The sequence below is a fragment of the Triticum urartu genome, chromosome 7A (assembly GCF_056163025.1).
Source record: "Triticum urartu cultivar PI428250 chromosome 7A, HENAU_Tu73, whole genome shotgun sequence".
Classification (NCBI taxonomy): domain Eukaryota; kingdom Viridiplantae; phylum Streptophyta; class Magnoliopsida; order Poales; family Poaceae; genus Triticum; species Triticum urartu.
This window is the reverse complement of record NC_141879.1, coordinates 312,835,026-312,900,000: the sequence shown is the minus strand read 5'-3', so window position 1 is coordinate 312,900,000 and position 64,975 is coordinate 312,835,026. Positions and strand designations below refer to the sequence as shown.

The 64,975-nt window shown below is 42.5% G+C and overlaps 4 protein-coding genes across 19 annotated transcripts; 3 read left to right on the top strand and 1 right to left on the bottom strand.

The window, feature by feature from the left end:
- Positions 1–16,644: 16,644 nt before the first annotated feature.
- LOC147959441 (uncharacterized) lies at positions 16,645–20,036 on the top strand. The gene has a single exon (XM_087533098.1). It carries the CDS (start codon positions 19,132–19,134, stop codon positions 19,888–19,890), a length of 759 nt encoding a protein of 252 aa, XP_087389224.1. The 5' UTR covers positions 16,645–19,131; the 3' UTR covers positions 19,891–20,036.
- Positions 20,037–27,259: 7,223 nt separating this feature from the next.
- Positions 27,260–36,553, bottom strand: LOC125520008 (uncharacterized). Of its 15 annotated transcripts, none has more exons than XM_087536026.1 (11): positions 35,696–36,553; positions 35,443–35,542; positions 33,321–34,220; positions 31,112–32,519; positions 30,537–30,773; positions 30,305–30,413; positions 29,262–29,485; positions 28,917–28,999; positions 28,779–28,809; positions 27,866–28,648; positions 27,260–27,786 (listed from the first exon to the last, which is right to left on the bottom strand). In XM_087536026.1, exons 1-3 carry the CDS (start codon positions 36,039–36,041, stop codon positions 33,950–33,952), a joined length of 717 nt encoding a protein of 238 aa, XP_087392152.1. In that variant the 5' UTR covers positions 36,042–36,553; the 3' UTR covers positions 27,260–27,786; positions 27,866–28,648; positions 28,779–28,809; positions 28,917–28,999; positions 29,262–29,485; positions 30,305–30,413; positions 30,537–30,773; positions 31,112–32,519; positions 33,321–33,949. The 15 variants fall into 15 exon arrangements, 13 of the variants coding, with proteins under 13 accessions (XP_087392152.1, XP_087392151.1, XP_087392150.1 ...); XM_087536025.1 differs by having other exon boundaries at positions 27,866–28,644; XM_087536024.1 differs by adding an exon at positions 33,030–33,105 and having other exon boundaries at positions 27,866–28,809; positions 28,917–29,485.
- Positions 36,554–37,231: 678 nt separating this feature from the next.
- On the top strand, positions 37,232–48,899 carry LOC147959440 (uncharacterized). Of its 2 annotated transcripts, XM_087536013.1 has the most exons (18): positions 37,234–38,038; positions 39,413–39,545; positions 40,920–41,052; positions 42,427–42,559; positions 43,636–43,699; positions 43,893–43,982; positions 44,078–44,170; positions 44,271–44,378; positions 44,477–44,524; positions 44,627–44,764; positions 44,934–45,086; positions 45,177–45,323; positions 45,420–45,524; positions 45,611–45,760; positions 46,033–46,452; positions 46,550–46,642; positions 46,742–47,662; positions 47,749–48,899. In XM_087536013.1, the coding sequence occupies exons 5-18, from the start codon at positions 43,642–43,644 to the stop codon at positions 48,897–48,899; spliced, it is 3,675 nt and encodes a 1,224-aa protein (XP_087392139.1). In that variant the 5' UTR covers positions 37,234–38,038; positions 39,413–39,545; positions 40,920–41,052; positions 42,427–42,559; positions 43,636–43,641. The 2 variants fall into 2 exon arrangements, with proteins under 2 accessions (XP_087392138.1, XP_087392139.1); XM_087536012.1 differs by having other exon boundaries at positions 37,232–38,038; positions 44,934–45,323.
- A 4,389-nt stretch (positions 48,900–53,288) lies between these two features.
- LOC147959439 (uncharacterized) lies at positions 53,289–54,532 on the top strand. The gene is made up of 5 exons (XM_087537730.1): positions 53,289–53,426; positions 53,520–53,793; positions 53,869–53,971; positions 54,061–54,260; positions 54,351–54,532. Exons 1-5 carry the CDS (start codon positions 53,289–53,291, stop codon positions 54,449–54,451), a joined length of 816 nt encoding a protein of 271 aa, XP_087393856.1. The 3' UTR covers positions 54,452–54,532.
- Positions 54,533–64,975: the final 10,443 nt, after the last annotated feature.

Genomic DNA, 64,975 nt, shown 5'->3' with positions numbered 1-64,975 from the left:
AGGAAGAATTGCTCAGATACCCGTGAGCGTATATAACTTGGGTCGTGTTATAAATGCTCTGGCTAAACCTATTGATGGGAGAGGCGAAATTGTAGCTTCCGAATCTCGCTTAATTGAATCTCCTGCTCCAAGTAGAATTTCCAGGCGTTCCGTATACGAACCTCTTCAAACAGGGCTTATTGCTATCGATTCGATGATCCCTATAGGGCGCGGTCAGCGAGAGTTCATTATTGGGGACAGACAGACTGGCAAAACAGCAGTAGCCACAGATACAATTCTCAAGAAAAAAGGGCAAGGTGTAATATGTGTTTATGTAGCTATCGGTCAAAGAGCATCCTCCGTAGCTCAAGTAGTAACTACTTTCCATGAGGAGGGGGCCATGGAATACACTATTGTAGTAGCTGAAATGGCGGATTCACCTGCTACATTACAATACCTCGCTCCTTATACGGGAGCAGCCCTGGCTGAGTATTTTATGTACCGCGAACGGCATACTTTAATAATTTATGATGATCTCTCCAAACAGGCACAAGCTTATCGCCAAATGTCCCTTCTATTAAGAAGACCTCCCGGACGTGAGGCTTATCCAGGGGATGTTTTTTATTTGCATTCACGCCTTTTAGAAAGAGCCGCTAAATTAAATTCTCTTTTAGGCGAAGGAAGTATGACCGCTTTACCAATAGTTGAGACTCAATCTGGAGACGTTTCCGCCTATATTCCTACTAATGTAATCTCCATTACAGATGGACAAATATTCTTATCTGCGGATCTATTCAATGCCGGAATTCGACCCGCTATTAATGTGGGTATTTCTGTTTCCAGAGTAGGATCCGCGGCTCAAATTAAAGCCATGAAACAAGTAGCTGGCAAATCCAAATTGGAACTAGCTCAATTCGCAGAGTGACAAGCCTATTATTCGCCTCTGCTCTCGATAAAACAAGTCAGAATCAATTGGCAAGGGGTCGACGATTCAGGGAATTGCTTAAACAATCCCAGGCAAATCCTCTCCCAGTGGAAGAGCAGATAGCTACTATTTCTACCGGAACAAGAGGATATCTTGATTCGTTAGAAATTGAACAGGTAAAGAAATAGTTCAATCACCCCAGAATCGTCGAAATCCCCTCGAAATGGAGAGCGGCGCAAGTCTCACACTCTTTCTCTCACTCTCTATCCTCTGTCTTTCAGATTTTCCCCTCGTAGCTGATACAGTGAAATATTATTATGTAAGGGAGCTGATCCACAGGATTCAATGGTGAATTCTGATTTCCCCACAGACTGAACCAAAGGAGAAGAATAGAATAATTCACTGGTGCAGGCGGAGCAGCAAACCTTCGTAGAAAAGGGAGAGGGTATACCTAGAAATGATGAAATCAACCAGCACTGCCTTGCTAATTGAATAAAGGAAGATGCCGACTACTTTCTGAACAGAACAATGAGAGTCCCGAACAATGGGAGAATGGAGCTTCCCATCTATGAACTAATCGCTAGACTATATCGTATCGAGCTCAAAGGTTTGTGCAACTTATCTATCAAGCCACACTTCTTTACTTCGAGATAGCGCATTCCACACTTCTTTACTTCGCTATAGAAGTAGGATCCCAGCCCACAATACAATCAGTAGTTTACTTAACTGATATAAAGAGTTTCCCCTGCCTGCCCCTACTATCAATTGATAATACATAAATGATCCGGGGCTAGTGTTGGGTAGCCGGGCCCACTAGAATTCAAGTGCTTCTTATCGATTCAATACGCCCTTAACGGATCCCCGTGCTTTATCTCCATTGGGTGGAGCAAGACCCTTGTCCTATCTTTTCTTTACAGAGCAATAGAAATGATGGTTGCCCCTCGCTGCACTGACCAATGATATCTCAGAAGAGAGAAAGACTTCTATAACTTGCCAATGATATCTAGTGGGCACTACGAACTCCAGGCATACTGTACTTGACCACCCTACTTTGCTTTGTCCCTATTAGGCGAAATCAATACTTACTTTCAATTGGTAGAGAGGAAGAAGAGAACTGACACTAGTAATAGGTTGATGACTTCTCTTAACAGAACTGACACTAGTAATAGGTTGATGACTTCTCTGACTTAATAGAAGAGCATGCGGAGCTGGCGGTTGAGGGTCAAGCGGAAGAAAAAAGGGAGAAATGGTTTTTGAGTTGGGCATGATGAAAGCGGGCACAATGGCATTACTTAGAAGCTATTATGTCCTGTCTTGGCTTTAGCAATAAACTTGTGCGACTGATGACTCCCTCCATCCCTGACATCGCCAAGACTAATGGATAAGGTTTTGCCGCATCTTAATCGAACCGCATGCGGAGCTCAGCTCCTAAGAAAATAATAAGAAATATCTAGTTTTGTTTCATAAGTGGCGAGCCAAGGAATAAGAATACCGCCCCCTGATCTGTATAGCCATCCTTAACCAAAAGAAAGACAATCAACATTATCTATTTTATTCTTTCAAAAAGAAGCTGAACAACCTACTGCTTGAAAAGCGGATTTGGCTTATTGCTTCCCGTCCTCCTCCGTTTATCCACTTTTCATAGCTACTCAAGGCTTCTCTTCGATAGTAAAGTATTAAATTCCACAGATCGTAGGCTGACGCCCTTTCCTAAACAATTCTTTTTTACAATCTCTACCCCACCTCTGCTTTTTCTTTAAAATTCCTTCTAAAAACCAGCTCCGGGATTAAGGTTTATCCGGGCATTCATTGTAGAGTAGAAGTGGGCTGCGAGCGCGGCTTGGACCAAAAAGAAAGAAACTGAGCAGAAAGAGCGAGTAATTGAATATAGGAATCTGACTTGCTTTGCTGAGAGTTCATAAGCTATTGATACAGGGTTGGCTTCCGCTTTTGTGATCGGATCTCAATATCTATTTTTATATTCGTACTCCAAGGAAAAAGAATGCAGGCCAAAAGAGGAATGAGTGAGGAAAAGTACGATTTACCGGGAGTCGGATTTTCATAGAGGCCGCAGGTTTGTTACCGACAAGTAGTAGTTCGTTCCTCTTTCTCCGTGTAAAGACGGAGCTCCTATTCTCATATATAATGTATGTGTTCCGAGTAAAGGTAACACGTATGCCCGTTTTGAACTGGAAAAGGTAGGATTCCCCGTGTTTTTGTCCTAAAATTGACACCTCCTCTCTATTATGAAATCCCTCTATCCTGGCGCATCGGTGTATGCTGTAAAAAGGGAGCTATATGCCACGTGAACCTCCCCATCGCTATCCCATTCCAATTCAGCTCTTTCCTTTCCCTTCCTGACCTTGAAACTGGCTAACGCCTTTTATGAACTCTTATCCAAAATCTCTCAATCAAAGTATGTTCCTTTTCAAACCTTCTTCTAGCTCTAGCTTTTCCAAATCCCTATCGTCCGGTCACAGCTCGTGCATCTTCATGGATATCTACTACCATGAAAAGTAGATCGTTTGAGGGAGGGTTCGCTGTGATTGTTTTCAAGTGATCTGCCACTGGTTTTCCTGAGAAGGTAGTCCAATGGCTTCTTCTTTTTCTACACCACCTGGGAACTGTCTTCTTTTTCTACACTACCTGGGAACTGAAGGGCTACTCGGGAGGCTTAAGGCAAGGTCAACCCAATCCTTACCACTTTGTCTTGATCATACTTCCGCTTTCTACCTTCTTGTTTGCAAACTCGTAGCTTCTTCAACACTCAGCCTAAAACAACCATCTTGAACAAGAATCTCTTCTTCAAAGCTGAATCTGAAATCAATGAGTCCTGATCTACACCCTTAGACGTCGATGCACTTACTCCTTACTCTATTTGGACTTTATGGCTAATGACTTACTTGAAAGATTCGTGCAGGTACATATACAACTGACTATACTACTAATAATAATAGTGACTCTGGTTCAACTTCTTACTTTTCTTGATCGTACTTGTACTAAATTAGAGTTGATTGAATAAGGAAGGCTGACACGCTTCTCGGTTGTGGAGTCAGTTCTCGGTGGTGGTGCAAATACCTTCCGCGCTTTTAACCCAACTCAAGCTGAAGAAACTTATTCAATGGTCACTGCTAACCGCTTTTGGTCCCAAATCTTTGGTGTTGCTTTTTTTTAATAAACGTTGGCTACATTTCTTTATGCTATTTGTACCCGTCACCGGTTTATGGATGAGTGCTATTGGCGTAGTTGGCCTGGCTCTGAACCTACGTGCCTATGACTTCGTTTCCCAGGAAATCCGTGCAGCGAAAGATCCTGCATTTTATACTTTCTACACAAAAAAGATTCTTTTAAACGAGGGTATTCGTGCGTGGATGGCAGCTCAGGATCAGCCTCATGAAAATATTATATTCCCTTAGTAGGTTCTACCACGTGGAAACGCTCTTTAATGGAACTTTCGTTTTAGCTGGTCGTGACCAAGAAACCACCGGCTTTACTTGGTGGGCTGGGAATGCCAGACTTATCAATTTGTCCGGTAAACTACTTGGAGCTCACGTAGCCCATGCCGGATTAATCGTATTCTGGGCCGGAGCAATGAACCTATTTGAAGTGGCCCATTTCGTACCAGAAAAGCCCATGTATGAACAAGGGTTTATTTTACTTCCACACTTAGCTACTCTAGGTTGGGGAGTAGGGCCAGGGGGGAAGTTCTAGATACTTTTCCGTACTTTGTATCTGGCGTACTTCACCTAATTTCCTCCGCTGTCTTCTCCCTAAGTTTTGCTAAAACCGGCAACGTAAAGTTTGTCATTTGTTCCTTTTTTTTTCATTTTCTTAGGTAGTTTCCTCAAAGTTCTGTTCAGTCCATCATAGAAGCTTGTTCGATACCATTGGGAGTGGAATCTCTTCCTTGGGTGGCATTACTTTAGCCCATAGGTTTTCATATATACACATTAACGACACACTAAGGGATGACGGGACGAATGGTGGAATTAGCAGTTTCAAACGGCAATAAAAGAGTACCAGAAACAAAAGAAGGAGACCAGGGAAGTGGTAGACATAGGTAGGTTACATTTAGACAGGAAAGTGAAGTGCAGTAGTAGTTTACGGGCAAGGAACATCGGAGAGCTAGAACAGTAGGCGGCCAAGCAGAAGGAAAGTCTCATCTGTCTGAGTAAACGAGAGAAGGAAGAGTATCAAACTAGCTGAACAACTATACTAGGCCTAGTAATCCTATTTCACGAACGTATATTCATGCATGGGCTTGCTTTTGATTAAGTAAAAGAATAGAAGGAGAAAAGCTATGAGGGCAAATAACGAGTGAAAAGAGAATCCTTTTTATCGGTGTCGAAAGTCTGCTGATAGCTATGAAAAGTGCCTTCCTTCTATGAGCCAACCATCTTAACTCCTCTTCTTTACTCATACTTCTCACTTTTCCCCTCCCGGGCAAAGAGAAAGGGCAAGTAGATAGCCAGTCAAGGCTTCACACTTATAGCAAAAGTGGAGTGTACACACCATCAGCATGAAGGAAAAGAGCTAACCTTGGGTACAGAGTGCTACTAGTTTTATCTCTCACTTTACTATTTGGGAAGAGAAGACTCTTTTATGGGCAGGAACGACCATTGTACCCAACCACTTGACTGTTTGAGATGGATGGTTTTATCGGATGGGCATTATTATCTTGGTTTAACCACCTTTCCTAGTACCTTCGGACACTACAATAGGTAGAGAAATTTCCGTCTTTCTTAACCTTTATTATCAATTTCAAGTCATCGATTGTTAAGCATTAACTTCCTGCACCTAACCTCACACCAACTCCTTACAGATCGGGTCTTTAGGGCTCACAACAACTGGGAGGATTATTGATCGCGGTTAGTTTTCTTGTATCAAATGACTTGCCCAAGCTACCTTTCCGACTTGATGAACTAATCATCACAAGCAAGGGAAAGAAAACAAGGCATATTTTACCCTAGTTCTAGAGTTCAAGTAGCATAAACCGGTGCTAGCCCTATTACTGGCATTACTTAGTAGCCTAGCTAGCGCCCTTCTGTGCTATTAAGCATATCTTTACCCTTGCAAACCTACTGTACTAAATGCCTTTCAAGATGTATATTTCTAAACTGACTTAACCTATTAAGCCCTTCCCCCTAAACTTAAAAATCCCTATCCAGAAACCTATCCAGATGCCTTTCTTTTGAAACCTAAGACACCGGTGCTTATACCTATACTTGCAAACAAACCCATCCCTTGCTTCTTTACCTATTACGTATAAACCTCTTCCTACCAGGTGCGTCTAATTTATCCTGGGTGTCCCCACCAGAAAGTCCACCATTACCAGAGCCTCGGTACCTATACCGGAATCTTAACCATTACCATCACCGGTATCACCTCCATCTTTACCAGACTCAGTATAACCATTACCATTATCATCATTGTTTCCACCATCATCAGCATTGTCCTCAGAAACGGGAATATACTTTTTTAAGTCAGAATCCTTACAACCTAAAGAATTCATACTCTCACATAAACATAAAGTTAAGAGCACCGGGAATTAGCTGAGCAGCTTTCAAGGTGCCTACTAGCAGTTTGTTTATGCATTCTCTATTTCAGTTGCCAGTTTTCCACGTTTCATCTATCTAAATTATTCGGGCATGCTCCAAAAACCAAACCAGGGAACACATTCAAAAGTAAGAACATGAACATAAAAAAATAAAAATAACTCAAATATTAATTTGACAAACAACCAATAAGAGCAATTGCGCATCCAGACATCACGTTTTTCGATTCGAGTTTTGGCAGGGCAGGCAATCTGCGAATTTATGGATCCTTAAGCAGTAGAAGAAGGAAAGTCTGCCTTTTCTTCCACCTATACTACTTTCTTCTTTTGCGGATTGGAGGTTACCACAGGTTGCTTAGGAGGATCTATTTCAATGAAACCAATAAAAATAAGAACTAAAGATCTAATCTTTAAGAACTCAACGATCTTCTATCGAAAAAGAACCCGATGGAATTATTAGTATTTGGGATCTCCTACTCATCCCACCTCATCCGGTCTATTAGGTTCGGGAAGCTCGATCAAGCCTGAAGAAATATGTGAAGAACAACATCTTCATTTCGAAAAAGGAATATTCTTTTTCTTCTCTTTTTATCTTTCCAAAGAAAACTTCTTTTCTTGCTTGACATGACACCAGGAACAGGAGGTGGTTCCACAACTCCATTCAATACCTAAGAAAATCTCTAATACTGAGATCAGCCTTTCAGTAGAGGAGCAACCAATGAGTGCGGACGCATACACCCTTGATTAGGACTAGCAATTAGGAGATCGTCCTCGAACAAAGAGCTCAACTGCTTTTGATTTCTTTGGATCAAAGCACTTCTTTGGCGGAGCACTAAAATCAGTACGGACACTGGGATCAACCATCCACTATTCTTTAAGGCACCTGAACCAATTATGAGAATGAACTAATAGCCAAATGTTTATCATATATAGATGGATTCCTTCCACCAATGCCAACATTGAATTCTAGACGACGTGCTTCATACTTCAGACATACTTTACGAAAAAGGGGAAACTCGGTTGAAATTCTTTCCAGTCGAAGTTTAGTTTTAGAGCCCAAAAACCCTCGATGAATCAATAAATCCATCCTGAGAAAGGGCCATTTCCCTCCGTCTTCCTTTGGGCAACGAAGAGTGCATTCTCCATCCAGTATTTGTTTGATGGTTCTCTATGCTTTCTTTCGGCTGGAAAGCTAAGCTATTCTCAGTGCTCTTACTTCAAGGATAAAACAAACTATCTATTAAAAAAATCCTTATCACTACAAGCTCCAATACCACGGGGTAGCGACAGAAATGTGAATTAGTACCCGTATCTGCTGATACCTGAATTGCTTCCACTTTAGAATCAGCTAGGCGAGAGCCCTGTTGTCCTACTGAAATGGATTCTAATAAATTCACAAGCACACGGATAATGAAGGGAAGCAGATAGAACCTATTCAATCAAAAAACGTATTCTAACGCCTGTATTTAGATAAGAAAAGCGAGGTTTCAATGGCTTGGAAGGGAATCTATCATCTGTCGGTCTAACGGGGGTTATAAGATGGATAATCTCACCAATGCTCTCTGACACAGCATACCTGCTATCCAAAGACCCCACCTATAATGTCAAGATAGCTCTGTCAACCAACGTTGTTTTATAGATCCAACCTTACCAGATGGTGTTTCTCTTATCTTCTCCTGAATGGGTTACTTAACCCTAGCTATACAGGTGGGGCACAAGAGACGGTACCAAGAGCTGGAGAAGCACCTGGCCCTGTACCTGTGCTGATTGAGTTTGAGAGCACCGGTATTTATTGCATTAGGACAGGTCTTGCATTGCTAGAGCTTTTAGGAAGACGAGTAGCTCTCGAGTACGTTTCTGTTTCAGCCACTCCAAATGAGCGCGTTTCACCATGCTCCACCAACTGTTCCAAACTGGCATCCTTTCCTAAACTCAATGAACTAATTGAGAATTCTTCCCTGCCTGGGTGTGCCCTTAATGAATTGATCCGTTGGCGGCTATAGCGAGATCTGGGTCAGAGTCTATCTCCCCATCCCTCCGGCGAGGTAGCAATGAGCTATCAAACGCCAATAGAGGACAGATCCTGTTGTCCGTTTGTTTCAGCACCACAATCTTTGTTCGTTCCTACAGCATCTAAATCAGCACTGGGAGCGGTTCCAGATGCACTTTCAGGTGAAGTCACATCAGACGTTTTTGAGGATGTTCTTGCACATTGCAGGGGTATCGAAACCCGTGAAACCGGGGCTACTGCCATTACAATCTGATCGAAGGGATGGCATTAGGTAGACAACAACCTCTCTTGAGCGCCGCCTTGATGGCTTTGTGAATGAAATTCGAGTAGATGTTGTTTCATCCCGCGTATGTCTAGAATCTTGTTAGGATTCGTCTATTCCAGGTCAGGAAAGAGCTTCTGTAAACTATCGTGATAAGCATAGCCTTCGCCCCGCAGAGTGCTATATCAATGGTTCACCAGGCTCAATTCATTAATGGCTTAGGGCCGGTCTTCAGTAAGTCAATCACCATCGGGTGGAGGGGAAAGCCCTACGTCAAGGTCAATGGATTCACCTACCCCAGTCTCAGAACTTTCTAGACTTTCTTACCTGTGTTCTTCTCAACTAAGAGAAGGGCGTGCATCTACAGCAGTGGTATTATCTTCCTTTTTCTTTTTGCATCTTTGAATCCTGGTGTGTTGGTTAGTACCGAAGCCTCTTGGCTAGTACAGAGTTGTGGTTTGATATAGCTACTAGAGAACCTGGAGGCACTCTCTGAAAATAAGTATTCTTCATATGACATGTGAATAGACAACTCCTGGTATGCTCATTTCATTCCTCTTGGACCTAGATCTTCACTTTCAAAAGTGCAGAATTGATGTATCAAAGGCATTTCAAAGGAACAGAGGGTCCATCTTTGAAGTGAGAGACAATTGGTTTCAACTGTGTCGTAGGGGTTGTATTCTTAGACCTGCCAGGCGGGAGGAACCACCGTCCTGGGTATTGAGCATGTGAATCATGTTATTTTGTAGGAATAGAGATTCTCAGCCATCATATCTTGTTCACCCTTGGCCATGTCTCCTTCCGAGAATGAGTTGGTTTGGGGAGATCATTAGGTTACTGAGATCGAAGTAGTGAGGCTGCTTGAGTGCCATCGAAACCCATTTGAAATTGCAATGACATATTGAAGTAGTAGTTCGTTCAGCACCCGATTAGGTATCTGGAAATAGTTCCTTAGCTCTTTTCTAGTTCGTTAATGACCTCAGCGGTTGAAATGGAATTGGATCCCGGCTTGTTAGTTAATAGAATCTAAATGAGATTGAATGGAAATGTTGGTAAACCGAGGGGTGCATCATACTTTTCAATAGATGTTGGGGTTCCTAAACCATAAGGATACTCTTTTCATAGAACAAGGCCTGCCAATCGATCTCCTAGGCTATAATCCAAGGGATAGCTTAACATGCATCTCCTAGATGGAAGTGTGCGACAATAACTTTGAGCTCCTGTAGTCTTTGATCCTTGATCTGAAGAGGTAGGCAGCTATGATAAAGAAGCCAAGGGATGAAGTGATTGTGGTTGGCGTGCCACATGGAAACTAGATAGGTGGAAGCTATTTTAGACGACCTTGCGGGTCATCCTAACATTGAAATGAAGCTATTCGAGCAGACAGTGAATAAAGCTATGAATGGGGGTAGCTTTACGAGGCATAATGCCGGTGTGCACTTTTCTTTTCTCAAACTGTGGTTGATCCTCTCTAAATCAGAGGTCAACATTTCTTTGCAATGAACGTTTATTAGGTCTGGAAAACCTTGTTAGGTGCACTCGTAGGTGAGCTCAAAGCGAGGATTCATGCGTTCTTTCTTCTCAAGAAGACGGAATGATTGCTCGGTATGATATAGATTCTTAGCCAGGGGTTTGGTAGCTTATGCCCCCTAGTTTGCAACGTAGAGCAGAAATGGTTGAAACGGCTCCCATTGTGTGTGGGAATTCTTTCAAATGTGCATGGCCTGGCGACTGACAGGATGCCCCTGCGAGTGCTATTCCATGTGCTGGAAAACCTCTTTGGCACATCTTTCGCGATCTAGTTAACAGCACTTTAGTGACTCATGTCTTCCATGGCTTAAACCTGCTTATTATACTAGAAACAATGGAATACCTCAAGTTGGATATAGGTGAGGTGGGACTTAAGAATGCCTTGTCTGGAACATCTCTTCAAAGCAAGAATTAGCGTATAGAAAGGAAGCAGCATTTCCTTTCAGCTGCTTTTAAAAAGTTCCCGGGGATATAGCCCACTTCTCATTTCTCAACACCAGCTTATCTTCTCTTTTCTTAAGTATAAGAGGGATAGGTACTTATTCCTGGCCGGCGGTATCATTGCTGCTCCCCGCCTAATGCGGATCATTGTGCAATGCTTATGTGAAATCTCAATCCAAAACGGATTCGTTTCGTTGGTAGAACCCACGCCGACGTCAAGATCAGTCTCCTTTCCTTTCAAAAGTGAGCGAGCAGAGCTGAAAAAGATGGAGTTACCTGGAGATGAGATTTCTTTCTACGGATATGAAGGATAGAAATATGCTATTTGCTGCTATTCCATCTATTTGTGCATCAAGTCCGAAGAAGATCTCAATCTATAATGAAGAAATGATAGTAGCTCGTTGTTTTATAGGCTTTCTCATATTCAGTCGGAAGAGTTTAGGTAAGACTTTCAAAGAAACTCTCGACGGGAGAATCGAGTCTATTCAGGAAGCATTGCAGCAATTCTTCAATCCTAACGAAGTAATTCCGGAGGAATCCAATGAACAACAACGATTACTTAGGATCAGCTTGCGAATTTGCAGCACCGTAGTAGAATCATTACCAACGGCACGCTGTGCGCCTAAGTGCGAAAAGACAGTGCAAGCTTTGTTATGCCGAAACCTAAATGTAAAGTCAGCAACACTTCTAAATGCCACTTCTTCCCGCCGCATCCGTCTTCAGGACGATATAGTCACAGGTTTTCACTTTTCAGTGAGTGAAAGATTTGTATCCGGGTCTACGTTCAAAGCTTCTACCATAGACCTAATTCGAGAAGGCTTGATAGTCCTAAGAAAGGTGAGGGTGTCCGAATGATCATTTTACATCACGATATCTTTTTCTTCTGGTTATGCGTTTTCCTCTGAACTTTTCTTTTTATTTATTTTATGGAATCGTCCGGGCAGAAACGGGCAAGAATCTCTTCTGTCGTAGAGGCCTCGTCGAGTGCTTCCGCTACGCCAGGAGATGATGATCAACGAAAAAAAGGGGTGGGACGGAGAGACGCCGATGGAAAAGAGGAGTTGAGGTCAGAGCCATCCACAAGCCACACCCCGCCGAACCCTTTTCCTGAAGCACCATCTATTGATTTCTTAAGGAAACGCATTAAAACGGTTCTTAGGTCCTGTCGAAATAAGTGCCCGGCGGATCGCCTATTACGCTCTACTTACTCGGATCTTCACCTTGAAACGGCGAGCGCGGAGAAACGGATCAAAATCGCCCAGGTCCTCGCGGATATGTCCAAGCGAGGCCAATATTTTAGGAGTAACAAAAGGGAGCAGCCCCATACCGACTTGATTATTCAAATCTGCGATTGGGAGCGGGATCACCTACGAAAAAGAAATTCACTGGTGTAGGTTTCTTTGCAGAAACCGAGGCCCCTACTTTCCTTCTAAGGGTAAGTCGGGGGAAAGAAGAGCGGGAACGAGGGCTTCTTTCACTGTTTCCCTAAGTTCAAAAGTGAATGTGGAAACGCTGTCTATGGTCTGGTTATAGCATCCCCTTTCTCAATTCCTTTCTGGTCAATAAGGATGGTTATAGCCAGCTTAGAAGGGAATTCTAAATGTAAGAAGTTGCTGGATGGTTTGCTCCAATGAAGAGGTACACCTAGGTAGGAGGGAGGGAGCACTTCGTTAGATTAGGAGAACTAGACCATGAGCGGGAGACTGGAGCGTTTGTACCATCGACGAGGGCCAATGAGACTAGACTATTCTACGAGTTTTCTGAGGAGCAACAACGGAAGGTGAACCTGGATACTACTAAAGAGGAAGACACAGACTAACAAGAAACAGCCTTGACTTATTCCTATCTACACCCACACAATCTCGATTTGACAATTTAATAAATGGAAGAATTGACTGTTTTATACAATGAGACCGTTCATCTTACTACAGCAGAGAGGCTACCAGGACACGACCTTTCGCACAATTGAAATGGTACTACTGTGTCCCTAAGGGCCCCGTCTTCCTTTTCAGAGAGAACTGAATCTGAACATCTTTCTATATGATAATTCGAGAGTAAAAAGGGAACCGAAAACATTGATTTTTTGTGAGAGCAATGATGAGTCGAGCCGCATCACATCAACTATAGAACTTAACATACACGTTTTCTTATTGCGTTGCATTCCATTGTTTCAACCCTTCCCGGATAAATGCAAGTATCCGCTGATACCGGATCGGATCACGAAGAAACGGGAACAGCTTTCGCACTAGCAGAATGGGTACCACCATCAGGATTGAGAGGCCAGTTCGTTCACGATGTCCATGGTCCTGAAGATTACCGGGATCTTACGTATGTGAATTCATGCGAGGATACTATCAAGCTTCACCGACTCTGGCGGGGAGACGACCTCGCCATAGCAAGGCACTAAAGCTTATGTTGCAAATTATTAATGGATCAGTAGACTTTGGCGCAGCCATCCCAATCCACTTCAGCAGCGCCAGCGGCATCTCCAGAAGAACGAGGACCCTCTGCCTACAGGTAGAGATACCTGGGGTGGATTTTAAAGTGAAGAGCTGTCTGTTCTCAAGCTTATCCGCATTTCCCATCTGAACTTATTAAATAGGGGAAGCACAAAGGCTATCGAGTAAGAAAGGACAACTCCGCCCTATTTAATAATTGGAGCAAGCCATTTTCGAGTAGGAAAGGCAACGGCTTTTGAGTATAAAAAGGGGAGAAAGAAAGGATCCCAAACGAATGGATTTAGCTTGCCGAAATCATTCAATCGGTACAAAACAAATCCCAGGAATATTCTCCCAATGTTATCTTATTAAAAAGAAAGGAAATGTTTGTTCGGTAGATCGCCTTGCTTTTCTTTCACATTGGGGTTTAGTGGCAGCAAGAGGCAAGCAACTCTCTTCCGGCAGAAGCTAGCTTTGTTTACACGCTTACCTTTCTCTCCATGAATGTAATGAGCCCTATTTAGTAAGTGGGGCAAGTCAGGCAGTAGATAGCTAATATGAACGGATCTTGCAATGGATTATGCCAGAGTGAACTATTTCATCTTTTTATTGTAATTCAAAAAGCATTGGAAATATGCATCATCAATGTGAAAAGCCATTGCTGGGTGACTCGCACAAGTCCTTTCTTTTTGAATGAGGAAAAGAGGCGCATAATCGATTCCGGATTGCCCAGTGCCGACTTCCTTTCTTAAGCCAATGCACGCGGGACAGCTGCTAGAGCTCGAGGGCTTTCCCTTTCCTACTCCGACGATGCATCAACAGCGGGTACTTGCCTGTTTACATTCTGTGCTCCTTGAGTCGCAACTCATCCCTGCCGTCCTCATGCGCCGCACTCGCCGTCTTCAGCGCCTACTCATTTATTGATAACAGAGGGGACCCCAGGCACATTGAATGGAATTTCATTGATGGAAGCTCAGGATTTGCTTCCAAATCTGCCACTTTAGGAGTTTTCTTTTCCGTAAGCCAATATCGGCCTAGAAGATCGCACAATCAGTGGGGTAACAAAGATCGAACCCTGGGCTGCCGTTCCAGTACAAGTTTTTACCGTTAGAATAGGAAAAGCCGGGTCAAGAGGGAAAAGGAACCGTGGCACTTCACGTAAAGAGAAGCTTTGTCTGAGCTGAGAAACGCTCTGGCTAAACACCTTCCTCCGAGCAAACGCAGACCTATTCATTCGCGTGGCTTAAGAAACAGGAAAAGCACGACCAATTGGGGTGGGGTAGGCACGGCAGCTTCTCTAAAGCACGGCAGCACTGAAGCACATTTATCGCGGGTTCACATATAATATTTGTAGGGTCACCAGACCTAACGAGTGGAGTCATGGTTCCGCTTGACCTGAAAGAATGGTTGAGAGCCCCTAGCCGAATGAAACAGATCGCGCATTCTTTTCCAACTGAAGGTGCACTTTTCGCTGTTAAAGTATCAATTCACCACTGGCCATATGAAAAACTTAACTATCTTGAGCTTGAGCTCGACAAAGACTATTTCTAGGAGATAGACGCTGTTTTGCCTCACTTTGATCCAGTTGGTTCCTGAACAGGAAGGGGGATAGGTAGGTGGAGGATGCAACGAAAGGTCTCACTGGCTGGCGCCAGGAGGATATATTGAAGGAAGAAGTGGTGATTAGAGAAGAATGGCAATGGCGTAGATCATTCTTAATTCCATCTTTTCACCCTTCCGCACCCCCTATTTAGTAAGTGGAGATAAATACGAATTTATATCCGGTAAGCGCTAAGAAAGTAAGAGCGACCTAAACCCTATCATTTATTTTTTAGAGTAAGAAACACCGGTTTTGAAAGAATCAATGGTTTCGCAATCCATTTCCGCTTAGGTCAAGTTTCCTCAACATTATGGGTGAGGTGAAAGACCAGCAGCATCAAGCTCGGTGACAATCAGGTAACAAACAGCTCGCAGTCATGTCTCTAAGCAGGGATCACCTTCTAGTATTATGAATATGGTACCTACCCCTATTTAATGCTGTCTACAGAGAGATCGGAGAAAGCTAGCACTAGAGCTGGTAGAAGAAAAGACTGGACTGCCGGGACTTGATTTCTCTCTCCATGTTTATCTATGTCAATTCGATAGCGCTTAGTACTGGATTAGAGGAAAAGGGGCTGCTGAGACTGGTGGATAAGATCAAGCCTTGCCTTTTCCCTTTTTAAAGTGGGCATCCTCTTTTCTTTGGAAAGTAACTAGACAAGACCTGGCGAAAAAGAAGGGTTGGTTCGGTGAAGTTCGCTATTATAATTGTTCAGGCGAGAAAGTCTTTCGAAATCAAGTTATAGGAGTAGCTTACCAGCGCCCTCTTCTTCACTGCCTGTGTCAGACCCGCGTAAATGATCTGATGAGGGTGTGTTGAAAAACACTGTTAATAAGATAGTCCTATTCGTCTAATTCTTTCTTATTTTGGTTTTCGTATCATTGCTTCCGTTTTCTTTCAAGTCCTAGGCTTCGCCCTTTGTTTGGCTTCGATTCCGGAAGTACCCATTGTTTCAACAAACCCACCTTGTTTGTTTTTAGCAAGGGATGCTGAGTCAAGTTAGGTGTCCTACGCTAGGCGCAATCCTCGTTTCAGTACTACACTAGTGGTATGACCTTCGAAAGGCGGAGAAAGTGGGGTTCAGGGCTTTAGGGCATACAATGGGTTATGGGGTCCATGGTACACGGATGCGCTAACCAGCGAGAAAACGCCTAGCGCTTAACTCGTCCGGTGCGGGTCTATTTCTCCCTTCGGGTCCTGTACACCTGTAAAAAGGAAAGGAGATAAGTTGTTTCTCTTTAGAAAGCTAAGTAAGGCTAAAGCTCTGTTTCCATTCCTGTTTATAAAAAAGAATGCTAGCACGACTTTCAAATAACCAGAAAGGAGTGTAGGATTGATTCCTCACATGATACGCATTTCCATCTAATCTAGTTGGGATTTAGGTTCCTGCTAGGCGAGATATTTATTTAAAGACAGCTGGAGGTACGAATTACCCGATTGTGAACGCTTCTTACTCGCAGGAATAATCCCATTGTGTCCACGTATCCACACGATTGGTTTCTGAACCAGAAGTTCATTCATTTTTTATCGAGAAACATGGCGCAGGTGTCAGATTGGAGTGATTATTGAGACGTGGTATGAGCGAACAGAATGATTGGGGTTTGGGGTAGTAACACCAAAAGAAGCGTTAGTTGTTGTCTCGGATTGAGAAGCAGTGGCATCTTTAGCGGTCAATGCCCACGAAGGAAGGTCTTTTCTCACTCATTATTTAGATTAGTTAGCCGTGTGCACCTCTTCTTTTTTCCTTTCAGAATAGAAGATGGGGTTGTAACTGTCATCTCTTGATACCAGTATTCTAGCTTATGGTTCCTTTGTCGGTTTCCCCTGACCATACATATCTACTTCGGCGTGTAAAGAAGCTGCTTCGCTGATTACCCACCAACAGATGCTTTTGGCGCTCCTACCTTTTCCCTGGGATGAGTCTCCAAAGCGGGTCACTAATAGCTTCGGTGTGCAGGAAACTATGGCCACACCCTTTCCTACTCTAAAGCCGCTGCCCTTACTAAATAGTGAAGCCGTGCATACGTTTCCTCACTCAATCCGTCTGGTAGCAGAAGCCCTTTACCTAGGGTAGGGCTTCACGAGGTTTAAGTTTAAGATTATTGATAGAATCAACGAATCTCACTTCTAATGGGCTTTACTACACTACCAGAGGAGTACAAGTTTGAAACGGGCAGCAGCTGCACACTACCTATGCAATAAATCAAGACGAAAGCAGGGCGCTTAGGACACTGGATTGGAAACTTAGACTGCCTTCCCTCTTTACTCGCTTGTTCCACTTGGTATTCACAATCAAAGGTCTCCCCAACCATTATAACAAGAACCAACCGTTGGATAGGGCCACCGCTCGATGGGTTGGATCCTGCTCACCACGCGGAAAACAACCATACAATTTAGTAATTCCGGGGCTTACTATTCAAGGGCAAATCAAGTAGAATTGTGTATATAGATGAAAAAGGAGAATGGCGAAGAAAGTCAATTTGTCCAAAGCACGGTGCCGACCTCCTTCTTTTATACTATACGAACGAGAATTCTCATTTCTTGTGAATGGGCCCAATTTCCCTTTTGTTACTGGTCGGGACGACCTAAATCCTATATCGGTTTCTCAAGTGCCAAATAGAATAGTTCTTTTCCAAGTTTGGGTAGGATTCCCGACACCAATCACATCTGTAAGTAGCAAAGATTTAAACAAATAATGAGAGGCCTTTATCTAATTAAGTTGAATAATACACAGATTGTAATAAAGGAGCGTGCTAACTGTCACAGATAGCGTGGAGATAAACAGCACGTACCGACCAAGTGTCGCGGTAGGTTGGCTGGTGCAGGCAGGTTTGATAACTCAGTAAGAGAGTATGACCACTTTGGGAAATCCCCTAGCTTTCGTCCCTCACTGTCTACAGCGTAGCCGTCATGGAACCCCAGTGTCTTCGTCAAGCATTCCACTCTAGTTTTCGCTACCAGTGTTTCAACAACACACAATACCGCCGGCCCCCATGCCACACATGTCAAATTATAGAATAGATCTCGAGTAGAGACAAGAAGACAGCACGCTAAAGCGATCGAAATGGTTGTACATGACTAGTCGTCTCCTGCGGCTCGCGATAACATGAATATCTCTCATTCTCTTCCATTCTTAGGCCTTCCTAAAATAAGACAAATATAAAGCAATCGAGCCAAAGAGAAAATCATGAAGCATCTAAGGTTTCCTTATCTTTTTACAATCTAGCTCCTCCGGATACGATCATGCTTAATGTTACTGGCGCATGTTAATGTCTTAATCTCATAATAGACGAAAGAACGATAGGGAGTTGGTATCAAATCCATACCGATGATGAATGCATTCCATTCCATCGGTTAAGTTGGTATCCTCAGGAAAAAACAAAGCAGCGGAGTACCCATTTTTACATGAGAAAGAAAATGAGCTGATTTGAAGCTCTGCTCTTGTTATGTTGAACAAACGCCCTGCGGGGCACGCCCTCCGGGGGTTTACGCCAGGAATTCCGTAGAAGAGAGTCTTGGTAAGAAATAAATAAAAAAGGTACAGTCTACCGCAAGTAAAAAACCCATAGCTTCTATCGCTGACGGGGCCTTTCAGGCTATCTAAAATACCACCATCGTAAAGGAGGATTCGAAGAAGACGGCATGACCGGGAGAGAGACGCAAGGATGGGACTGGAACGATTGAGAAGCACTCATTTATCACGGATGAATAAAAATATGCGTATAGTAAAGACATACGCCCCATATCTGCGGATGATAGGCTCTAATTGCATGTGACCAGTACGGGAACCGAGTTCATGTCTTTCCGGGAGTAGAGCTTGCGTTAAACTTGCTTCAATGGCGATGAAAATAGCTCAGTTGGTAGACGATGTCATGTGACAGCTTGTTTTCTCGTTGAAGCATTCTTAGACTGATAGCTAGGGAAGTCCCATTTTGCAAGGGCTCGCGGAGTAGCCACAGATAGAAATTATCAAGTACCAACCAAATAGTTCTTCCAAGGCTAAAGGCAGGCTGACCCGCTAATTATGTCGTAGGTAGGGATCTCGTTTGAATAAAATCGTATAACAATGAAGCGAGAAAACGTATGCGCCCGCAAACGGCTTTCGAGGCGATCCTGACCAGCAAACGAACTCAAATTCAAGCGACCCTCAAAGCGAGGGGAAGACCCCCATTCTTTTTGTCGAAATCTTACTGTACTTAAAAAGAACAATGTTGTTACTTCTTCAAATCTCTATTGTGTAGGTGTTCAGTCCCAGGTAGGAATAAGTAAAGGCTGTTTCTTGTTAGTCTGTCTCTTTCTCTTTAATAGCAGGTTCTTGGGTAAAAAACCCAGTCACTTTAGAAAGTCCCCCTTTTTTTAGGGAGCAGAGCTGAAAAAGATGGGAAATTCCAATGATTCTTCGTTCATTATTTCCAAGTGTCATTCTTTTGTTCATTGCTATACCATCGTTTGGTCTTGCGTTGCCAGTACTAATAATGGCATTAGTTGTCTTATTCGGAGTTCAAGGAATAGCCTTTCATGTTGGGAATGAGAATGTCGCGGATCTCAATGTTCTCGTCATGACCAATGCTCCTAACGAGGGTGACTTTCCCATAGACCAACCTCCCATTGGTGGACTACCAGACCTCCAGCAGGAAATGGCGCACGCCGCCCATCCCGAAGCCATGATTTCGGAGTTGACTTCCAAGGTTGAAAGAATATTTAACGAAGTAGGCACTCCTCTTCCTTTAGAGGAGGGTGAGTCTGCGCGATCGTTCACTGAAAGTCTTATATTGTGGAATAGTGAGGGAGGAGATACTCTTCAACAAATCTTCTCTGATTATACGGAAGCCGGAGATGGAAGCGAATTCGTCGCAACAGCCACCAATCTGGCGAAGCGGTTTCGCCGCGCCGAGCTCGGTGAACCAGATTCTCCCGACCCCGATGCGCCTGCGGAAGAGCAGGAGGCTCATTCCACGGGATCCCCTGAAAGCACAAAAGCAAATGATGGGGCGAACGAGGCAGGCCCGTCTTCTTCGAGGAAGCGTAAAAGGTGGGATGATGATTCAGGGTCCGAAGATGACGATTCGGGGGGACCCGGGGAATCTCCAGATCCAGTGGAAATCGTTTACGAAGGGGATGCACAAGGGTACAACTGGGAGGGGGATTAGGTTGGCCGCCAACTTCGCCTGCCTTTCTATCTGAGTTCTTCCCTCTTGATGCTTTCGAACGACTCCTAAATTTCACAAAATCCTTTTTTTTCTTTCTTATTTGAAATCCAAATCGAAATGCCTCAACTTGATAAATTAACTTATTTCTCACAATTCTTCTGGTTATGTCTTCTCCTCTTTACTTTTTATATTCTCTTATTTAATAATAATAATGGAATACTTGGAATTAGTAGAATTCTCAAACTACGGAACCAACTGCTTTCGCACCGGGGGGGCGAGATCCGGAGCAAGGACCCTAAGAATCTGGAAGATATCTCGAGAAAAGGTTTTAGCACCGGTCTCTCATATATGTACTCCAGTTTATCCGAAGTATCCCAATGGTGTAAGACCGTCGACTATTTGGGAAAAAGGAGGAAAATCACTCTGATCTCTGATTTCGGAGAAATAAGTGGCTCACGAGGAATGGAGAGACAGATTCTCTATTTGATCTCGAAGTCCTCATATAACACTTCTTCCAGTCGGATCACTTGTTGGAAAAACATAATGCTCACACATGTTCCACACGGGCAAGGAAGCATAATATCATGAAAGCCGTCTGATAATCTTTCTATAGGTTCCCCGAAGAGAATGGTCTCATCACAAAAACACTTTCTATATGTTCTGTTATTTCGAGATTCGAAGAAGCAAGCGAGTTTTTCATATAGTTGTTTTTGTGTAGTGATCTCTGTTCATGGAGATCACGAGGCCACTGATACCCGAAGTGGTTAGGTGGGATAGAAGAGAGGGAAAGCGGGCTTCTATCACATAGTTTCTCTTTCAGGGTACATAGGACGGCCCTCTCGTCATTACCTTTTGTGCTTACCCGTAGCTAGCTGTGCCTGAAGTCATGGATGATGCTATTCCCACTGAGAGATGTGCTGCAAAATGGAAGCTGTGTTAGTCCTCGGCTAAAATCATCTTCCTTTATTAAAGACCATATATATCCATATGTAGATAGAAGAGGGGATATAGTCGTTCAAAGCTAAGGTGAGTCTGTTCCAGCTAATTCCTCAGATTCCACTTTCCTGTCTGTCCATGTAAAAAGGAGTCCAGCCCACAAGGAGAGGGAATCCACAATAATATCTGTTTTAGATGCTTTCTACTATGTTTCAAGTGATCAAAGAATAGTATCTTTAGACAGAACTGAAATAGCAGATGCAGATTCGAATGTTAAGGTTATTAAAGCTTAAAAGAAAAAGCAGTCATAGGTTAGGTGACTAAGAAAAGAATGTGGAAAGGGTCACGGATAGGATTGGTATATTAGTTTCAGCTATAACAGAGATTTCTCAGCATGTTTCTATCTGGTTGGTATCCGCTGGTACCATTCATTGTGAGTGCTTTTAGGGGTTGCTCAACTCTCGGCTATTTTCACCATCTAAATGATTGCATCTTCCCGTTCTCACAATTTCTCAAAGGTTATTGTATTGATACTATGGAATTTAGAGTGAAAAAACAATAGGGTTCAATTCGATTCATTTTGGAAACTCTAGCGGGGCCATCCCAAATTCCTCTCAGCTGTCATAATTGAATAAAAGGGATCGTATAGCTTTCCAATCCAGCAACATACATCTATCACCTAGGCATAACTGCCAACATCAGTATGCAGAAAGAATCTGTTTAGAACGGTTTAGAGTCGGAACCAAGGCAAGATATCCAGGATTCCGTGTCCCTCCAACTCCATCCATTGGGCGGCGTCTTTTCATCCGGAGAAGCTGTCGAAGCGATAGCCATGTCTGATCCCCGTATCTGTGAAAGAGCAAGGTCTTCCTAGTGGAGTCTAGAAAAAGAGCCGGGTATTCTGAGTGGAGTCTGGAATGAGACCTGCTGCCTCTGGCTTGACCATTAGCTGCTCTATCTGTTATTGGCATGGCATTCCTGAACCCATAGAAAAAGAAGGATTAGGAGACGTCCATCGAAATAGACTAGGAGGCCTCTCACTAGCGCTATATAAGCTGCCGGATTCCCTTTCACTTAAAGCCATTCCAACAATCTATTCGTCGTAAGCCCTTCTAGCAGGAGCAGGGGCTGGAGCAGGAGACAGATCAAGCAGGAATGGTGAGTCACTCACAAAAGGTATTCACACCGAGCCTGACCCACCAACCTATGCACAATCTGATACCCCTCCTCTCGAAACGGAAGAACCAAGGGAAGCTTAGACCAAGCCATTGATCTATTCGAATTGGAGAGCCTGGAATGGTGTTACCAATAGCCCAGCCCCATCTTCATCCGCATCTTCATCTTAGGAATGCCTTTACCCATCCACCTAGGAACACAGAAAGCTACCATTTCTTGTTGCATCATTCTGGAATCCGTGGGTCAAGCTCACTTTCCGGGAATGCTATCGCTATCCTTTGAAACTAGTTCTCTCATTCTTCTGTTTCATACAGCCTAAGATTGGAAATCGAAATCCCCAAACAGACAGACGAGCTTCCCAGACCCCGATATGGAGATGGCGACTCAAGTCTTGCATGCCGGAAGGAGTGATTCTAGTCTAGGAGATCTATCAAACCCAAGTCTTTCTTTTACGAGCCTCGATCAATAATCAGTGTTGCACGCACCCATACCAAAACAAGAAACGGTACACTTTCCCTATCCCCATTCCCGTACCCTTTCCATCTACTGGCCAAGGTTTCCATTCTTTCTACTGGCCATGGCCAAGGAAAGGAATAGCCAACACCCATAAATTCTATGCAAACACTTCTCATCACCTTTTCCGCACCCAACCTGGTCTCGTGAGTCCAGGCCTAAGGATGGATACCTCTGCCTCGAGCTGACTTGACTATGTTCGATTCTATTGGATTCCATTCTCATCTCTGCGAGGAAGGATCCATAAAGCCAGCTAGGCCTCTTCTTATCGAAGGATCTATTACAGCCTATTCAAGCGAGAAACCTTTTGAGTAATGACTAGGTTATAGATCTGTATGGGATCCGCTAGGCACAGCCCGCGGTAGATCCCTTAGCGCAAAAGTAGGCAACCCTATGGCACCAAGTGGGTCAATCAAGTGATCAAGTATGATTCATCTCTAAGCGAGCGTAGAATATACAAAGCTTCCCATCTCCACCAACGGCAGATTTCTATCTTGCCATTTCAATTTGGCTCTATGAAAAGCTTGTATCCCTCGCTGTGACTACTATTCTTGTGTACAAACCTATGGTGGATAAACCTCTATGGTGCATGCATATCTGTTTCGCCTAACTTGTCTTAGTCATTCCCACATTGAATCGAATAAAATAGGACCAAAAGACGGAGGTTTCTGAACTTTTTTATGCTGTATGCCTAAGTTTCCAAACCCGTCTTGAAGGTTACTTTACCAGAGAAGTAGGTCCTATTGACCAAGAAGCGGAAAAAGCATAGTCGGTACTTCTTAATGCGGTACGTAAGCTGGTTATCCTGACTAACAATCATGCCTTGCTTGGATTTAGGGATTAGGAATTCTTATTGGGAAAGAGATTGGATTGGCATTCAAGTAGGAGTAGATCCTATTGGTCCAAAGTAGGCATTCTTGTATCAATTAAAGTAGCTATCTTCATGAAATAAGCGCTAAGATTCTAGTTCAAAGATAGGAGCATTAAGCTCTAAATCCAGTCAGTCCAGCTGGAAGTTTCACTAACTACTTAGGGAACTAGGGACCAGACCAGAGTTATGATTGGTGTATTCCATTCCTACCGTAATTGAGACTTGCCCTCGCTCGCGGGTGATTCCTTATAGCTTGATCCATGTGATGGCTGTTCTCTGCAATGAACCACAACATGTCCATGGACTTCACAAAGAATTGAGTGAATGCACTAAAAACCAAGAAATGACATAGCGAGAACTGAGCAGCTCGAAAAGCTCGGACTTCGTATACAGAAAGTAGAACTAAAAGCAGATGAGTAGAGATTGAATCGAGCATAGAAATAAGAGAGTTTTTCTTTGCTTAGCACTGTTCGGTTCGTCTTTCTTTACAAGTCAATCTATGCATAATTCTATTTCTTGCAGCGCTGAATCCGCTTTTGAAATACAGATCAGGGGGCGGTATTCTTATTCCTTGGCTCGCCACTTATGAAACAAAACTAGATATTTCTTATTATTTTCTTAGGAGCTGAGCTCCGCATGCGGTTCGATTAAGATGCGACAAAACCTTATCCATTAGTCTTGGCGATGCCAGGGATGGAGGGAGTCATCAGTCGCACAAGCTTATTGCTAAAGCCAAGACAGGACATAATAGCTTCTAAGTAATGCCATTGTACCCGCTTTCATCATGCCCAACTCAAAAACCATTTCTCCCATACTTCTTCTTTTCTTGTTCCTTCGTATGAATAACAGGAATCCCGGTTCGGATGGTTGACCAACATTATGATTGTGTATGAACTAGGGCTTTGGCTCAACACCTGTTGTCTTTCTTGCCCATCCTTTTGTGGTATCGAAGCTGTTCATTGAGATCCATAGGTTCACGTTACAACCCACCAATAGTCGATTCCAGAGCGGAAGGCGAAAAAGATAGGACGGGGACCCTTCGGAAGAAGGTATATGCCCGTAGTATCTAGAAAATATTCATGGTTGCAAGAGCGAGGTTAGTCATCCTCACCATCACCATCAAATACCGGTACTCGCTTTTTCTACAAGCTTGATTTACGAACTCGACCTTTCGCAGGAAGGAAGTTCCGTATACCATCAACGGAGTCAAACCGCTAGAGGGTCACATATATCTAAATACTAGTTCCGATCATACCAGTACTTACTTCCGTGGAGATACGAGAAAGGGGGAGAAGATGCGATTATGTATCATAAATACTAAGGCCAGACAGACTAAAAGGGGCTTTTGGATACGAAGAAGGTTTTCACGTCTTGCTTTGGGTGGTATGCTTCCTCACTGTTGCTATTCTGCCCTTTCCCGGTAGTCAACCACCAACGAACGCAAGGAGATCTGGACCTGCATGTAATGTTTTTTTTTGCCAATACTCTAAAGCAGCTTCCTTACATCAACATGGGATTGCAAAAGGGAGGGAAAAAGGCGACTCCTCCTTAGTAGGAATAGTAGCTGAGGCTGCTTCAACTCATAACGAAGCTATTCCAGCACATAAGTCCGGGATGATCTGAGGTCGCTGGTCTCACATGGAAGAGATACGAGCCTCCGCTGGATAAACACCAGAACTGGTATCGGCTTCTTTTGTTCGTAACGAACAAGCAACGGATTGGGGATTGCCAATAGAAAAAGATACAACCAACCAGCAGCTTTTGGAAACCAGGATCACCCCCATTGTAAAGAGAACACGGCACCCCTTTCCGTAGGGGCTCGCAAAGGTATTATACTGGATGTGCGCAGAGAGCTAATGAAACTCCATTCCTTTTTCTCTATACTCAAGGATCTGCTATAGCTTGCTTTTCCAAGAGTATTGTATTGACCTGATTCCCCAGGAAAGAGTTGATGGCATCTCAACGCAAGAAGGTAGAGAAGAATCCCTAGCGAAGATGTGCCGAGAGCGAGAAAGCCTGTCTTCCCCGAGATTATTTATTCCTCTTATTTCTTATATGAATAACTGAAATCAATCCTCACTTGTATTAACTTCATGAGTGAAGAGATAGAGAAACCCTCAATACCGGCACTGCTCCTATCAAAATCAAATAATTGGATTTGTTTCCCCACTTCCTCCACGGGATTCGTACATCGGATGAGGATTCCTACAACGGTACAACGGATCAATCCATTCAAATCAATGAAACCATTAGGTACGCCCCGGGATCTACTCTATTTTTAGATTTGCTAATGCCGAGATCCGATGCGAAAGCAAAGCGAAGGTTGTTATTCAATAGTTGTTGCCGGTAAAGGAACAGCGGAACGGGTATCTTTAGCAAAGCAATTTTGATTGGTTGAATCGTATTGAGTTCCGGTCTCTTATAGGGTCTTTCTTTGTCCTACTTATAGTATCTTTCCTCCAGCCTATCGAAACTCGTGTTTTTATTAACCAACAACACATGCACTTTGTTAGAACTAAAGAAAAGGTTATTCAATCCACTAGTGCAACTGAAGTGAAGGAATTACCTATTCTGAACCTCCACAAGAAAGAGCTCATAACCACTGCTTGTGAACAGTTCTCCTCAACTGAAGGCGCACTACTGTTACTATCAGTCTAGTCTCTCGAGGGCACTCTTTCGATCTCGAACAAACTGACTTCTCCGGAAGAGAGATATTCAGAAAACCCGATTTCCAGTCCTGTCTTAAGAACCCGACTCCAAAGAAAGAAAAAAGAAAAGCGGACTAAAAGAGAACAACAAAAGAGAGATCACTTTCGACGATTGAACAGCACTTTTATATCCAGATTGGAACTGGACTTGAACCTTCATATCCAGATTTCACTCCACTTCATATATGAAAAAACTGAAAGCATAAATTCATAAAAAGAAGCGTATTATGATGATGAACCCGACAAAGTCAATCTGTGCTTTATTATTAGGGATAGCAAAAATGCCCGTGCATTGCAACGGGAGAAAAACTATTATATACATCTGAGTTCTAACACAATAACCATGTTTCACGAAACCCGCCCTCCCCCATCCCACCTCCACTTGTGCCTTTCTCACGTGCCCACAGCGACTGCTGCTTCTTCCCTAACCCCACCCACACATGTACCTGCCCCACCCACGCTTCATACACGTGCCCACGGTAATCATGCTTTCTACGCGCTCGCACTTTGAGGAACCGATGAGAGGATGCTAACAAAGGAGTTCTATCCTCATGTGCATCGGACACATGCCTCATGTTGTCCTTATCGACAACAGCGACCAACAACCAGGCCTCGGCCGAGGCAACACGACGGCCCCGGCGTTCATGTGTATTCATGGCTTGATGCACAACATGTGGCCGCATGTCTTCACACCGGCAGAGGTGGCCTATGCTGCTAAGCTCCCTCACTCCCACCAGCCAAAATCTATGCCTTTTTTCATAGCAATGAACTCTAGAACCTTGACCATCTAAGAGAAGATAATTTTTCATCAAATTAATAAACATACCAAATTTGAATGTACCTCATCAAATGAAGATTGCTAAAGTGTGGCGACCTAGCATAGATGTTTCACAGCCTCAAGGCATGAAGAATGAGAGAATTGAGATGCCTGCTACGTATACTATGTAGAGTCTTACATCAGAAACCTATCTACTTTTCAGTAGGAAAATTTAGCTACTTTCTAGACTTATGTGCCTGACTTGATAACTTATAAACACGCTCGACCATTAATCTATTTCGCAGACTTCAACATGTACAATACCCGTACAAAATTCAAAAAATGTTCAGCTAAGTTGGCAATGCAATAATACCCACATCTTATTCTTCGATCAAAAGGAGGTAAGTGTAGATAAAAAAATATGTCATGAGCACCATAAAGAAAAACAATTATCAAATGACAAGGGAAAGCGTAGTTTTGCACAAATTACTATTCATGCACCTGAAAGATCGACACAAAGTAGAGCCAATAAAGTATTGAGTCAACAATATCACTATCATCTCAAGGTTCTTCTTCTATCTCCGTCCTTCTCACCTCCTCTCCGAGCAAACCTACTGCCCCATCCAAATCAATCTCATGTCTTCATCGACCACACAACCAAAGTACCAATTGTCAAAAATCGAATCACCACTCTGGTTGATTGTTATAAATCTCGTTTTCCTTTTCAACTGAGCTCTACAATGCTGAAATTTCTAAATTCATGTGGTTTCCTTTTTCTGTCTTTCCATTGTTTTCTTGAAATTGAGTTAGTGAACCGGACATGTCCTCCAGACCATGGCCTGCACAAATCCCAAAAGGAAGCTCTACATATGTTGGTAACCTGGTTTATCATTCAGCTTCTTAGAGTACATTTGCCCTTCAACAATCTTGCATGCCTGCAATCAATTTGTAGAAAATACTGAACATCCGATGTCTAATTTAAATATGAGGAAGCACGCAGCATGTATACAGTACCTCCATAGGCAAATATACAGGCCGGGAATCATTTTCAGACTACATGCAAGGCCAAGTAGTATGCTGCAGATTGTAGTTGTATCATTGCATGAAGTACTGAACAACTAATATTCGTGTTCCTCTCTCATCAACAGGAAATCTAACATCAAACAAAATAACAGGAGAAAATTGAAAATTCAAATTGGGAAGAGATAATAATCATGAATTGATGCTAAAAAGGACACTGGTATAACATTCATAACTAAAATTGTGAAGAGGTATCAACTTAACAGAGATAGATCTTTGCAATGTTGCAAAAATCAATGCATGGGACTCAGGCAGATAGGTTGTACAGAAAATCATTATTCGAAGTTTCGAACCAATTCCTTACACACCTGCATCAATGAAGAAGAACAGGCCAAAAATCTGTACGCACATCTTTCTAATATTCTAGCAGCACTGATTAGTCACTCGAGAACGTAGTGATAATATGAACAAACCAAAGAACACCCAAATCAAAGCATGAGACGCAAGGAAGAGAGACAAAATGGCACACATCGAAGAAGGTCACCACATCGTTCTTGCGTCCCTCGCCCGTGCGGCCGCGGTGGCCTCGGCAGCCTCTGGCGGTCGCTCTTGGAAGGACGTCACCCTCCCCCTGGCGCGCCACGGCGGGCTCTTCCTGCCGCTCATCGTGCTCGCCTCCACCCTCGCCGTGGCGCTCCTCCTCCCCAACTTCCACGCCGTGCAGCCCCTCACCGCAGCCGCGCTCCGGGACACAAACAGATAACATATGTAGGCTGACTTGAGCAAAGAAGATCACAAGATGAAAAAATTAATCATCATCACAATAAAATAACTCTTTCTCCTCAATCTGCATAGCAGAGCATGAGTACGCCCAAATAGTTACATAATTTGCCTCCTTTCCATATACCTAGATAATTAGATTTCCTTGAAGGAAGAGTCTGTAAGAAAGGAATATGTAGAAATTAGAAAACCAACATAAAGCAAACTGACATTCATCTATCCTTACCAATTGAGGTGCATTAGTGAGAAAACCGGAACTTCTTACCATGTTGCTTGCGCAAGTAGCAGGCTTCCTAGGTTTGAATCACTCGAAGAGATGAATGGCCAAATCGCTGCAGCTGCTCTGTTCTGCTGATTGTGCGGGAGGACAAAGTGGTGAAGACACAGATGTGGGGACGGATTGCATCACCAATTCGATAGCCAAAAACGACTAATAAATTCCATCTTTATAAACAACAATACGGGTTTGCACACTTGTAACCTTCGGCCAGTGTGTTGCAACAGGAGAAAAAATAGTTCTTCTCATGTCCCTGCCTCGGTAAATAGATTTCAAATAATGCCTTAATATTCAATCTTGCATATCAAAATAGGGAGAAAAGGTAGTTCCTACCTCCCAGCTGGTAGGGTTGTCAGCACGGACTCCACAAACTTTTCGGGTTCGATTCCAACTTCTAACTGCGCAACTGGCTGAGCATGATCGACATGTCCATTCATTGAATCATCCTCGCCATAGCGAGTTCGTATGGGCATTCCTTAGAGAACCCAACCTGCTAGTCGTCTTCACTCTTCTCATTCAATTCTTGAATTTCTCATGCCGTGTAATACTCATCAGGCCTAAAAAAATATGACAAAAGATGTAGGATTCAGAGTACAGATCTTTAGAAAGATAACTTTTCTTTCAAAACAAAAGCCACATGTGAACCAAACTCTTCTTTCACAACAAAAGCCATCTGAACCAAGTCTGATGCCCACTAAAAAAACACTATGTTTAATGCATGCAACTCCAAGTGGAACTTATGCAGATAAACGAAGCAACATGATGATAGAAATCTGGAGATGGCACTAATTGATCTAGTGGGTCTCATCTGTAGTTTGTAGGTAAATAAGCGGACCCAAGTGAACTTGATGTCCTAGATAGTTTGTACAAATGCTCATATTGCCAGACTGCTCCTTTGAACCAGGCCGAAATACATATCACGAATTCATGCGGCTGTACCACTCACATAACATGTGGAATTTAGATGGGCAGAAGAACATCGTATAGGCACTTGCAATCGAGATTCCGTAAACCGTGAACCACGCAGCTGCTGCGTTGTCATTAGTTACCAAATGGCAGAGGAGAGTAGAGGTAGCAGCAATAATCTGGACTCTAAAATACTCTAGCCACAACACTGCCCCCGCACCTTGCTCATCTTATTACTCATTACAACCATCTGGATTCATTTGTCCTAACAACTAAGCAAGCATTGGAATCGGATCAGATGTAATGGAAAACGAAATGCTTAACCATGCATTAGATTCAGTCATAAAAACTTGTTCTTTCTGTCTTTCTTAATATATGGGCGTGTAGGTCTCCTGCGTATTTCCAAAAAGAATTTAGATTCAGTCAGACGCAGAACATGAAAAAGATAAGAGTTGCAAGAATCACAATACCTGGGACTCAATAGTTTCTTCACAAAAGTACCCATCAAACCAAGATTTAATATACCATCAAGAATGCCTGCCATAATTTCCTCAATCATCAAGAATTCCTGCCAATGCCCTGTTATACCATCAAGAGATTTAATAGAGCTATCTTGAGATCAGGGGATGGAGTTTGGAGCCACTGCTCGCTGAAGGTTTATGGTATTATCGGACATTCAGTCATCTCAAGCACATAACCTACTTGTGCGGGGCAGTCCGCGCCTCCAGTCCATAATGTGATGCAGCAGACATCACCAAATGATCTCCGGGGATGATGGAGTGATGGTAGCTTGCCTAGTTCAGTAGCCCCCTGTTGTCGGTCTCCGACCACCCTCATTCCTTTACAGATGTCGTCATCCGGCCACCGACGACAGCTGACCGTTGCTGCTGAACTTGGCCTCCAATGCTTCCTCTAGCCGCCTCCTTTATTTTGGAATATCTGCAGCATAGAGACCAACATGATCGTTTACCCCATGTAAACTGCAATTTGGAAGAATGCATATGTGTACACAATTATTTCCATTGTATACATGGAAGTAGCGATGCATTGACTATTGTACCTGATTAAAAAAGTAATGAGTAACAGCTCAAATAAGAAATCAAGAACATTGAACCTGATATTCAATAATGGGCAATGCACATGATTAACTTGTGCTACTTGCGCTCCATCAACAGTGTAATATCATTCTCACCTTCAACAATTACCGGAACACAAACAAATCAAACCTGACCCTAAATCTGCCTCTGTAGCCAATAGGAAGAAGCATCATCACTCACCTCGCCAGCGTCTGCAGCACTTGAGATCCTCTACGCATCTCTTGTCCACCGATGCCGCCCGTGCACGCTCACATCCCCGTGTTGACCACCATGGTTGAGCCTGCAGCAGTAGGGGTGGGGGCGGAACAGGGAGTGAGGAGGGAGATGGCGAGGGGAAAGATGGAGAAGAGGGGAGTATGGAGCGCCGGCGGGCATGTCATCCACCACAGTTGGGCCTGGGGGAGTAGAGGTGGGGGGAGAAGATGGAGAAGAGTGGCGGACGGAGCTCCGGCGGGCAGGCCGGAGGGGCGGCGGCTCCAGCCCTAGCTTGTTCGTGTGTGGGTCAAAGAAGGAGATGGGTGAGAGGAGTAAACAGCGAAACGTTTTTTTACAACACGGGCCGATGATAGCGAGGGAGTCGGACCAGCGACAGCGAAGCAGACAGGGCAAGCGGCCCACACGTGAACGGATAAAATTCTGGAATTAAACGTTTTTGGATGAAATAGTACCACCTCGGATGTAGAAAATAATATAGGTGAAAAAACTGAAAGCATAAATTCACGGGGAGAAGCGTATTGTGACGGTGAACCCACGGAGTCAATCCGTGCTTTATTATTAGGGATTAGGCATTAGGGATAGATAGATATACTAGCAAAAATGCCCATGCGTTGCAACGGGAGAAAAATATATACTAAAAGAACACAACATGCAAGGCACAAAAATTAGGCTTGAAGGCATACATATTCTTATGTTAAACGTGTACCAAATCCTCATGCACATCAGACAACATTGTTGACTTATTTTTTGCCATTAAATCATATTTCTTCTTCTTTCATCGTCCCAGCTCACGAATTGCAGTTTACTTGGTCGACGGTAAAATTAATTGAAATCTCTATATTTTTGCTGGCCCTTGATCAATAATATGGTCAATTGCAGGAAGCAATGTCTGTGGCCAACAGATCATCTGCCCCTTTCTCTTGTTTTGATGCAGATGGTGGGACATAGCTATCAGGAAAGGGTATTTGCAAAACAAAACTATCCGAAAAGGGTGAAGGGGAGGGTCAGAAGGCAGCTGCTAAGAAATATGTCAGATGTTTGAGGATGTCAAAAAAAAGTTAGATGTTTGAGGGTTAATAGCAAATGGTTGATAAGGCAGTTTGATGAACAGACTTCTTGTACAATACAGCAGCAGAACTTGAGAAAAATTGTTAGTCCCGTTCTTGGGACTAAGGAGTGGTCAGTACATCTGATGTGCCCCATAAGTTCTTCTATCTAAAGTAGGAATGTTTTGCTATAAAAAAAGTACACTGCCCCTGTTGCAACATGCAAAGACAAATGAGGATGTGATCAACTCATCTCAACTCCTCCAAGTATGTTGTTGCCTTATGTGACATTGATTCAGGAGCTGTCCCATCAGACGATGTTCCCTCTAAAAAACACAAACAGAAATTCCAGTTATGCTAATACTTCTGTTTTGCAAATTGCAGTCAATAAAAAAATGTGAAATAAACAGAAACAACAGAAATTGTGAAGTACAACAACAGCAAGCCACCAATTTCCCACAAGTGATCTTGCATGACCAATGCGAACTATCCTTATTACAGATTATTAGAATGTCGAGGTAAGGAGTAATTTAACCACCAAATTGTACTACAGTACTAAGTTTTATTTTGTTCCAAACAGTGTGTCAATTCACATAGACTCAAGCTTAATGTGGTAACTTCCAATCGACAAACAAAACAGATATCTTTGAACAGTTAAGTAAGCATATAAATTTCAATATCATACAAAGAGAAGTAAATATAAGAAAACCTGTCAGCAAAAAAACCATGGAACTATATTCACATTCATGCTTGAATCTTTAATCTCAGGAAACCGTAAAATTGCCTACATGTAATTTTGTACCCGCAGACCCATAATTTTCCAAAATTTGACCTACATCTCAAATCTTGTTTGCAATCCTAATGAACGTGTGCCACACACTGAGTAGTGCTCACATCACTTGGCAGACCATCCTGTTGGGTAGCAGGATTTCTGACATTAGTAGGTTTTGGAGAATATCATTGCCATTTAATCAAGGCTAGAAGCTGAAGCTTGACTGAAGAACATAGCAGAAATGAACTTGACTAAGTAAATAGATCAACAACTCGTTTGCTGGTAAGTACCCAGATTTTGATATTGACAAAATCTAAACCCCAAGACCAGTGATACTGACAGCAGAGCAAGAAACCTTTAGGGAGAAAGGTAAATTGGCTATTTGAAACGCCGTTGCGGATGTGATGTTTCCTGTTCCCCTGCTCCAGCATCACCAGATCCACGCATCCCCAAACAGAATGCCGCTACTGGCTCTCCCGCCTTGCGGCCTCCCCTCCTGAACAACATAAAGTCAAATAAAGTAACTCAATCACTGAAAGTTCTTTCTCATACATGAGTATCAAAGGTGTCATGAATGAAGTTGTTGAGAATGATAACAATGTACTACTCAATCATAACTGCTTCAGTAAAAGGAAAATAGCATAATCTCTTGGTGTACAGAATGGAATAAATATGCCAGCTCTGATTGCCATGGTTCAATCACTCCAACACACAAAAAATGGTGTGGATGTCATCTCCGGCAGCAAGGTTTTTTGTTCTTCTCCCTTCTGACCATCTCACTCCCTCTATAATGACTCAGGGGAGCAAACTCACCAGGAGCTCGTGGCGTCAAAAATCAAGCACAAGACACACCTCGAGACCTCATCAGACTGCAGCATCAACGATCTAACCATCAGTCAATCACAGTGTAGCAAAGGCGGAAACACGCCACATTAGCGCGCAGACTGATTCCGATTTTGATGCGATTCACATCCAACGATAGTGCTACAACGCCGTCCTGCACGGCCGAACGAGCATGAGCTGCTTGAGGGGTTCCGGGAGCGCGGCAACGAGCACCTTCCCGTGTCCCTGCCGACGCCGGCGCCAACGGCGCGCCACGAGCACCGTGTGCTGTAGGTGACCTGAAAGTTCCGGCTCGGGGCATCGGATACGGCTGGAATAAAGAGCCGTTGCAGCTCCTCCAGTTGGTAGTCTCACGATGATGGCAACCACCCGGTTAAATTGAAACTGCTGGCAGTACACCTGTGATCCTCCGCTGCATCAAGTATCAACCATCATGAGATTGATTCCTTATTTGGTCTGAAAAGAGTGATTATATTCGCTGTAGTTGTTCTGATAACCTCTTAATATTTCAGTCTAAGGTATACGCCGAAACTGGTGGACAAGATTGAGAAGCTTGGTGGAGCGCACCATGTTTTGACCCACATGTATGTTCAGACTTACACAGTTCTATATGTATCTATTGATTGTGCATTTGTGGACCTTTCTATAAGGAGATTGAAGAGTATCTAACCAGTTACCAAACAGTGATGATGTAGTGGATCATCGGAAGTGGGCCGAGCGGCCGAAATGCAAAGAGAAACATCCATTCAGGAGATGTAAGAACACCTGTAGAAAGGAACTTACTGGAATATCTAAAGAGTGCTCACACATCATGTTTTGAAGGATATTAGAAATCTATTAGAATTCGGAGATTCTAAAGTTGTAATTTGCTTATGATATTTGCCCTGATTATCTTCTGCGATAACCATGCTGATACAGGTAGTGGACATTACTGCTGATGTCGAGTGGAAACTTACTGGAAGTGGTCCCTGGAACATTGAAAATGGAACTTACTATACCCCAGGGCATACTGAAGTAAGAAACTCAACTCAATGAATAGAATTACGTTGAATATACGTCTAGCCTTTGGTTACGGATAAGTTTATGGATTAAAGAGGAGCTGGGCTTAGAGATAAGTGCACTACAGCTAGCTGGCTGCACTATTAAGGTTAAAAATATATATGTTATTCTTTGGAAAGGCAAGATGGTTGCACTATTCTTAAACTTCAGAGAACAAAGCTTGTATGTTGTTCGTTGGAAAGGGGATGGTAATGACGTCATTAAAAGATTCACTCATGAAAACAAAATCATTTTATGTAGAGCTTGGTCTGTTTGTTGTACAAATCGCTAAAGGCGCTATTCACACTGGCGACCATGTGGCAAATCAGAATATTCAGAGCAACTGAATCTCTTTCGGATGTACATCAAGCAATCAGGTAGTACAATCCACCCTCTTCTCCCTAGTCTTTCAATTGTACCATAGAGTTAAACCTAAATCCTAGTTGATCTATATATATGTATATCTGTCGCACAAACTTGCAGTGAATCTGCAACTGGATAGTTACTGGACCTAGATTTTAAGTGGTATTTACCTGGTAAGCATCCCTTCCAAGTACCGTATACATAATATATATTACCGAAATTCTGTTTGACACCTGGATTTGCAAGCCATCTCGTAAGATCTTCGGTTCAATTGCTTCTTGTTAACTGCACTAATTTGTGAGCTGTCTCTCTCCAGGGCATGGCTATCGAATCCTATATGAAGATGTACAGGCAAAAAAATGCAGCAATTGAGTCTCTGCTAGCTAACTACAAAAACTAAGATTCCAGTGGATAGTATGAGGAAGATGCAGAAGAAAGAGACAGGGAGAGGTTCCATTGGGTTGTCGGCCTTTTTTAGATCGTTACCTGTGGAGGTCATGGCCTCGGCGGAGCTCTGTCTGGGCTTATAGGGCGCAGATGCGGGGCGCCATCTCCGCCACACACAGCCAGGCTCTCCACCTGTGCTCCAGATTGGAAGGATGGATATGGAGAGGCGACCATAAGCCACGGCCTGAAACCTGAACCGGAGGAGGAGGAGCGCAGGATCGAGAGGGAGAGGCAGCCCACAGCCATTGTGTGAAACCAGAAGTGATGGAGGAGCCCGTCGAGAGATGATGACCTCGGCTTGGCAATCTCGTTGATCTCGAGGACGTGGGACTCCGGAGGCGGGTGGCGAGCCCTCCATAGCAACGACCGCGGCCACCTCCAGCATCGCGAGATCCAGGGCGACTTGGGAAGGGAGAGGAGCAGCATGCTGGATCCGACGTGCGCTGATTCTGACGCTACCCCGCCTCCTGCGCGTCCTCCTCCTCCTCCCGGTCGTTGCCCATGGCAGCGAGAAGCGTGCTGAGCAGCCCGTCGCCGTCGGCGGCGCGGGCCCGGAGCGGGCTGGCCTGGGCCTCGGCGTCGGCGAACGGCGCGCGGAGGACTCGGACGGCGCGAGGAGGAGGGCACGGCGGAGAGGAGGCAGGCCGCGGTGCGGGGAGGACGGCACGGCGGTGGATGGCGTGGCGGAGGACGCCGGCCGGTGGCGTGGAGGCGGCGGATCCAGATGGGGTGGGAGGCGTGGTCGCTCGTATTTTCTGGCAGAAATACGAAACGTTTTTCTAACTTATTTACTGGACTCCGGGTTAATTTCTCACAAACAGGGGGATTATTAGTAGGTAGAGAGGTAGATATATATATACTAGCATATATGCCCATGCGTTGCAACGGGGTAATAAAAACATAGACATTATTCTATTGACAAACTTGATGACAATACCTGTATGAATTTCGTACAATTTTTACTAATATATCTTTAGCTAAATAGAAAATGCATATAACATTAACATCTTTCAATACTGCAAGGTTTGGGAAGTGACGTGCAAATTTATGTGAATGACTTTTTATGAATTGAAGTAGCTAAGGATTAATAATGGGAAATTTATAAAAAAACATATCTTCTGTTCTGAGCAATCATGAATAATTTACACTGAAATTAGTTGATGTCAGATTTGCAAGTGGCCTAAAAAGCAGCCTAATGCCTCATGCGTATTGTTGCTCAAGTGAACAATGCACAAATTCTTTACTTCCCCCGAATTCCATTTGATCATGTACAAGCAAGGCACATCTGATATTACTCAAGCATAGGTTCAACAATATTGTTTATTTAATGTTTATCATGTAATATGCATCCATTTTTCGCCAAGCCCCCATCTGCTCCTTATATCTCTATTTCTAATGGAGCAGTTGGTATTCTCCGCCGTTCAATTTTCGTCCCACCTCCCCTAGTTTTTTTTGGTACTTCGTCCCACCTCCCCGCTACTTCCCTCCCAACCGGTAAAAAAACGTCAAGTTACAACGCCGCGCACTGTGAACCGCGACGGTTCAGCGATAGAAAAACGACCTAAAAAATCTACTACGGTTAACCTACGAAATTACACCTGATAGTACGATCCGAGACAGAACCCCTAGCACCCGAAAATTGTCGTGCCCTCGATGCACTTGCCCGTCGCCGTCATTCGTCCCTATCGTCCCTTTCTACACGCAGCTTCCGTCCCAGCCGCTCATCCCTTGGCCGCCGTCACCGCCGGTCAATCCCTTCGACGCCGCCATCCGAGTGCAAATACAGGAAGATCCTGTATCATCCGTCGCTGATCATCAGATCTGGACAGGCGATTGCAAAGTCATGAGGATCCCACATGATCCCTCTGAGTGCCCATGATATGGACCGGCGTGGGACGAAATAGGTTGGGCGTTTATGTAATTTAACCCTTACAAATCCTATTGCTAACCCTTACAAATCTGGATCTATACTCGTGTTCACTCCTCGCCAGGTTGATTGAGAACCTGGAATTGAAAAATACAAGTTCCGTCACCATTCAATCACTCTGAAAAAGGAAATTTACACCTAACTGCCGAATATGATGAGGCCATATCTGCTTTGGTCAATTTGTCAGTCCCAAATTCATTACTATTTTTATGTGAATGCTTGCAGGTGGTGAGTCATCTCTTTGCCCGGGGTCAGTAGAAGCATCAAGTGGCAATAGTCATCTCTTTTACTTGCACATAACTGACACCCAGTTTTCTTGCAGCTGATTTCTACTCTAGGAGTTTGGGGCTGGTGACGGCCCTCGGAGACGGTGTCATCAGTAGCAGCATCTGCCAAGGATCTCGAGTCTGCAGCTCACAACCGGATCACATGCAAAAAGTGACACAAACAAAAAGGTAGTTACGACACTTGAATCTAATAGTTTCCATGCAGTAGTCAAGGTTTGTATGCCAAAAGGAAGAATGACATTGGTGACCATCAGATAGTTGTAATGTATTAAGTCCAACTATAGTAAACCATACGGTAGAGTTGAACCTTCAATATGGATGACCTGAAGCTTCAGTACTATAATAAACCATCTGTGTGAAGTGAATCAAAACAAATGAAAAATAAACTACTTATAATATGAACTGATCCATAACAAATAATAAACCATATATGGTTGAGCTGAAGATTCGCAAAACCTAATGCATGAAAGGAACAGAAGTGGTACTATAGTAGGTGCAAGTGGCATATCTACTTGTTTCACCAAAGATCACAGGAACCGGCTCTTTCGCCATGCCAGGAAGTTCTTTCGATCATTAGGATGCTATATATATCCAAGCCCTAGGTAGTTACTTAAAAGTGCATGAGTATGCCAGTTAAGTGTGTCTGATAACCTTGTTGAGATGATTTTGAGCTTGGGAGCACCCTGATCTCGAGTTTGCATCTCACATCTGCAGAAGATCTCGAGTTTGCAGCTCACAACAGGATCACATGAAAAAAGTGACACAAATAAACCATCAGTCTGAAGAGAAACAAAAACGTCAAGTTACAACGCCGCGCACTGTGAACCGCGACGGTTCAGCGATAGAAAAACGACCTAAAAAATCTACTACGGTTAACCTACGAAATTACACCTGATAGTACGATCCGAGACAGAACCCCTAGCACCCGAAAATTGTCGTGCCCTCGATGCACTTGCCCGTCGCCGTCATTCGTCCCTATCGTCCCTTTCTACACGCAGCTTCCGTCCCAGCCGCTCATCCCTTGGCCGCCGTCACCGCCGGTCAATCCCTTCGACGCCGCCATCCGAGTGCAAATACAGGAAGATCCTGTATCATCCGTCGCTGATCATCAGATCTGGACAGGCGATTGCAAAGTCATGAGGATCCCACATGATCCCTCTGAGTGCCCATGATATGGACCGGCGTGGGACGAAATAGGTTGGGCGTTTATGTAATTTAACCCTTACAAATCCTATTGCTAACCCTTACAAATCTGGATCTATACTCGTGTTCACTCCTCGCCAGGTTGATTGAGAACCTGGAATTGAAAAATACAAGTTCCGTCACCATTCAATCACTCTGAAAAAGGAAATTTACACCTAACTGCCGAATATGATGAGGCCATATCTGCTTTGGTCAATTTGTCAGTCCCAAATTCATTACTATTTTTATGTGAATGCTTGCAGGTGGTGAGTCATCTCTTTGCCCGGGGTCAGTAGAAGCATCAAGTGGCAATAGTCATCTCTTTTACTTGCACATAACTGACACCCAGTTTTCTTGCAGCTGATTTCTACTCTAGGAGTTTGGGGCTGGTGACGGCCCTCGGAGACGGTGTCATCAGTAGCAGCATCTGCCAAGGATCTCGAGTCTGCAGCTCACAACCGGATCACATGCAAAAAGTGACACAAACAAAAAGGTAGTTACGACACTTGAATCTAATAGTTTCCATGCAGTAGTCAAGGTTTGTATGCCAAAAGGAAGAATGACATTGGTGACCATCAGATAGTTGTAATGTATTAAGTCCAACTATAGTAAACCATACGGTAGAGTTGAACCTTCAATATGGATGACCTGAAGCTTCAGTACTATAATAAACCATCTGTGTGAAGTGAATCAAAACAAATGAAAAATAAACTACTTATAATATGAACTGATCCATAACAAATAATAAACCATATATGGTTGAGCTGAAGATTCGCAAAACCTAATGCATGAAAGGAACAGAAGTGGTACTATAGTAGGTGCAAGTGGCATATCTACTTGTTTCACCAAAGATCACAGGAACCGGCTCTTTCGCCATGCCAGGAAGTTCTTTCGATCATTAGGATGCTATATATATCCAAGCCCTAGGTAGTTACTTAAAAGTGCATGAGTATGCCAGTTAAGTGTGTCTGATAACCTTGTTGAGATGATTTTGAGCTTGGGAGCACCCTGATCTCGAGTTTGCATCTCACATCTGCAGAAGATCTCGAGTTTGCAGCTCACAACAGGATCACATGAAAAAAGTGACACAAATAAACCATCAGTCTGAAGAGAAACAAAAACGTCAAGTTACAACGCCGCGCACTGTGAACCGCGACGGTTCAGCGATAGAAAAACGACCTAAAAAATCTACTACGGTTAACCTACGAAATTACACCTGATAGTACGATCCGAGACAGAACCCCTAGCACCCGAAAATTGTCGTGCCCTCGATGCACTTGCCCGTCGCCGTCATTCGTCCCTATCGTCCCTTTCTACACGCAGCTTCCGTCCCAGCCGCTCATCCCTTGGCCGCCGTCACCGCCGGTCAATCCCTTCGACGCCGCCATCCGAGTGCAAATACAGGAAGATCCTGTATCATCCGTCGCTGATCATCAGATCTGGACAGGCGATTGCAAAGTCATGAGGATCCCACATGATCCCTCTGAGTGCCCATGATATGGACCGGCGTGGGACGGAATAGGTTGGGCGTTTATGTAATTTAACCCTTACAAATCCTATTGCTAACCCTTACAAATCTGGATCTATACTCGTGTTCACTCCTCGCCAGGTTGATTGAGAACCTGGAATTGAAAAATACAAGTTCCGTCACCATTCAATCACTCTGAAAAAGGAAATTTACACCTAACTGCCGAATATGATGAGGCCATATCTGCTTTGGTCAATTTGTCAGTCCCAAATTCATTACTATTTTTATGTGAATGCTTGCAGGTGGTGAGTCATCTCTTTGCCCGGGGTCAGTAGAAGCATCAAGTGGCAATAGTCATCTCTTTTACTTGCACATAACTGACACCCAGTTTTCTTGCAGCTGATTTCTACTCTAGGAGTTTGGGGCTGGTGACGGCCCTCGGAGACGGTGTCATCAGTAGCAGCATCTGCCAAGGATCTCGAGTCTGCAGCTCACAACCGGATCACATGCAAAAAGTGACACAAACAAAAAGGTAGTTACGACACTTGAATCTAATAGTTTCCATGCAGTAGTCAAGGTTTGTATGCCAAAAGGAAGAATGACATTGGTGACCATCAGATAGTTGTAATGTATTAAGTCCAACTATAGTAAACCATACGGTAGAGTTGAACCTTCAATATGGATGACCTGAAGCTTCAGTACTATAATAAACCATCTGTGTGAAGTGAATCAAAACAAATGAAAAATAAACTACTTATAATATGAACTGATCCATAACAAATAATAAACCATATATGGTTGAGCTGAAGATTCGCAAAACCTAATGCATGAAAGGAACAGAAGTGGTACTATAGTAGGTGCAAGTGGCATATCTACTTGTTTCACCAAAGATCACAGGAACCGGCTCTTTCGCCATGCCAGGAAGTTCTTTCGATCATTAGGATGCTATATATATCCAAGCCCTAGGTAGTTACTTAAAAGTGCATGAGTATGCCAGTTAAGTGTGTCTGATAACCTTGTTGAGATGATTTTGAGCTTGGGAGCACCCTGATCTCGAGTTTGCATCTCACATCTGCAGAAGATCTCGAGTTTGCAGCTCACAACAGGATCACATGAAAAAAGTGACACAAATAAACCATCAGTCTGAAGAGAAACAAAAACGTCAAGTTACAACGCCGCGCACTGTGAACCGCGACGGTTCAGCGATAGAAAAACGACCTAAAAAATCTACTACGGTTAACCTACGAAATTACACCTGATAGTACGATCCGAGACAGAACCCCTAGCACCCGAAAATTGTCGTGCCCTCGATGCACTTGCCCGTCGCCGTCATTCGTCCCTATCGTCCCTTTCTACACGCAGCTTCCGTCCCAGCCGCTCATCCCTTGGCCGCCGTCACCGCCGGTCAATCCCTTCGACGCCGCCATCCGAGTGCAAATACAGGAAGATCCTGTATCATCCGTCGCTGATCATCAGATCTGGACAGGCGATTGCAAAGTCATGAGGATCCCACATGATCCCTCTGAGTGCCCATGATATGGACCGGCGTGGGACAGAATAGGTTGGGCGTTTATGTAATTTAACCCTTACAAATCCTATTGCTAACCCTTACAAATCTGGATCTATACTCGTGTTCACTCCTCGCCAGGTTGATTGAGAACCTGGAATTGAAAAATACAAGTTCCGTCACCATTCAATCACTCTGAAAAAGGAAATTTACACCTAACTGCCGAATATGATGAGGCCATATCTGCTTTGGTCAATTTGTCAGTCCCAAATTCATTACTATTTTTATGTGAATGCTTGCAGGTGGTGAGTCATCTCTTTGCCCGGGGTCAGTAGAAGCATCAAGTGGCAATAGTCATCTCTTTTACTTGCACATAACTGACACCCAGTTTTCTTGCAGCTGATTTCTACTCTAGGAGTTTGGGGCTGGTGACGGCCCTCGGAGACGGTGTCATCAGTAGCAGCATCTGCCAAGGATCTCGAGTCTGCAGCTCACAACCGGATCACATGCAAAAAGTGACACAAACAAAAAGGTAGTTACGACACTTGAATCTAATAGTTTCCATGCAGTAGTCAAGGTTTGTATGCCAAAAGGAAGAATGACATTGGTGACCATCAGATAGTTGTAATGTATTAAGTCCAACTATAGTAAACCATACGGTAGAGTTGAACCTTCAATATGGATGACCTGAAGCTTCAGTACTATAATAAACCATCTGTGTGAAGTGAATCAAAACAAATGAAAAATAAACTACTTATAATATGAACTGATCCATAACAAATAATAAACCATATATGGTTGAGCTGAAGATTCGCAAAACCTAATGCATGAAAGGAACAGAAGTGGTACTATAGTAGGTGCAAGTGGCATATCTACTTGTTTCACCAAAGATCACAGGAACCGGCTCTTTCGCCATGCCAGGAAGTTCTTTCGATCATTAGGATGCTATATATATCCAAGCCCTAGGTAGTTACTTAAAAGTGCATGAGTATGCCAGTTAAGTGTGTCTGATAACCTTGTTGAGATGATTTTGAGCTTGGGAGCACCCTGATCTCGAGTTTGCATCTCACATCTGCAGAAGATCTCGAGTTTGCAGCTCACAACAGGATCACATGAAAAAAGTGACACAAATAAACCATCAGTCTGAAGAGAAACAATACAACTGACCAATAAACTACTTATACTATGATATGATAAGGTTGATCTGAAGCTTCGCAAAGCCTAATGCATTAACTCAACAGTAGGAGTACTATAGTAGGTGCAAGTTGCATATCTACAGGTTTGACCAAAGATCACAGGAACCTGCTCTTTTGCCGTGCCATCAAGTTCTGATGATCATTTGGATGCTATATATATCCAAGCCCTTAGTGATTAAATAACAACATAACAAATAAAAACTGATGCTAGAAGATTGATTGCAAGCATGCTTTTTTACTGTATAATATCATGAAAAGGGTTTTCTTCATGGAAATACAGCAGTATGACCAAATGATGAATGTATACGGTCCACAGATAAATGATCAAAGAGAACATCTAGCAGAGTTGAAGCCTCATCGAACTTCACTTCAGACATAGGTCATTAATTGTCAGTAATCTGTACTTACATAGGTGCGTATGGGTAATTCAAGAAGCAAGGCGGTTGATCAGCAACCAGAAGAGGACGTTACTACGGGTAAGCTGCATTTCTATGAGAAAGTACTACACATAGGTTATTCGCAATCTTTTATTATCATGTTTTGCAGGCCTTAAAAGCGTGATAACTGTTGAAGATAATACTACGGGCATGCTTATACCTATCATAATGTGCTACACATGAGTTCTCTGCATTTCTGATATTCACATGCTTAATGCATAATGCTTTTTAGACCTTACAAGCTCTATAGTAGTTGAAGATAACAATGCAAGCATCATACATGTATCTCAAAATATTGGGGAAAATTCAGCTACGGTTCCAGGTATAATGCTCGTGTGAATATTGTTGGGAATGTTGCCATGTAGATACGACGTTTATATCATTGGCCTTATATTCATCCTGGTTATAACTCAATAGATGGATCAATGTCGTTTTCGGATGGAGAGCACAATGAGGCTTGCTTCACAACTCCGAGTATACTGAATTTGGATTTTAGCACAAATCAAGATGGTACTCACTCAGCCGCATTACATCTGCCAAGATTCTTATAAACATATATTGTCGCCTATATACCATTGATTTTCTTTTCCTACTGGTTATAACTCTACAGATGGAACAAGTCCGCTACGGATTAAAGACCATCATGATGGTTCGTTGTTGGGTTCCAATAATCTAACTCTCGATTGTGGCACAAATGTAGATGGCCACAATAGTATTGGTACTGACTCGTTCATATTTCAAATGACATTAGTGCACTTATGGGAATTCACTTTCATTTACAACATACCGCACTTTTTTCATATTGGTATACTATAGGCGGTGAACCTCCAAATGATGATATCGATGGTGCGACAAAGCTAACGGGTATTCCCACGCATGCTTATCTAACATCCATATTGACCTGACATACAGATGGTGCGACAAAGCATTATGGGCTTTGTGTTTTATACTTTTGACATGATGCAGACGACATCAGATCCATAGATCTAAGTCATATAACAAATGAACACCTCAACACACAAAGGCGTGTAGCTTATCATAAGAAAAAGGTACAAGACAATGTGTTGTTGCAGGAGGTTCAACAGCCCTGCTTGTCGAAATCTGGTAAGTTGTTTAACTGCAGGTTGCTCCTCTCCCACTCTACAATGTGTTTTTGCGGCATTCAAGATTTGGATCTGTTTTCTTTTTTTTTGTGTCAATGTGATCTACATGAGTTTTTAAACATAATCGAGCTACATGCATTGAACTACCATATTTTTAATTCATCTTGTAGACCAGAGGGAACTTAACAATGCGTGGAGGCGGGAATCTTATCGAATTAGCAAGACAAATGGTTTGAAAAAACAACAAGTCGATGGTCACATTGTTCAACGTTGTACCCTAGGTGATATTATGAATGTTCGTCAACCTACACATGTGATCTCGGGTACATCAATTACTCATTGTTTATCAATTTTCATGCGTGGCGTCCCCTTGGTATATCATAAAAGATTACTGACCTACCATGTTGAATCAGAGGACAACAATGTCACCAAAGAGAATGTGGCAATAACCGAAGAAGATCGCAAAAGAGATCATAGAAACGCCCTCAGGAGAGCATCTTATCGGAGGAAAAAAGATCAGGGTCTCCAAGAAAATAATCTCCGCACCCTTAATTTAACTGGTAAGAATTAAATGTTCTAAACATTATCTTTAGTATCTTCAAGTCATGACTTAACCATTAAATTATGTGTATGTTTTATTAACCATGTTTAACCAGACAACCCAACTAGCTCCGCCTATACAACATTATCGCATACTGATTCAGCATTTACTGCTACAACTACGGAGACATCTTGTCTGGTTAATGACAATGATCTACATGGTAACTACCTTGTGAATAAGATGTCATCAATGTGGTCAGATTATCTTTTACTCACTACATTTGAAATATGTCCTCAATGACACCAGACGTTGACGAGAATATACTTGAAGAAACAAATCATATAACCGAGGAAGATCGCAAGAGAGATCATAGAAATGCTCTTAGGAGAGCATCTTATCGGAGGAAAAAGGATAAGATATTAGCAGATGAAAATCTACGGCCACTATCTAATTCAGGTAAATATGGTTGTTATTAATGCACGGTGCATACCATCTGTTATAAGATGCTTTAGTTACACGTTGACTGACAAATAATTGTTGCCGTAGAACCAACTTAATATAATTGATGCACAAAGCGTACCGTCATATGCTTGATCTTAATGCAAATTATTTATATTCGAGTACGAGAATAATGTTCTGATATTCATTAGTCACTAAAACAAAATTGTCCTAATGATGCTTGCGCACTTTTTTTCATTAAGCCACCGCTGATAGCCCTAACTATACAGACTCGTTGCATGATGATGCAACATTACCCCCTCCATCATTAGACGCCTCCGGTGTTACCCATGATAACGAGCGAGCTAAGAGGATACAGAGAGCTCGTAGCCGAGCATGTTATCAGAAGAAAAATGAGGAACTAACGATTGATGATAGAGAGGATTTGAATGAAAAGATACGTAAGAAGTGCATGCAACGCCGGAAAAGCATGTCGGTGATTGAGAAGGGGCACTCAAGTGCTCAAAGGAAGGCTTGTTATGCTAAAAGGAAAAACACCCCGTGCAAAGAATCCCTCGCACTCCCACGTCCAGACATTACTAACTCAACATCTGATAGTCTCGCAATACCCCTCGATCGGGCTGCCGAAGATGATTCATCGGATGGCGACCCTCCCCCGGTCATGCCGAATTACGGTGTTTGCACCAATGGTATGTAATTTCTTTTGTTTGGTTCTGTTGCTCATTCTCATCAACCTTGTTCTGACATGATGCGGTCTTTGTCCCATTCTCCGCAACGTTAATGCAGACGACATCGATGTGTTCCCAGGGCCCATCATGGGCGATGAGCCGACACCAGCCGAATTAATGGATGAGGAGTACTACATGTATCGCGACCAAGGTATGGTCAACTCGGAAATTGGAAGGCGTGGAGCTTTATTGTAATTGTAGTACTATGTGAATATTATTTTGATGATCATGTTTCAACAAATGCCTGTAGGACCCGATAATGACACATTCGAGGATGACGCGGATGCGAGCATGTCGTCTGTTATACCTAGCGAGGTTGATCCATTAGACTATGTGTACACAAACATACTGAACAACACCCACATCCTGAAGCTCGACGCAAACTGCAAACACTGCAAGGCCAGAAAGTTTGTGTCTGAGACTGACGGATTCTGCTGTCGCAATGGACAGACCGAGCTTAAACAACCGGAACCAATCCCAGAGCTTATGAGGCTATGGTCCAGCATGGATGCAGATTCTAGACATTTTCGTGAGAACATACGGTTCTTCAACGGGCATTTCGCCTTCACAACCCTTGGCCTCAGCCTTGATGAGAACTACACAAACATGAAGTCTGGGGTGTACACATTCCGGGCACACGGAACCATCTACCACAATGTGCATTCTTTCGGGCCTAACTCACGTCCAGAACATCTGCAGTTGTACTTCTATGATGACGACCCAACCATAACTCATCGTAAGGCAGCCACTAAGCAATTAGACCAAGATGTCATGAAGAAGTTAGTAGACATACTTAAAGAAAACCCGTACTCCCAGCAATTTAGGAGTTTGGGTGCACACAAGGACACCCTTGATTATTATAGGATAGACCTAAACACCGATAAGAGGCTTGACCAAAGAAAATATAATAGACCATTGTCATCTGAGGTTGCTGCAATTTGTGTTGAGGGCAGCGACCTGGCAAAAAGGTTTGACCGGAGGATAACACTTTGTGGTAACAACAATGAAAGGCATAGTATACGCGTGTCATCTGGAGCATATGACCCGTTGTCTTATCCCCTATTCTATCCAAGGGGGGAACTAGGTTGGCATCCGAAACTACTTAAACGTAATGTTCCGGAGGAGGCTATACTACATCCTCAACTGGTCCATGATGATGATGAGGATGCAGGTATGACGTCTGTGTCCCTTTTTGGTTCAAATAATAAATTATTTCTCAAATACGTTGTCATTTTGATGCTATTCCATCATGTGCAGAGGGTAATAGCAGGTTGTGCGTCTCTATCAGAGACTACTACTGTTATATGCTGCAGACACGGCCTGCAATCTTCAATCCCATACTCTGTGGAGCACGCCTGCTGCAGCAATGGGCGGTCGACATGTACGTTAAGATTGAGAGTTGTTGGTTGAGGTGGTACAGGAAGAACCAGACGCAGATTCGTGCTGACTTGTATAAAGGAGTTGTTGATGCCATCACTTCGGGGGAGACGCGAGCAAGCGCTGTTGGGGTTAGAATAGTGCTCCCTGGAACATACCCTGGTGGCGACCGCGACATGAAGAAGAGGCATATGGATGCCATGGCAATTGTCCATACATACGGGAAGCCTGACATCTTCCTCACCATGACTTGCAACCCTAAGTGGGAAGAGATAACGAATGAGTTGCTGCCTGGTCAGACGGCGCAAGACCGACCTGATATTGTGGCTCGTGTGTTCTATGGCAAACTAGAGCACATGAAATACATGTTGTTCAAGAAGCAGATCCTGGGTGCTGTAGTCGCTTACGTATACGTAGTCGAGTTCCAAAAAAGGGGCCTCCCCCACGCACATTTTTTGTTGATCATGGACTCAACATATAAGCTTATCGTCCCGGAGCAGTATGACCGACTCATTTCCGCGGAGCTCCCAGATAAGCAAAAGTATCCGGAATTGTATGCAATGGTGGTAAAACATATGATGCACGGACCATGCGGTGCTCTCAACCCGAAGAATGTTTGCATGCAAGAAAACGGTTGCAAGTGCAGATATCCACGGCCGTTCAATGAAAACACAGCACATGGGAAGGACTCATACCCAGTTTATCGACGGAGAGACGATGGAAGACGTGCTAAGGTCCGAGGGAAGATGTTGGACAATAGATGGGTTGTGCCTTATAACCCATACCTACTGCGGATGTTCAATCGCCACATCAACGTTGAGGTCTGCTCTAGCATAAAGGCCGTCAAATATCTTTACAAGTACATTTACAAGGGCCATGATAAGGCTTCTTTCAGCATCGATCAGCCCGACGCCGATGGTAACATTGATGAGATCAAGAGATACGTTGACGCAAGGTGGGTCACCCCTCCGGAGGCTATGTGGAGGATATTTGGCTTCCCACTTTGCGCCAATTACCCGCCTGTCTTGTAGTTGCCCCTTCATCTCCTGAATATGCACAGGGTTGCATTCAATGCGCAGACTGACTTGAAGAATGTTGTCGCCTCCGAAGATGCTTCAAAATCCATGTTAACGGAGTATTTTAAGGCTAACCAGGAACACCCTCGGGCTAGGCATATATTGTACAAGGATTTTCCCGGAAGCTTTACGTGGCAGAAGAAAAAAAAGTATTGGAAGCCGCGGGTCGAGCGTTTTCAAATTGGGCGCATAGTGTCTGCCAATCCTGCCGAGGGGGAGCGATACTACCTGCGTGTGTTGCTTAACCATGTTACGGGCAAAATATCCTTCATAGACTTGCTCACCGTGGACGGCGTGCTATGTGGGAGCTTTAGAGAGGCTGCTGAAAGGTTGGGACTCATCGAGGCAGACAACACGCTCGACGACTGTCTTAATGAGGCTGAGCAGTGGGCGATGCCATGTTCACTTAGGAGGCTCTTCGCAACCATCTTGGTGCACTGCGAGCCAGGCGACGTGCGTGGTCTATGGGATCGGCACTTCGAGCCTATGTCAGATGACTATCGTCGATCACGCACGTCCCCTGACGAGGTGGAGCAGATGGTGTTGCTTGACATTAGGGGTATGTTGCAGTCCATGGGTAAAGACATTGTTGATTTCGCTCTTCCAAGCATAGATGATGCGTTTGACCCAACAGAGGGCGAGGCAAGAGAGGTTATCGAGGAATCAACCGTTGAGTTTGACATGGATGACACAAAATTGGCATCTTCACTGAACATGGAGCAGAGGGCCGCATACGATGAGATACTAGGGGCTGTTGAACGCGGTGATGGGGGTGTATTCTTTGTTGATGGCCCTGGAGGTACAGGGAAGACCTTCCTATATAGGGCAATGCTTGCCAAGGTGAGGAGCCAGGGCAAGATTGGTATCGCTACCGCGACGTCTGACATCGCCGCTTCTATCATGCCTGGTGGCAGGACTGCCCACTCAAGATTCAAGATCCCATTGAGTTGCGATGATGGAGCCTCATGCAGCTTCACCAAGCAGAGTGGGACCGCCAAGCTACTACGGATGGCCTCATTGATACTATGGGACGAGGCCAGCATGACTAAGCGACAAGCGGTTGAGGCATTGGACAATAGCATGCGCGACATCATGGGAATACATGACCGACCCTTTGGAGGAAAGACTGTTGTTTTTGGCGGGGACTTTAGGCAGGTTCTTCCGGTCGTCAGAAGGGGGTCGCAGGGCCAGATAATTGATGCAATCCTCCGCAGTTCTCATCTATGGAAGGGTATGCGACAGCTTTGGCTCATCACCAACATGGGGGCTCATAATGACACGTGGTTTACCGATTACTTGCTAAGGGTCGGCAATGGCACTGAGGATGTCAACGATCAAGGCAACATAGTACTCCCTGAAGATATTTGTCTGCCGTCTACAGGCGAGGTTGATGACCTGGAGAAGCTTATTGACCACGTATTTCCGAGTCCAGACGACAACATGGCTGATTCGAATTACATGACATCTCGAGCTATCCTTTCCACAACAAACGACAATGTAGACAAGATAAACATCCGCATGATAGAGCGTTTTCATGAAGATGAAGTAATCTACCATAGCTTTGACAGTGCGAAGGATGACCCATATGGCTACTATGCTCAGGAGTTTCTGAATGGATTGACTCCTAATGGTCTTCCTCCGCATGCTCTCAAGCTAAAGCTGAACTGCCCTGTCATACTTCTAAGGAACATTGATCCAGCTAATGGACTGTGTAATGGCACTAGGCTTGTTGTTAGAGGTTTTGAGAGGAACACCATTGATGCAGAAATCGTGATTGGACAACACGCTGGCAGGAGGGTCTTCCTTCCTCGAATACCTCTCTGCCCATCTGAAAATGACATGTTTCCATTCAAGTTTAAGAGGAAGCAATTTCCAATAAGGCTTAGCTTTGCTATGACCATTAACAAGGCTCAAGGGCAGACCATCCCGATTGTTGGTGTCTACCTACCCAATCCCGTGTTCTCACATGGTCAGCTCTATGTTGCTTTGCCTCGAGCCACCGCGAAGAGAAACATAAAGATACTCATTCAGAAGGAAAAGCCGAAGGAGAAGGCCAACAAGCATAAGGACAATACAAAGAAGCGAAACAGAATGACCGTGTCCTTACTGACCTCGATGAAGAACATCGTATACAAGGAAGTCCTTACAGGCTGAAGACCGGTTAATAGCAAGGCAGGTTTTGTAATGACAGGGCAATTACTCTTGCGATTGTCAAGACATGCTGTAATTCGTTTTTTCTACATGTAACTTTTTATTTGTTATTTTGATAGCTGGAGGTATACTCGATCAACTTGAGCTACGCAATGCAGTTCAATAATCAGCCGTCGTATTGGCACCATCATCGCGCTTATGGTTTTTCTACTATCGTTTTTTATGGCAATGTACATGTCACACAGCGTAGTATTTAGTGTGTAATATGTGATCCAGATCTAATGATTGGCCTGCTAAATACCTTGGACATGCAATGAACTTTTTGAATTAAGGCAAGTTATCATAACCGTTCTTATTTTTTTGGTAATTTGATACTATGCTTGACTGTAAATTTATTGGTGTCCTTATTATCTATCTATTATTCTGAACAGAGTGGCTCCTGGTGCCGCCACGCCTTTGATCTCCTCCGCCAATCCACTACGATCCTACTAATCCGTGTTACAGGTTCGTTCATTTCCATCCATTGTTTTTCTCAAATCGATCAGAACATAGTGGCTTTTCTGGATCTGCACTTTTCAGGCAGGGAGGCCGACGGGGGTGTGGGATTGCTGGTTTATGATGCTCCGTATGGCAGATAGAGCGTGTGTCTGTGAGAAAGGCGCAAGGGCCAGAGCAGCTCTATCCATGTGTGTAATTTTGATGCCGACGAGCAGCAGCAGCCAGGCCTCACGTGTTGAGAGAGATAGAGAGATGAGCTATAATTTTTAAATACTGAATGATCCCACTGATCTGTTGCTTCTGCTAATGCATTAGCATAGAGCATTTGCCTAATTACGTTGCTGCTAATGCATACGCATAAATAGACAACAGTATGTTGTTTGCTAGCTATCAGAGCGTGTACTTCTACTATTATTACGAGACGTGCTCTACTATTGTTTCTCATTTGTACGTATGTGTGTCATTAAGACAGTCGTGATGAAAAAGAATAAACACTATTCTCCCATAGTGTAATTATATTATTTGATATAGATGATGATCGTACAATTATGTGTTAGGCATGATATATGTGAAAAACACTAAAATTGTCTATTATCCCATAGCTACGCACGGGCATTTACCTATATCATAATTATATATATCATCAAGGGAATGGAAAATTAAAATATAATATAATTAATTAATATATTAATGTGAATATCAGAAAGGTTAATAAATATCCATAAAAAAGAAAGTCTGTTTTTCAAAGGCAAGTAATAAATCAGATTCGTTTTCATAGGCAAGTGATCATAATGTGAATCAAACTGAAGATCATGGACCGATTTTGATATGTATGTTTCCTTGATTAATAATCAATATTTAATAGGTTGTCGAATATTACATATCTGAATATAGATATGTCACCAACGGGTGCCTAGCCAGCCAAAAACAAATTTTCATCACTATTTCATTTCCCCGCTGCCCACAAATTTTCTATAGAGGAACAGTCATCTCCTACACGACGACCATGGTGATCTCATATGGATCGATCACATCTAAGAGGGTGGCGGCGCCGCCGCCAGCTCCTGTCATCAGTCAACTCATCTCCCCTCCGATGGACAGGCAAGATAGAATAATCTTTTAGTACGTCTATTTGACATCACTATATAATGGGTTTTTTCTTGAAATAATCACCATTGTTTTGCCAATTGTTCTTTTATCTAAAAAGATGAAGCACATGGGATATAGTAGAACATAGTAATAGGCTTGGCGATCAAATCATCTATTGTCGGCTTGTTTTCATCTTGTATATTAGTTAAAACCAGATGGACAGTAAGTCTGAATTACATAATTTTTTTTCATCGTGTACAAACCAGATGTAGCAAGCACTAACACAATCACCTGAGTATATTTATATTTGATTAGCATTCATTTATATAGTTTTTTAAGCTAATAGATTGATGGTCTGGCTGTAATCTCATTGGGGTTGTTTCTTATAACCATTGGGTACTGCATGTTTTCAAAACCATTTTTATCCCATATGCAATAGTTCTGATTGCAAGAAGAAAACAAATAAGTAGAACATGAATAATATATATAATTTTGGCATGATTAGTGTTGGGTAATTAGAATGTTATGCTCCTTGTCTGCTAAATTCTATGCTCCCCTTGGAAAATAATTTTATCTGATCCTTTTGTTTTTTATACGCACAGGAACATGGATTTTCATCGCGTCCAAATGGAACACATATATCATAATTGCTGGATTATTCAAGCTAGAGTCATGTGGAAGGCTCACGTAAAAGAGAATGGCATGGGAAACTTGTACCTTCAGTGCATACTACTCGATCGGCATGTAAGAATACTTTATAGCCCACATTTTTTAAATATAATTTTTATAAACATGTTTTTTTGCTCATTGTTGTATTGTTTCTTGAAAATATATTAGGGATCAAAGATGGAAGCGATTGCATTCAACAGCCAGGCAATCCGTTTCAACAACGTGCTAGAAACCGGTAGGACCAATGATTTCAATCGCGTCGGGTTCAACCCCACAGAAATGCCAGATGGACATTTCTGGTACCTAGCCATGGACTTTGTCACCACACTAAGTTCTACGACCGAGGTTACGATGTCGGCGCAGCAGATAACGTCGACAATTTGCCCACCGTGCTTCCCACAGTTTGGAGAAATCTTTGAGCTACGGGACACAACCATCACAGGTGCATCATTTAGTTAGTTGTTTTTGCATATTACTCCGTACAACTCAGAGTCTCATTGTGATTTCAAATTTGCAGATGTGGTTGCTATCCTTGCCTATGTTGGTCAGATAGAATTTAAGTGGGATTCAATATATAGGCGCCGCGTCCCTTCCCTCGAGATTGGACTCATGAACTTTCAGTAAGCGCCAATTATAATATGAGATTATTATATGCTTCTTTTTGTAATTCTATTGTTGCAATGATACTCACATTTGTATTTGTTTGTAGACAGCAGATAATTTTCTTACGTGTACGTGAAGAGCACGTTGGGCCTCACTTCTGGCATTTGCAATGCACTGCCAATCTGTTCGAGAAGTTTGCTGTAACTTACATACAGGTAAATCAGAGGCAGCGTTGCTTGCAAACTATGAGGGAGAGCACATTCTTCTTCTCTTCCAATATTAATGATGATCATCATTATCTACAAGGTAGGGGCTGTGTTATATTTTAAATTTGTTCTCAATATATTTTTCCTGTAATACTATGTCACTACTATATAACACTGATTGTTATCGTAGATATCCATGAAGCCAGCCTGATGACACTTGATGAAACACGTGCGTACGTCAATCGTGTTGTTCAAGGTAGGAACAATGGACGTCAGAAGTATCACAGCTGAAATTAGAGCATCCTTGAGGGTTTTGAACGACTGACTATGTACTGATGCATATTCAAATGTCGCAAATAAATGGCTTGTACAGTTTTGTTATGGATCGAATTGAGAATTATCATTTTGGCATTATGATTAATATATTATACGTCTTTCATCTTACGCCGTCGTTCTTTGTCCGTCTCTCCCCCACCATTCCTTTTTTCACACAAGCCAGGAAAGGAAATAGCACACGCACGCAACAGTTTTTTTTGGAATAACTAACTAAGTCCTCTTCCCCTCGTGCGATCCCAACACAAGCATGATCATGGGAGAACAACACGCGCACCCACGCCTCCGCCGACGCATGCTTGCCCCCATCCGCCAGAGTCCTCTGGTCCATGTTCTCCCTCTCTTATCCCTCCTCCATTTATGCCTTATCGATCCTAACACGATGGTGCGCGCATGGCGCGCATGTAAGGATTATGTTCCAGTTGTAATATATATCAATCAATAGTTGCTTCATTTTTTCCTTTACGACTTTTATTTTTCTCAAGACTATGAGCATTATAAACTCTTACTTGATCTTTAAAGATTTGCGGGAATAAAAGGCCAATGTTAGGTGTTTTATGCACTATTATATTGTGACAATACTCACTACTGCTCTATTTTATTGATCAAGTGAACTATAGACACAAATGGGTATGTGTGGATATTTATTTCTAGAAGGCGTCCTATGTGTATCTCTAGGGCTTAACTAGATGTGTCCTACTAAAATATTTGGTTTTGTACAATTGTAAATTGTTTCTTCTCGTTGGGATTGATAAAAAAAACTATTCAATCGGAAGATATTATTTCACTCAGAACAATCTGAGAATGATCTGATACGTCCCCAAGATCTGATACATCCACAATTTCCCCTAATTAGGAACGTTTGGCATTAATTAAATGGATTTCGATTTATGGAAGGCAATATTAAGTCTCCATAAATATCTCTATACACGGCCTGAACCTCCTAATTCCCTACCCCCCCCCCCCAGTTTGCATATATTCAGGAATAACCAAACACTCACGTGTTTTCGGTCACCGATGGAGACGATCATTGGAAGCACTGCGCCCCTAGGGGTTGCTGTGCCCACGTCCCTGGAGGGTGCTGTCCCCGAGACCCAAGAGGTTGTGCCTGAGCCGCATGATGCTGTGCCCGCTCCCATGCATCTTCTACCCACACGGATGCATGTCGTGGAAGATGCACTCGAATACATCTTTCGCTTTATGGATGGCGTTCATGAGGAGGATGTGTTGGAGTAAGTTATCTTATTGTACGTTTATTTTCTGTATAGAAAACTCATTAGAACTATCTCATACACTACTTATAATAAGATTACTATACTGCTATATCTCCTTTTGTTTCTACAGACCATATGACGTTTCAGCCATTATGAATGATTTGATTATTTATAATGGATTTTCAATATTTCCAGCGCACATCAAGTCTAAATTTTGAATATTTTTCTCTCATAGTATCTGCTCTACAAATATAGTACTGTAATTTTTTCCCCTCACTATGGTGTACATATGGCCATATTCGTTTACATAGCTAACAGATTATTAGAAAGAAACAACTTTTTATTTCAATACTAATAGAAGCGAGTTACCAGATGTTTAAGGTAGGTACCAACTTATTGATGCTCTTAAATTGCTGTAAATATTATTCTTTGGTAACATCAATCAAACTATATGAAAAAAGTCGCCATATTTAACATACTCTTGTTCCAAAGCTGCACATTTTTTGCTAAAGGTTGTTTTGCATTGTTTGTGTTGCAGCACAATCTGGATAAGAAGCGATACACCATACCGGATAGATATCAGCCTCCGGATGCTTAAGGACACCCTATTTTTAACTAACATAAGTCTTCATCCCGCATGCTTCAATCTTGTTGTTCGTAAACTTGCGAACGCGGAAGTAGAGAGGCATGCAGGCACCAACATGGTTGGAAGCAAACATTTTTTTGACTTGCAGTTTCATGCTCAGTCACAGGCTGTTAGGTATTCCTGGATGCCTCAAGGAGAGCGCACCATGATGCTAATTAACAATGCTGTTGTCCAGCCTTTCCCTAAATATGATGTTTTCAGATCTATAGTTGTAAGAGACCAACTTACTTAATGTTTTTTTAATATCATAATAGCAATTAACATGTGTCGACCTGTTTGCAGTATCTACTATCGCTGACTATCCCGGATTCATCATACGGGTTACTTGTAGTAAACCGTATGAGAAGGAGGGTTATCGTACTGGATCCATCACGAGACGTCGGGCACGTTGGAGAGAGCACTCATAACAAAGAGATGATGAACGATATCACATTGTTAAAGCAAGAGTTCAACGATGTGTTGCAGGCTAGGATCCCGGGTTGGGATACCCCGCTCATGGATTGGCGACAAGATAGCATGTCTTCTAATGCTCGCCGGTAATGTGCTAAATTGATCTTATCCAGAAGCATAAGCACCGTTATAATGCTCGCCGGTGATGTACTTAATTTAGCATGTCTTGTATTATTTAATATTTTTTTATGTCACAGCAAAGACTCTGGTTTCTTTGTCCTACAGGAGATGGCACACCATCTTGGTTGTTTGCGTAGCATGACATGGATGAACACTACCGTAAGTGCATATACAATGAGTTTCTGTGTGAAGTTTATTTTAAAAACACTTCATTTAATGGTTGATGTTTTTCATATTTTATAGGATCCAGTACTTCTCAGGAGCCAACTCACTGTCAAGATGTTGATGGTGAAAGACAATAAAGCATATGGAAACATCCTAGAAGAAATCAGGGCGGCCTTGAGGGTTATAAGCAACTGAAGTTGGATCGATGCATGCAGAAAGGACAATAAAAAGTTCATGTACAACAGCTATTTAGGGCTGGAAACAATAATGGTGTTGTTCAAGCTAGGAACAATGGACGATAGAAGTATCACAACTGAAATTAGAGCGGCCTTGAGTGTTTTGGACGACTGATTATGTACTGATGCATATTCAAATGTCGTGAATAAATGACTACTACATTTTTGTTATATATCGATTTGAGAATTATCCTTTTGGCATTATGATTAATGTATTGTACATATATATACCATAACATTAGTAGAGTGGCAGCGGGAGCTCTATGTCGGCCTCAACTCTTGACGCCCAGATGTCTGCTCGGTCAGGGTGAACTGAGCAGGGCAGAGGCAGTTTGGACATTCTACAGTGGGCCCATCTTGCCAGGTGCAAATCATCAAATTTGCGTCAAAGGTGTGACAAAAGAATAGAAATCCTCAAATTCCCCTTGTAATAAAGTTGCGGATGCGTTAGCATCGTTTGGTGCAGTCATGTGGCCAGAATAGAAATCAGGGGGGTAGATGTATTAAAGGAAAGGAACTGGATTTATTAGAAAGAAACCAAATTTATTAGAGTAAAGGCACTGGTCCCCACCATTGAAATCAGGGGGCAGATTTCTTAGGGAAAGAAATCAGGGCCCCACCGGTTAAATCAGGGGGGTGCAGATTTATTATAAGTAAATCACTTGGCCCCACAACACACACAACGATAAATGCTTTTCGTGTGGGAATCGAGCGTTGCGGCGATCTCTCGCGAAAGGCTAAATCCGATTTCTTTTTTTTCGTTTGGGAAAGTAATGTGGAAAGGGAGACATATATTAGGAAACAGTTAATCTTTCACTTATTTATTTGCCCTCATGGAAATCAAAATAAATATATCGCCTTAATTGTTCCTAACCGTTATGGAAACATGCCCATATAGTTTTGTTGTTATGGAAACATGCAAATAAGGAATCATATGGTCACCTTCCTAACCGTTATTGATGCAATTCCCTACGGCCCGAGTCCCTACTCAATATAACCCGGCCGGCTGCTCCCTCCCTCGCTTTACCAGTGCTACGACAGATGTTTTGCTCCGGTAATGCAAGCAATGGCGAATTTCGGGGGAGTGCGACATGCAGTCGACTACGTGTACGATTTCATCACGCTATCCTCAGATGAAGAACAACTAGAGTAAGTTCTCACAGAACTATACATCTGATATTTTTTGCACTTCCTCGTCTAAGTCCACCGGCCTCTACATGTATACTTTTTTCAACTGATTGTATCAGCCCACCCCAGTCTGTTCCATTATGGTTGGTAGTATCGAGCTCTTACAACTGGATGATACCCCGCACGTTCGTATAGATTCGTTGCATGATACATGAATATTTGAAGTAATAATATAAAAAGCTCAAACAGAAAATACATATAATATATTATGTTTGACTATTATATAGTTGTAATTTTTTCACTAATAGAGAATTCACATGATAGAAAAAATACTAAGTTCAGACGGCTGTTACAAAAGCCGATTGAGTAGTTATTTTTCTGAAACCAGTATATCAACACATATTCAAAGGGTGTTAACAAATATTATACTTTATTGGTAAATTGTGTCTGGAACCACAGTGTTTTTCGTCGTCTAAGACGATTATTAACAATCAAGGACTTGTTTTTCATAAGACATGGGTTACTTTCATATTGTGAATATGTTTATTTAGCAAACTTTCTTGTTTATTCCATATGCCACATGTGTAAGAAACTGTGGTCGAAAACAATGGGGTCTAACACCTTATACAACAATGTTGAACAATCAACAAACTACTATGCTTCTACATCCATCCAATATATGCAACATTATTAATGAGGTCCATGTACTATTATGAAAACACTGGATTCTGTTAAGTTCTTGCCCGTGCATAATATGAAAATACTTAACTTGGTAGAGATTACAAACTCTTATAGGTCATTTGTGCTGAGATATACTATATATTGTTAAATTATTCATATGTTATAGACACCAACACAGTTTTATCGTCTGAGTTTACATTCACTTAAAGTCATAATTGTTATTAACCTTTGTTCTTCCTACTTACAACACAATCTAGATTAGGAGCTCCCGCCCATTCCCTATCGAGATTAGCCTACGGATCATCCGAGACACCATCCGAGGAGATGAGCTTGTCCATCCGTTATGCTTCAATCTTGCTGTGCGAAAGATAACTACCGACGCAGCAGAGAGGAGCGCAGGCACCAGCTCTGTTGGAAAGATACATTTTTTCAATTTGGGATTTCATGAGCAAGCACGGACGCTAAGGCGAAAAGCGCACCAATGCACTGATTAACAATGTCGTGCTTGAGCCTTTTCCAAGATACGACGTGTTTCACACCCCTACAATTGTAAGTGTTCTCACTCTTATAAATTAGTTTGGTTACTTTGTTTGACATTTACCTATGTCTACCAAATGCAGTATCTTCTCCCACTGGCACTCGTGGATTCGTCCTACGGTCTTTTAGCAGTGAACATGGAAATGGAGAGGACTATCGTTATTGATTATTCGAACCAGGCTTTGTTTCATTTTGAGGAGGACTTCCATGACAGTGAACTTCAGAGGGAAGCCCTTTTAACGAAGCAAGAATTAAGCTTTGTCTTGCAACAGGACGCCCCTGATAGGAACAACCAATTTGTGGAATGGCCCGAACAAGAGAACGTTCATGTTTTACCTCGGCGGTACTATTTTAAATTTGGCTTGCATATTAGTGTTTGCTTAATATAGCTATTACAATATGGTAATTTTTTGTGAAAGCATGGATTCTGAATTCAAAGTCCTACAGGAGATGGCCCATCTGTATGAAACCATCGGGAATGGCATGGTTCATAACATGTCTAGGACTGACGTAAGTGAATTTTAATGAGGTTACCACTTGCATATATTTGCGTTACATATCTTTTGACTTTGTTTATGCAAAATTTGAAGGATCCACAAAGTCCCAGGAAGCGTCTAATGGTCCAGATGCTTATGGTCAGGGAGAATGAAGCAAAGGATAACATTCCAAAGCAAGTCAGAGCAGCGTTGAGATTTATTGGTGGCTAAGGAGGACTGCTACATCGATAAATACCTAAAAATAAATTGAAGTTTAGTTGTTTGCTAGGCCATATTCTGTTTGATGGCATCAGATGATCAGATGACATTTTATCTTATAATGTTAAAGTTTAAAGAGTTATTGATGTTGGCATCCACTAGCTCTCTTGGTTTTATATTTATCCTTCCTTCTATCTAAATTTTACAACTGTAGACCAGTCCATGTATTCACAAAGTTTGGTGCTCCAGGTGAACCAGATTTATTTTGTGTTAGACCATGCCAGGTTCGCAACGTACTCAAAGACTGGCAGGTGCTGTTTTCAGACATTCCGTGCCTCGCATCATATACTACCTCATATAGTATAACTTCATCCATACACGCACTGCTATATTATACGAGGTTTACTTCATCAGAAATGATCACATTCCAGCTAGCGAATTGTCAAAAAAAGAATGACGGTCATACAGCACGTACCTAGCATATATTCTTTAATTTTCAACTTATCCTTGATCTTCCTCTCTCTTCGTTGCCTTTAATTCCAGCTAGCGAATAAACGCTGACTATCTTTTATGTGTTCCTGAATAGAGCAAAAAATGAGAGTGTAATGGGTTTCTTAATCAGTACATACAGTAAAAAACCAAAATAACTATAATAGTATATATGTTAGTGTGCATGCCGTGATTTTTCTATTGCTATTCATGCAAATCAATGATAAGATCATTATTTAAATTAGTTAAATACACCGCAGTCCAGACCTTTTCCGGCGCGGTTGTTTTGGTGCCAAAACATTGTCCGGACGTTCAAATACGGACACTCTGGATGTATCCGACCGTATGCATTGCTAACTTGGCGTGCCAACGTGCCATTGGCTCACATGTCAATGACTTTGTGTGAGTGCCGCTTGATGGTTGTTCTATATGAAATTCTATATAATTGAACTCAATTTCCCAAACCATCATATATATAAATACGCTAAACCGCACTGATTCCACCTGGGCGCACAGGTGCACACTTATAGCAGCCACTAGGGCAATGACGCCTTTGTGGATTACAGAGATAAATTCCTAGCTATAATATAACAAAATTTAAAATGAAAAGTTGACTCAACTCTGCAGGTATTTGTCTTACTTTAGAGCAAGACGTGTGTGTGTGTCTATATATATATATATATATATATATATATATATATATATATATATATATATATATATCGCTCCTCTGAATATGGATAATGGACGGAAAAAATCAAGCTTTGTGAGATAGACATCTATTTTTGACGTTGCTATTTACCTATTCAAGCTGCTGACTTAGTTTTATTGTAATGTATGTCAGTCTTATGGGCCCGCAGAAGGTTTCTATTTATTTATTTTACCAAAATCATGTTTATTTCTTGATATTGTCTTTCGTGTTTAAAAAAGGCAATGTAAGAAAATATTTCAACTGCTACAAACTTTCTTGTTTAATGTGTAAAATCTTCTTACATTTCTACAAACACGTTGTTCATGTTTTAACTTATCTATATAATATTTTAGGGGTAGGAATAATTTTGTTATTAAGCTACTCTAATGGAACCACATCTTTTTCTAACATATAATATAGTGGAGAATAACTTGTGTACGCTGCTGAAAATTATTTCTATTAGGAAATGAACAATGGAAACATGCACAGATAGAAGGATATGGGGCACCTTCCATCTGCCTGAGTGACCATGTCCTGTCATACTTTAATGCCTACGATGTTGAAAATCAGGTGGAATCAAAAGTTTCTTTATTATTTGGCTTTCAAAGATGGAAGTTGCCTTATTATTTGGAAGGCAATAAAGTCACAAAGATGCAGCTGTCAAACAGGATGTGATCCCTTCATATAACCTTTGACGAGCTCCTGTTTGAACACCCATCCCTGTCTTCACCAATTTCCGATCACTCACCACTCTCATCAATGGAGGTTGTGCACGAAGCAATGGAAGTTCAGGTCAGACCACAAGAGGCTTTGCCCGCCCCTCAGGAGGCTGCTGCCAATGCAAATGCCCTAGCAGATACCGTTGACTATATTTTTCAATCTATCACTGCTGAACAAGACGATGAGGCACTAAAGTAAGTTGTATTGCTCTGTCTATTACTTGGTTTCAATATGCATGGTTTCTGATTGCATATATTTGATTAATTACTGCACAATACATTATTTTATTGCCCCATAGCAACATAAAGGCATTCGCCTATGTAATGAATAAGTTATTTGGTTATCATGGGCCTACATTATTAAATAACTATTATTGATACGTGTTAATTGTCTGATACACTTTTTTACCTATGGTACATGTGGCATATGGTACATAAAAAGATCTACCAGATTATCAGAAAGGAGTTAGGATGTTTTTAATTAAATAATTTTTTTTCACTGATCTTTACTATACAAAAGAGTTAGACAATACGTGATGTTTTTTGGTAATGATTGGTCTGCATTTTTTGGCCAGCACAATTTGGATTAGAAGCGAACGACCGTATCGGATTGAAATCACCCTACGGATGCTCCAGGAAACAATTTTGCTTCTTGGGCAAATTCATCCCGAATGCTTCAATCTTGCAGTTCGTAAACTTGCGAGTGCTGAAGTAGAGACCACTGCAGGTACAAGAATGCTTGCAAACAGACATTTTTTCGACTTGCAGTTTCATTCTCAGGCACGGGCCCTCAGACACTCTTGGATGGATCAAGAAACACGCACCGCAGTGCTGATTGACAATGTCGTTGTCTGGCCGTTTCCTAAATATGATGTGTTCAACTCTAACATTGTAAGAGACTCATTCTAAACATTTATTTTGCTTATTATATTAGCTACTAACATGTGTCTATTTACCGTAGTATCTACTACCATTTGTTTCGGTGGATTCTTCATACAGACTTCTTGTAGTCAACATGGGAAGTAGGAGGGTTCTCCCAATTGATCCATGTATCGACGCCTATGGTGGACCATACAACTTTCATAGCACTGAAATGAGGAAAGAAATCACAATGTTGAAGCAAGAGTTCAACAATGTGTTGCAGCTGAGGATCCCTGGTTGGAATACCAACCTCATGGACTGGTCAATATGCGGGAAATCTTCTACCGGCAGGCGGTAATATTCTAAATTGATCACATACATTATAAACACACCGTTATAGTTTTAGGGGGTGTTTGTTTCCAGGGACTTTTTTGTGTAGTGACTAGAAAAAGTCCCTCTTAGAGACTTTTTTACCAAACGGGAGGGACTTTTTAGGGACTAAACTAGTCATTTGGGACTAAATGAAGAAGACTCGCAAGGAGAGTCTTTATGGGACTTCTCCAACAATACCCCTCCATGCACCCATTGGTTCGCCACCCCATGGTGTTGTTTGATTGTTATTTTTATATACTAGGGGCAACATGGTCATTTAATAACCTCCAGGAAGGGACTAGGGACTTTTAGTCTCTGGAAACAAACAGGGAAGGACCTTTTAGGAACTAGGGACTTTTTAGTTGGGACTAGAAAAAGTCTTAGGACTAGAAAACCAAACACCACCTTAATATAGTAACTTTTTTTGTAACAGCAAAGACTCCGCTTTCCTTGTCCTACAGGAGATGGCCCACTAGAATGGTACTACTCATTCTGGTAGGATGACCACTCACGTAAGTACACACTAATAATGTTTGTCGTGCAATATATTTTATAGCAAATTTTTAAATTATTTTTTTCCATCTTTTATAGGATTTAATATAGCTCAGAAAGAACGTGATGGTTCAGATGCTGACGATCAAAAACAATGAAGCAGCTGGAAACATACCGGCTGAAATTATAGCGGCCTTGAGTGTTTTAGACGACTGAATATGGTCCGATGCACATTCATATGTCAGTCTTAAATGGCTATTACAGCTTTGTTAGGGATCGATGGTCTGATGCATGCAGATATGCCAATAATATATTCCTATACTTCAGATTTGTTATGGATCGATTTGATAATTACTTTTTTTATATGAATACTTAGATAATAACTTAATGGGGTCTTCTATAGACGTATGTTCACAAATTTTAAAATGTTTTGGTATAATCAAACTATTCAAACTTTATGGTGTTTTGGTATTATTGAAGTTTGGTTTTATTACCATATTGTTGGATTATTAATTGATTTTGTTGCTACGTCATGAACGAATCATTCAGTTGTCTGCCATGAATGAGCAGTTAGCCCCATTTGGTAAGCTGTACAGGGGTAATAGGGCTTGCCGCTAGATGAGATGAGTCGCCAGGGTTTAATGTTTTTCCTAAACTAGCAAATGCATGTGCATGCACAGGATATTTACATCCTTCGGCGGCAGCATTGTGCCTCCAACATTTTCTGCACCTACTGTCATTTTCCTCGAAGAGGTACAAAGCGGAAATCGTCACATCTATCAAAGCCCGCATCCAGCTCAAAACCCCCTATCACTTCCGTCACATCTATCAAAGCCCGCATCCAGCTCAAAACCCCCTATCACTTCCTCTACCGTTGAATTCTAGACACGCTAACATCGTGTAGAACATTCAAATAATATTAAAAATACATTGGGCTGACACATTAGTAAGTTAATATCTATACTACTATTAACCACAAGAACATT

Bases quoted from the DNA above. Each gene is read 5' to 3' on its own strand.
- LOC147959441 (XM_087533098.1), top strand. From the start codon at position 19,132: ATGATTCTTCGTTCATTATTTCCAAGTGTCATTCTTTTGTTCATTGCT.
- LOC125520008 (XM_087536019.1), bottom strand. From the start codon at position 36,041: ATGCTGGAGGTGGCCGCGGTCGTTGCTATGGAGGGCTCGCCACCCGCC. The intron at 35,543-35,695 runs GTAACGATCTAA...ATCTTCATATAG, and splicing joins CGAGGCCATGACCTCCACAG to GATTCGATAGCCATGCCCTG. The intron at 34,221-35,442 runs GTGTCAAACAGA...TACTTGATGCAG, and splicing joins GAGATGGCTTGCAAATCCAG to CGGAGGATCACAGGTGTACT.
- LOC147959440 (XM_087536012.1), top strand. From the start codon at position 43,642: ATGGGTAATTCAAGAAGCAAGGCGGTTGATCAGCAACCAGAAGAGGAC. The intron at 45,324-45,419 runs GTAAGAATTAAA...ATGTTTAACCAG, and splicing joins CCGCACCCTTAATTTAACTG to ACAACCCAACTAGCTCCGCC. The intron at 45,761-46,032 runs GTAAATATGGTT...CTAACTATACAG, and splicing joins ACGGCCACTATCTAATTCAG to ACTCGTTGCATGATGATGCA.
- LOC147959439 (XM_087537730.1), top strand. From the start codon at position 53,289: ATGGATTTTCATCGCGTCCAAATGGAACACATATATCATAATTGCTGG. The intron at 53,427-53,519 runs GTAAGAATACTT...AAAATATATTAG, and splicing joins GCATACTACTCGATCGGCAT to GGATCAAAGATGGAAGCGAT. The intron at 53,972-54,060 runs GTAAGCGCCAAT...ATTTGTTTGTAG, and splicing joins ATTGGACTCATGAACTTTCA to ACAGCAGATAATTTTCTTAC.